The sequence below is a fragment of the Pantherophis guttatus genome, chromosome 4 (assembly GCF_059756535.1).
Source record: "Pantherophis guttatus breed Tessera chromosome 4, ASM5975653v1, whole genome shotgun sequence".
In the NCBI taxonomy this organism is placed as follows: Eukaryota; Metazoa; Chordata; class Lepidosauria; order Squamata; family Colubridae; genus Pantherophis; species Pantherophis guttatus.
The window spans coordinates 16,067,959-16,136,417 of record NC_142066.1 but is presented as its reverse complement, the minus strand read 5'-3'; the positions used below and the strand labels follow the sequence as shown (position 1 = coordinate 16,136,417).

Genomic DNA, 68,459 nt, shown 5'->3' with positions numbered 1-68,459 from the left:
TTTTGTTCTTAGTATTGGTATTGGATATATGCTTTCCTGGGTTGTGTATGATTGGATTTTTTTTCCTTTGTATTTATTCTTATTGATAAAACAGAATAAATATACAGTATAGAAAAACAATAAAGAAAATTTTACTTGACATATCAATCAATTCAATCAAATAGAGCCTTGATAGTACAGTGGTCTAAGCACACTATTATTAACACAGCTGCCTGCAATTACTGCTGGTTCGAATCTCTCCAAGGCTCATGGTTGACTCAACCTTCCATCCTTTCTAAGGTAGGTGAAATGAGGACCCAGTTTGTGGGGGCAATAAGCTGACTTTGTATAAATATACAAAAGTATGAAGGCTATTGCTTAACACATTGTAAGCCGCCCTGAGTCTCCGGAGAAGGGCAGCATATAAATCAAATTAAAAAAAAAAAAATCTCATCAAAGCATGCATTTCTCTACATCATCTTTGTTATTGTGGCAACATGAAGGGAATTGTGTATGTTCTTTTTCTTTTTGTTCTCTCTGAGATGGACTTTGACACCAAAGACACTCACATAGTCTATATTCAGTTTTGTTCTCACGGTATAATAGAAATGATGTTGTCTGTATGTCCTTTACTGGTCAAGGTTCAGTTTTACTAGAAATCATCTCTCGGGAGACACTAGAATTTTCGCTGCAAAAGAAATTAGTTTTGCAAAAAATAAAAAGAACAAAATAGAACTGGCTCTGTAACTCTTGAGTCATTCATTATCTTCTCTATAATTATGAACTTCTTCAGCAAACTGGGGAATTCCCAGGGCCATTATTACTACTGACAGAGACTTTAAGCATTTCCTCTGGCCTTCAGAAATAGACGGAGTATAGAGATAGAATAATATCCTAGGCTTGGCACTGAGGCTTTAATCTGTAGTTACCTGGCTATCAATTCATCAATTTGCTCTGCAGATCAAAGGGGTGCTAACAATAATGTGGGATACGGTGAAGTCTTTTTTTTCACAAATGATATTCTATGTAGCTGTAATTCTTGCTTTCCTCATATTATTCTTCCTCCCGAAGAGTGTTGGCCAAGTCCCAATAGCAAAATGCAGGAGCACTGAGCCTGCATCAATTTCTCATAAATATTATCAAGATGGGGACTTCATTGTTGGTGGCATAATTTCTCAGACCTTAGTTATGTCTGAAAGGATGTCATTCAGGTATCATCCCAGCAAGGATGATTTGTTAGAACACATGTGAGGAACTAGCTATTTTAAAACTTCCTCCTACATCTTCTTATTCTTTCTTTTTATTTTCTACACAAGACATTCTACAGTGTATGATTTTGGTCACATGTGAACAATCAAATATTTTTTAAATTATGTACTATAGCATCTGTTTATTTTTCTTCAAAAAAGTATCCCTTTCTGTTCAGTTTAGACTGATGGTGTTAGTACGTCTTACAGCATAAATCATTTTAATGTTAGTTCTTTATAGAATAGAATAGAATTCTTTATTGGCCAAGTGTGATTGGATACACAAGGAATTTGTTTTAGGTATATAAGCCCTCACTGTACATACGGAGAATAAAATATATTCATCAAGAATAAAAAGATACAATACTTAGTGATAGTCAAGATTAGTAATAAGCTATCAAATCGTACTAGGAAACAAATAAAAACAATATAATTGAAAGATACAAGCAACATGGTTATAGTAATAAATGGGAAGAGATAGTTGCTAATAAGGAAGAGAAGAATAATAGTAATAATACAGTCTTAGTAAATTATTTGACAGTGTTGTGGGAATTAGTTGCTAAGCAGAGTGATGGCATTCGGGAAAAACTGTTTTTGTGTCTAGTTGTTTTGGTGTGCAGTGCTCAATAGCATCGTTTTGAGGGTAGAAGTTGAAACAATTGATATCCAGGATGTGAGGGGTCTGTACCACAGGGCTAGTTGTTAACTTCTCTTCTTTATGCAGATTCATCATTGTCTTGAATGAGACCAATCACAGCTGTATCATCTGCAAATTTCAGAATTTTAAGAGAGGGATCTTTTGAAATGCAGTCATTGGTGGATAGAAAGAAGAGAAGTGGAGAGAGCACACAGCCCTGGGCAGCTCCTTTGCTAATTGTACATCATTCTTCTGCTACTTGAACATAGGAAAGAATAAAACTTTATTTCAGAACTAATTATACAGAGAATACTTAACTATTTTTTAAAATTTCATTGTAGATTATTGTCACAGAGCTACCAACACATCATGGCTGTGGTTTTTGCTGTAAAGGAGATTAATAAAAATCCCCAGATCTTAACCAATATCACACTAGGCTTCAACATTTACAATAACTATTTTCTTCCAAGATATACTTGTATTGCTGCTCTGGAACTCCTCTCTACACCAAACAGATTCATCCCTAATTATAAATGTCACAATCAGAAGAATCTGATTGCTGTCATAGGAGGACCAAGTTCTGTTGAATTTATTGATATGGCTACCATTATGACAGCTTACAAGTTTGTGCAGGTAAATCCTTTGCTTAATATATATTGGGGATTGGGGTGGGTTAACGATATTTTAGTGTTCTAATATTTCATTGTGGGCCATAAATTTCATTGTGTTTTCTTTTGGAGAAAGTTAAAAAACAAATGTATCTTCAATAATCTCAGCTGAACTTTGGAAAGAGCACCCAAATATAATAAGTATAGCTGTCAAAGAAGTCATGGTATTGTTTGGTTTACCTCTGGACACAGAGGTGACACTGCAGTTCCAGTCTGGAGGTGCAGAGTCTACAGAATGGGGGGCAGCACAGGAAGTCATTGTTGTTATAACTGTGGGTGTTATTCTTTGTCCCATTCATGGTTTTCGATCAGTTTTTAGTGTCCTCTTTTTTCAAAGCCAGTGGAGGCTTTTCAGCACAGGTCTCACCAACAGATTCTGTCAGAAACCACAACATCTACTTTCCATAGCTGGACATCACATTGGTATAGCGTTCTTTTGCGACATCTTTGTAGCACTTATATGGACAATCTTGAAGTATTCCCAAACTTACATATACTTTAGAGCAACTGACAAGGCATATGGTGGACATCCATTCTGATGATGTGTCCCACCCACCTCATTTGGGCTCTGATTGTCAATATCCAGCATCAGTATCCAAATAAAAGCCCAGGATCATTTCATTTCTGAAATGTTTACTGTATATTAAATGCATAGCTTAGTAATGTCATGGTAAAACTAATGCTGAGATCCTTAGGTTCCTGTTCATAGTATTAAATAAAGATTTTCCCAGTCAGACACCCCACCCCCAGACTTCCATGTAGACCAAGTAAACCATTTGTTTTGGGAACCATCTGCCTCAACTGCACACCTGTTAAGATGTCCTTGAAAACTTTCCAGAGTCTCACAAGCTTCAGTGGAACTGTAGAAGTTTCATTTCTCTAGTTAACTCATTTATAATCAACACTTCCCTTTCCCCACATTTATCTAATGGCAAGTAGAAATGACAAGGTACATAGCTGCCAAAGTTTCACTCCTGACATTGATAATCAGGGATTGAATGCTACTGGACTCTACATGATCAACTTATTAAAAAATTAAATTAACTGATTAAATTGAAATATTAATTAAATTAATATTATGCAGCATATTAATCAGTGGTATTTAATAAAGTTATATTAAAATACACCAAAGACCCACCATTTACTGTGTGATTGGTATTTTTCATCACCTTGTTTGTTTTAGGTTGCATATAGTTCTGTCCCAGAGACCAGTAGCATTACGCAAAGTCATTTCTTTTACTGGATGCTCCCAAAGGCCAGTCATCAATATCATGGACTTCTCCAGCTCTTTTTGCATTTTGGCTGGACCTGGATTGGGATGTTTTACCTCAATATCGGCAACTTGCTGAGGAATGTTATTCCCATGTTTTCCAGAAGTGGGATCTGTTTTGAATTCATAGAAAAAATATCAGGTGAATTTATCAGTGATGATGAGAAGACAATGCGTACATCATACAACAATTTAAGAATTGTTTCAAAGAGTACAGCTCAAATAGTGATGTTTCTGGGTGGATTTCAGAGTATGCTAAATTTAAGGGCTTTGCTCAGAATTTCAGAATATAATGATTTGCCATGTAACCCCAAGGTTTGGTTTATGACAGCGGAGGTAGACTACTCATGCCTTCCTTTCCAAAGATATTGGGATCTTAATTTCATTCATGGCTCTATAACGCTTGCCGTACATTCAAAACAAGTGTCGGCTTTCCAGAAATTTGTTCAGATGAGGAGCCCGGTTTTAGATAAGGAAGATGGATTTCTAATCCAGTTTTGGCAACAGATCTTTAACTGTTTGCCCCAAGTTTCCATCACAGACGAAGAGGATGACAATATCTGCACTGGGGAGGAAAAACTAGAGACGCTCCCTGTATCTGTGTTTGAAACCAGCATGACTGCCCACAGCTACAGTATCTACAATGCTGTCTACACAATTGCACATGCTTTGCATGCCATGTATTCTTTCCAAGGCCGACAAAGAAGAATAATGAGAGAGAATTTCCTGAGTCAACAGTCATGGAAGGTAAGGAGAATAATTTGGACATTCCACTAGGTCCATGGTAGCAAACCTATGGCACATGTGCCAGAGATGGGCACGTGTGAACAGGAAGCTTCTCTTCCAGGTTCCATTGTGCCCATGTGCACCAGGTACATGATCCTGCATGCATGCACACGGCAGCCAGCTATCTTCTGGGTTCCAGTCTGCACTTGTGCGCCAGCCAGCTGGTCTTCACGCAAATACCAGCTGGCTGGTGTGTATGAACATGACAGAACCCGGAAGTGCAGCTGTGTATGAACATGACAGAACCCGGAAGTGCAGCTGGCTGCTGCACAGATGCGCACCAGCCAGCTGCTCTAGTCTGGGTTCCGGTGCTGTAACGCGCTCAAGTTTCCGCTCAATCTGAATTGTGTTTTTTAGAAATGAGGTGATTCTAGATATTGGAGGTTACTCCCATAAATGACTTGGTCATTCTTCTAAGGAAGAAATCCAATATCTTTCCCATAAGACATTTATAATATCCTAGCAGCAATTAGCATATACAAAGCAAATTAGGTATACTTTGAAGGAATATATGGTTTGATAAAAATTTACAAAACTATTACAATTTACAATGGGAATTTAACTTTCAACATTTGTTTCTGCCTGTATGAATTATTTCTCAAAATACTCTCTCTCTCTCTCTCCCTCCCTCTCTCTCTCTCTCTCTCTCTCTCTCTCTCTCTCTCTCTCTCTCTTTGTGTGTGTGTGTGTGTGTGTGTGTGTGTGTGTTGGTGGCTCATTATATTTCCAATGTTTTTTTTTAGAAAATAATGCCTGTATGAATTACTTCTCAAAACTCTCTCTGTGTGTGTGTGTCTCTGTGTGTGTTTTTGCTCCTTATATCTCCAATGTTTTTTTTTTAGAAAATGATTTGTCTATTTTAACCATCAAGACTGTTCTACCAGTTATAGAACATCTTATATCAATTTTCTCCATATATAACATTTAACTCCAGCGACTTGTCCAGGTAGTCACTAGGAGTCAAAGGTGCATATGTACATACAAACATGCATGCAAACATGAAGAGAAAGAAAGAAAGAAAAAGAAAGGGAAAATGTGGAGAGAGGGAGGGAGAGAGAGATGGAGGGAGGGGGACAGAGAGGGAGAGAGACAACATTCAGAATAAAAGTTCTTCTCTTGAAATTCCAATTGTTGCATCTCTGCTACCATAATCAAAATCAATATATGTTTTATCATAAGGCATTTGACCTCTCAGATTCTGATTAATGTTAGTGTAACAACTTCTAAATTAGAAGGAGCAAATAAACAAACAAACAAAATTGTGTGTCACAAGGTTTTAAAATTCAAAAATCAAAGTCTTTCAATATTTCCTTGTTTCTCCTCTTCTTTTTGTGCTATTTTTCCTATTTTAAAACATTGAAACCAAGTAAGTACAGTGAATTATTATGAAGTAGGAAGCCCAAGACCTCTAATATTTGTCTTATTAAAACTAAAATCTTCCAATTTATTATCTTTCCATGAGATGTCTTTTTTTTATTCTTATAGAATAGAATAGAAGAGAAGAGAATAGAACTGAATGGAACAGAACAGAACAGAACAGAACAGAACAGAATTCTTTATTGGACAAGTATAAACTTTAAACTTTAAAGTTAAAAAACTTTAAAAAGTTAAAAACTTTAAACTTTAAACCTAAACTTTTCCTCTTTTTAAATGGGATTTTAAATTTGGTTTTAAATTATTGGGGTTTTAAAATGGTTCAGCCAAATTTATTTAATTTGTTTTATCTCTATTTTAAATTTTGTATCTATATGTTTTATTTTATGGCTGTTCACCACCCTGAGTCCTTCGGGAGTAGGGCGGTATACAAATTTAATAAAATGATAAATGATAATGATAAAGTATGATTGGACACACAAGGAATTTGTCTTTGGTGCATAACTCTCAGTGTACATAAAAAGACAAGGTACATTCACCAAGAATCATAAGGTACAACACTTAATGATAGTCATAGGGTACAAAAAAGCAATCAAATCGTACTAGGAAACAATCAATATAAATCGTAAGGATGCAATCAACAAAGTTACAGTCATATAGTCAAAAGTGGGAAGAGATGGGTGATAGGAACTATGAGAAGATTAATAGTAATGCAGACTTAGTGAATAGTGAATTCCATTAGATGTTTTTTTCTCTCTCATTTTTATTAGTTTATAGTATAAAACCCAAAAGTAAAAAAGCAAATAGTAGGACACGTAGGGGAAGGTAAGGGGAAGAGATATCCATGGGATGTCTTGTTATCATGATAAAAGTCTTCTTAAAAAAAGACATTCAATAACAAGGCAAGAAGTAGAATGGGTAAACATAAACTTATTTTTTGTGTGTTTGACCCAGTTATTCAGTAGATTAGTTATTATTGTGTTGTCCCTTATATGTTTTCTATTTTTTGATAAATGGTTAGATTTCCTTAATGATGCATTATGTCATCTTTACAAAATTGATTTTTTTTCAATAGATGACATTATTCTTTGCATAAGAAAACAAATATTGTTTCACAGATATATTGTATGTTTCTGGAAGTGTAAATATTTCCCAAGTCTTATTATTGAACTACTGAATATTTTATTTATTGAGTTATTAATAGCATGTTTTGAAAGAGAACTTTAGCGACTGACTGTCCTACAAATATATCTGTTTTCACTTCTTTCATGATTGTTTAGCTCCACCGCTTTCTACAAAGGATATCTTTTAATAACAGTGCTGGAGAAAAAATTTCTTTTGACCAGAATGGTGAACTGCTGGCAGGATTTGACATCATAAACTGGATCACTTTCTCAAACCAGACCTTTCTCAGAAAGACAGTTGGAAAGATAGACCCATCAGCAACCACTGACAAATGTTTGATTATTGATGAACATAATGTGGTTTGGCCCAGCTGGTTTAATCAGGTAGAGTCCATGTTATTCTAACTCCTATTGCACTTCTTTCTCCACTTTTTCCCCACTGTTCCAAAAGTGTTATACAGCTCAAGCTTTAATGTGAATGGCACAGATATTCAGACATGAGAATTGGTTTTTTGCTTGTGGAGCTTGTGCTCAGTGTAATTATGTGGAAAACGATGAGTCCTTCAGAAAGAAAGAAATGGTTGATCATCTGCTTTTTTCTTAATTTCTAGGGATGGAAAGACTTAAGAATTAGGTTGCAAATTCATATTCTAGCACCATTATAATCAGGGGTGAAATCCAGCAGGTTCTGACAGGTTCTGGAGAATCAGTAGTGTAAATTTTGAGCAGTTTAGAGAACCGGTAGTGGAAATTTGGAGTAGATCAAAGAACTGGCAAATACCATGTCTGGCTGCCCCCAGAGTGGGGTGGGAATGGAGATTTTGCACTCTACTTCCCCTGCCCCGCCCTACAAGCCATGCCCAACAAGCTGCACCACACCCACAGAACCGGTAGTACAAAAAATTGGATTTCACCACTGATTATAATCCATTCATCTAATGAATGTTAATACGTTTCCTGGACAAGGAATAAAACTGTTAACAACAATTTGTAGCCCCATTGCAAATAACAGAGAATTTGGTCCACAAAATTTAATTCATTGTAGGGTACCAATCTCTGGACAATCCCATTAGCAAACTCTGTTGGATTAAAAAAAATTGCATACTGACCAATAAGTGCAACAATACAGTCAATTAATTTCCTAAGACTCAATATGTTCCTACGTGACCACGCTGAAGATATAAAGGAAATGAACTGGTCTGGTGTAGTGGTTAAGACATCAGGTTGGAAACATGCAACCATGAGTTCCACTTCCATTTTAGACAAAAAGCTAGTTGGGTGAGCTTTGACCAGTTAACTTTTCTCAATCTTAGAAAGGAATCAAAGGCAAACCAATTCTTGAAATCTTGCCAAGAAAACTGCAGGGACTTGTCCAAATAGTCTTTGTGAACCAGACACAAATGAATAGAAGAAGAAAAAAAGAAATCGTATAATCCTATTTTATACTACAGTATTCTAAAAAGATGGTAGATTCTCCTTGTTCAACCTGCCAATTGAAGATATTTCCAGATCTCCAGTATTTGAAAAGTCCTATTTTGTTATTGTCTTTTCCCCTCATTCTGAAGTCTGTGCTTCTGAAACCTTTAAAAAATTTTGCTTTGTAATTATCTTATTGTAGAGCAACCATTATTTTAATATCAGTTCCAACATTTTGTCCAATCCACCTGTCCCTTCCCTTTCTCTCTATCTCTGTCTCTCTGTATGTCTCTTTCCCCCTTTCTCCCCTTCTGTCTCTGTTTCTGTCTCTCTCTCTGTTTCTCTCTCTCTCTCTCACACACACACATACACAATCCCTCACTATCTGTCTCTCTCTGTCTGTCTGTATCTCCCTCCCTCACTCCCGTTCTATCCCCCCATCTTTCTGTCTTTCTCTCTGTCTCTCTCTCACACACACATATTAATATATTAATATCTTCCCTGAAGTACTACCTGCATGATTTTAGGTTTCACTAAGACTCAGAAAAATCTATTACAATTTGTGGTGTGAGTGATAAAACATTGTCTCTCTTTCTGTATGAATTTTCTAAACTTTTGCAAACTTAGAATATTCTATTTCTTTAACAGAAAGACATTGAAAGATGGATCTCCAAAAATTTAAGAATATTAAAGTGAATAAAGGTTTTTGTGCATATTTTTTTCATCTCAATTTAATAATCCAAGATTGTATAAGCATATCACTGGGAAAAATTGTGCAAATACCAGTCCTTACCTCCAAACTAGATCATGAGTACCATCTCTAAATATGTTAGTGATTATCATAAAAAACCACTATATATATTTTAGTGATTGTACTAATTTTGAAATCATTCTCCATTATGGAGGCATTTCCATAAAGGCATTTTGGATATATGTTTTTCTTATTTTCCAATCACAGTTAACTCCCTCTTGAAGACTGCAGAGACTACATCCCACAGACTCTCTGAAATGGTTTCTGTTAATTTTGACTTTTTGCAAATTGCTTATTTGTTGCTCTTTAGGCAATGATGCTGCTAGGGTAGAATTGGACAGAGAAATTAAGACCATACACAACAGTGTTGGATAAAATCACCACAAAATATTACTAGATTTTAAATCAATCTAAAATCATGTACTGGGTGGTACCTAATTGTTCTTGGTGGAAATTTCCTGCTTTAGACTAAATGGGAAGTTAAATAAATGGATACATAAAGAAATAAAAAAAATGTAATAGAAAACTACACCAGTATTATAGTTAACAAACAACAAGATGGGGCCATATACTCATCAGACATTGAGCTTTGTTCTAGTGGGGCCTCGACTGACTAAAACATGAAATATGATATCCTGAATCTGCTTTCAGCTAGACCAGGGATGGGTTCTACTTATCTTTACTACCGATTTGCAGCGGGGTCGCTACAATTGCACACATGAGTGCTCTTCTGCACATGAGCAGAAGCATTTTTATGATGTCAGGGTCAATGGGCGGAGCCTCCCACCAGTTTTACTACTGGTTCTATAGAACCAGTGTGAACCAGAGGCAACCCACCACTGAGCTAGACTCATTAGAGTATTCTGGGAAATCTTCTCTGTTTGATGATAAATGACTGTTGAATTTTCAGTTTTATGTTCACACATCAGGTTTTCTTCTCAGAGAATGGAGAACTACCATCCATTCCCCAGATATCTATAAGCTTTACAAATGCAGCATTTGAAAAACATTTTCTACATAACAAACTATCTTTTTCATTGTTGTAAAGGAACCGCCTCGTTCACTCTGTAATGAAAAATGCCATCCAGGTTATAGAAAGACCAAAATTGAAGGATGATCATTTTGCTGCTATAATTGCACTCTATGTCCAAAGGGGAAGATTTCAGTCCAGACAGGTAAAAAGAGGAAGGGATGGAAAGGAAGAAAGAGGAAAGAGGAAAGAGGAAAGAAAGAAAGAAAGGAAGGAAGGAAGGAAGGAAGGAAGGAAGGAAGGAAGGAAGGAAGGAAGGAAGGGAGGGGAAGGGAAGGAGGGAGGGAGGGAGGGAGGGAGGGAGGGAGGGAGGAAGGAAGGAAGGAAGGAAGGAAGGAAGGAAGGAAGGAAGGAAGGAAGGAAGGAAGGAAGGGCAACATTTTCTAGAGGAAAACTGGAGCCTGGCTGACATTAAGTTTTTCTTCTATTTTCTCAGTCCGAAACTGAATATAAACATAGGACTAAGGAAAAGTCAACTTACAACTAGCCCTAAAAGCAATTCTAATAGTTAGAAAAAGAGCTAAACAGTTAAGTTGATTATGCATAAGTAGGGATTCTCCTTGATTACAAGTGTAGAAACTGAAGTAAGACCTTACAAAGATGCATTTACTTCCATTTCTACTCTGAGTAGATTTGAGAAAGAGGAAGGAGGTATAAATCACATATTTCAGTATAATTAGGAAAATGCTAATATTGTCCAGAGAAATATTAAGATCAATACCAGGAAGGAAGGGAGGGAAGGAGGGAGGGAGGGAGGTATAGAGCTGTGATTTATTTAGCAGAAATATACTGGTATGCAATACAAAATAAAAGGCTTTCCTAGCAATATTTGACAACAATGTGAACTTTAATATGAAACCTAGGCCAACAACAACTAGTTTCATTGAAGTTCAATCATAACAGTTACTCATATGGTTTATATTAATAATGGTACCATCATTTACAAAAAGAATTCTAAGCTTTCTGGTATATTTTGACTTAAATATAAACATTTGATTTTCCAGATATGGATGATTGCTTCCAGTGCCCAGAAGATCAGTATCCAAACAACAAGCAGGATTTATGCATGCCAAAGCATGTAACTTACCTATCCTTCAAAGAACTGTTGGGGATCAGTTTAGCCACATCAGCTCTTGTGCTTTCTATTATCACAACACTGGTGCTAGGAATCTTCTTGAAGTACCACAACACTCCCATTGTCAAAGCCAACAACCGCAGCCTCTCCTACACCCTCCTCATTTCCCTCCTCCTCTCCTTCCTTTGTTCTCTGCTTTTTATCGGTCGATCTATGAAGGTGACTTGTCTCCTTCGACAGACTGCTTTTGGAATCATCTTCTCAGTGGCTGTTTCTTGCCTGTTGGCCAAGACCATCATTGTGATTCTTGCTTTCATGGCCACCAAACCAGGATCAAGGATGAGGACATGGGTTGGGAATAGACTGGCCCTTTTCATTGTTCTTTCCTGTTCTTTTGTTCAAAGTACCTTTTGTACTGTATGGCTTGGAACGTCTCCTCCCTTCCCAGATGTAGATATGTGGTCCATAAGTAGTGAAATAATTATAGAATGTAATGAAGGATCTGTTGCAATGTTTTGTTCTGTTTTAGGTTTTATGGGTTTCCTGGCTATAGTCAGTTTTATTGCAGCTTTCTTAGCTAGGAAGTTACCAGACACATTCCAGGAAACCAAGTCAATTACTTTCAGCATGCTGGTGTTTTGCAGTGTTTGGTTGTCCTTTGTGCCTGCCTACATAAGCACCAAAGGAAAATACACAACAGCTGTGGAGATCTTTGCCATCTTGGCCTCTAGTGCTGGGCTCCTGACTTTTATCTTTTTCCCCAAATGTTACATCATTATAATTAGACCAGATCTTAATAAAAGGGAGCAATTAACAAAAAGAGTGAATTAAACTATATTTTCAACTCTTTTTTTGCTCCACTGGTGGAAATACAATGGTATGCAGCTTTTAAATGCTACTTGACATCATAATGCTAGATAAATGGGAGCACGTATGGACTAATGAATTAAAATTTACTTTGAAATATAGTTTGAAGGATTTTTTTTTATAAAATGATGTATCTTTGGTATTTGACTCAAGATAGATTAATGAAAATTTATAATGTTGGAAATGACAATGGACTAGATAGTTTCATGAGAGACTGGAGGTCATTTGTGGACCTTCTACAAGTTATATATAGTAACAGATGGTTAACAGAGAGATTTGAAGATGAGTATAATGTTTGAGCTAACCTTCTCTCTCTCTCTCTCTCTCTCTCTCTCTCTCTCTCTCTGTATATATATATATATATATATATATATATATATATATATATATATATATATATATATATATATCCACACACACATACATACACACACATATGTGTGTGTATATACATATACACACATACATACATATATACACACACACTAGCTGGATACCCATGCTCCGCTACAAAACCATGTGATCAGGCTTGATAAATCGACACTTACAGCTTGAAAGTTAATGAGTAGTTACAATCGGCCTCTTCTCTTCCCTTCTCTCCCTCAGCCTTGCCCCACAGAAGCCTATCCCATCCTACCAGGGGTGGGTTCTAAAAATTTTTACTACCGGTTCTGTGGGCGTGGCTTATTTTGTTGGCGTGGCTTGTTTTGTTTGTTTTGTTTTTATTAGATTTATATACCTCCCTACTCCCAAAGGACTCAGGGCGGTGAACAGCCACAGAATAAAATGCATAAATACAAAAATTTAAAATAGAATAAAAACGAATTAAATAATTTGGCTGAGACAAATTTAAAATACCCAATAATTTAAAAACAAATTAAAATTTACATTTAAAAGGGGAAAAGATTTAGGCCAGGCCAGCTTGATGAAATAAGAAAGTCTTGAGCATATGACGGAAGGTGCGCAGATCCGGGATCCTCCGTATCTCTGGGGGGAGCTCGTTCCAGATCGTAGGTGCCCCCACAGAGAAGGCTCTCCCCCTAGGGGCCGCCAGTCGACATTGTTTGGCCGATGGCACCTGGAGGAGCCCCTCTCTATGGGAGCGTACTGGCCAGTGGGAAGCTATTGGTGGTAGCAGGTGGTCCTGTAGATAACCAGGTCCTAAGCCATGGAGCGCTCTAAAGGTGATAACCAAAACCTTGAAGCGCACACAGAAGACCACCAGGAGCCAGTGCAGCTCGCGCAGGAGAGGTGTTACATGGGAACGCCACGTTGCTCCCATAACCACCTGCGCGGCCGCACTCTGCACCAGTTGGAGCCTCTGAGTGCTCCTCAAGGGGAGCCCCATGTAGAGAGCATTACAATAGTCCAGACGGGAGGTGACGAGGGCATGAGTGACTGTGCATAGGGAGTCCCAATCTAGAAAGGGACACAACTGGCGGATCAGGCGAACCTGATGAAAAATCCTCCCGGTCACGGCCATCAAGTGCTCTTCTAAAGACAGCCGTGAATCCAGGAGGATGCCCAAGTTGCGAGCCCTTTCCATGGGGGCCAATGATTCGCCCCCAATAGTCAGCGATGGCACCAGCTGACTATATTGGGACGTCGGAAACCACAGCCACTTGGTCTTGGATGGGTTGAGCCTGAGCCTGTTTCTCCCCATCCTGAGCCTGTTTCTCCCCATCCAGATCCGTACCTCCTCCAGGCACCGGGACATCACTTCAAGGGCATCGTTGGGGTGGTCCGGGGTGGAGATGTACAGCTGGGTGTCATCAGGATACTGGTGGTACTTCACCCCAAAACCACAGATGATCTCGCCCAGTGGCTTTACATAAATGTTGAACAAAAGGGGCAAGAGGACCGATCCTTGTGGCACCCCACATATGAGGGGCCTCGGGGTCGACCTCTGCCCCCCTGTCAACACAGACTGCAACCGGTCGGAGAGAAAGGCAGAGAACCACCGTAGTATGGTGCCTCCCACCCCCAACTCTTCCAACCGGTGCAGCATGATACCATGGTCGATGGTATCAACAGCCGCTGAGAGATCTAACAGGACCAGGACAGAGGAGCAACCCCTGTCCCGAGCCCTCCAGAGATCATCAACCAACGCGACCAATGCAGTTTCCGTGCTGTACCCAGGCCTGAAGCCCGACTGGAACGGATCCAGATATGTCGTTTCATCCAGGTGCTGGGGGAGCTGTTGCGCAACCACACTCTCAACAACCTTTGCCATAAAACGAAGGTTGGAGACTGGACGATAATTAGCCAATACTGCCGGGTCCAGAGAAGGCTTCTTGAGGAGAGGCCTCACCACCACCTCCTTCAGGGTGGCGGGGAAGACACCCTCGCCCAATGAAGCATTTATAATTCCCTGGAGCCAGCCTCGCGTCACCTCCTGGGAAGCCAGCACTAACCAGGAGGGACACGGGTCCAACAAACATGTGGTCACGTTCAGTCTATCTAGAATCCTGTCCATGTCATCAGGGGTCACAGGATCAAACTCATCCCAGATAACATTCTCAAGACTTGCCTGCGTCACCCTCTCTGGATCTACCCAGTCGGAGTCCAGATCTTCCCGAATCTGAGTGATTTTGTCATACAGTTACTGAACAAAATCCTCGGCTCTTCCCTCCAAGGGGTCCTCCCATGCTTCCTGGTGGAGCAGGGAGCGGGGTCTCCCTAAACAGGGCAGCCGGGCGATTATCTGATGACACAATAAGAGCTGCAAAATGATTACATGAGTAATAGCCACTAGGTAATTCTTAATATGAGATCTTACCAGTGTCCGGTCAGATTCAGAAAGACTGGCCCTCCAACTACTCTCTAGGCATCTTTTCCGGCGCATCATCTCCCTCAGCTCCTCGGTGAACCAAGCAGCCAGGTGAGATCGGCACCGGGTCAGAGGCCGCAAAGGCACAACTCGATCCAGAGCTCCAGTGGCCGCCCTGTCCCAGGCGGCCACTAGGTCTTCAGTCGAGGCGTGAGCCAGAACCTCGGGGATTGGCCCAAGCTCCATCTGGAACCTGTCAGGTTCCATCAGGCTTGATGGTCACGTGACAATTATTTAGGATTTAGCAGAGGTACTGGTCTACCAGGCTTTTAACTGCTTGCAGAGCTGTACCGATCTACCCATTTATTTTTGCAGGCACTGATCTATTCATGTATTTTTGCAGGTACTGGTCTACTCATTTGTTTTCTTTTAACACTGATCAGCTGTAGGGTGGCCCTTTGAAGCCCCGCAGCAAGAGTTTAAAAAGTTTTGTTCCCTCTAGCCATCAGCTCGGACTCAGGAGGCAGCAATAGATTGGGGGTGGGGCCAAATAAAAGGTAAGAATAAAGCAGGGGGTGAGGGGGCATGGGGGTAGGGGCGGGGGGGAGCAGAATCGGTTCGGTGATGTCATATTGTTAGTGCTACCGGCTTGGGAGAACTGGGCCGAACCGGGAGGAACCCACCACTGCATCCTACCCCACCCCTCTGTCCCTCAGGCTTGCCTCACAGAGTCCTCTTTTCTCCTATCCCCTTCTCTCCCTTTCAGGGGGGAAGTAGAATCTCTAAACTCCCAGCCCGCAGGCCAGATGAGTAATGCACTGGCCATGCCCACGTCCACATGGCAGAGTTCTTTTCAGGTGGGGAGAGAGAGTAGAACATCTAACTCCTTAGCCTCAGAGCGTGTTAATAATAATATAAGCAATACTAATGATCAGATGGTCATTTCAAAAAATCCTTTCTTAGCAAGCACCTAAAAGCGAAGAAGAACATATGTGCCAAATTTCACATTTGTAGGCTTTACGGTTCTGGAGATTTTGTGATGATGCGGGAGTGGTATTTCGGTATATATCTCTGTGTGTGTGTGTAGAGAGAGAGAGAGTGGGGCTTGTGTGTGTGTGTGTGAAAGAGACAGAGAGACAGAGAGAAAAGAGAGAGATAGAGACAGAAAGACAGAGAGACAGAGAGACAGAGACAGAGACAGGGAGGGAGGGATGGAGAGGGTCAATTTACTTATCAGATAGAGATCTCTTCATCTGGAATATTTGTTTATATAATATAGTTTTCTTGTTAAATAAGAATGAGAAAGTTTATAACTATTTGTGAAGCAGTTATGTAAGAGGAGGAGAATTTATGAAGAGCTATTTATTTTCTTTTCAGCATCCAGCCAGGTTTTTTATGTTCAATGTTAGACTTCCAGTATTTGATAGTTGAGGGTTTTTTCTTCTTCTTTCTTATTGTTTTTGTTGATGTTAGTGTTGGATGTATGCTTTCCTGGGTTTTTGTTTTTTGCTTTCTATTTTATTCTTTTTTTTATTGAAAAGTTTTATAAGAAATACAAACATTTTCTCCCCCCCCAACCTTCCCCCCTCCCCCCATCCCCCTCCCTAGACTTCCCAGAACAAGCACAGGGTATAGACATTCACAAACGTAAAACTAAAATATGCTAACAAATTATTGCATTCATATTTTCCCTAGATCTTTAACTCCTTATAACTCAAAAAACTATAAACATAAACTATTTAAAAATATTTCATTCATAAGCTATATGAATCTTCTTACTCGGCTACTTCTTTTGTATATAGTCGATCCATCTTCTCCATTCCGATACGTATCTTTCATTTGAATGGTCTTTAAGATATGATGAAATTTTCGCCATTTCTGCCAAATGCACAACTTTTAATGTCCATTCCTCAATAGTGGGTGGATCTTCCTTCTTCCAGTACTGTGCCACCAGTAACCTGGCAGCTGTTATTAAATTCAAAACCAATTTCATCTCTATTACAGTACAATCCGTAACTATTCCCAGCAAAAAGAACTGTGGTGTAAATTTAATTTTTTTCCTTAAAATATTTTGAATAATCCACGATATTTTTTATCCAAAAAGCCTTAATTTTTTTACATGTCCACCATATATGAAAATATGTAGCATCTTCACACTCACATCGCCAGCACTTAGGTTGTAAATTTGGATACATACAGGCTAGTTTTTTCGGGTCTAAATGCCATCTATAAAACATTTTATAAAAGTTCTCTCTTAAATTTTGAGCTTGTGTAAATCTTACATTTCTAATCCATATCTTTTCCCATGTTTCCATCGTTATTGGTTCACCTATATTCTGTGCCCATTTTATCATACAATCCTTAACTAGCTCTGTTTCTAAATCTATTTCCACTAATACATTATACAACCCTTTTATATGCATTTGACCTTTATCTCTTATTTGCTTTATCAAATTCTCATCCTGTTGCAAAATACCAGTTTTTTTGATCTTCTCTCCATCTGGCCTGCAGTTGTCCATACTGAAACCAAGTCCTAATAATTCCTTCTTCTCTTAATTGCTCCATAGATTTTAATTGTAATCTGACTCCTTCCTTATAAAGGAGTTCCTTATTTGTAATCTTATCTTGCTTTTGCTCCAAATTTATGTTCTCTATCGCGTGTCTGGGTACTGTCCATATTGGTAACTTATCATTTAATTTATATTTATACTTTTTCCAGACACGCAATAGAGCATTTCTTAATATATGACTTTTAAAAGTCTTATCTACTTTCTTTTCATACAATAAATAAGCATGCCAGCCATAGACCAGACCATATCCTTCAATATTCAATATCTTTTCCTCCATTAAATTTATCCAGTCTGTAATTGCTGAGAGGGCCACAGCTTCATAATACTATCTTAAATTAGGCATTTTAAGACCACCTCTTTCTCAAGTGTCTTGCATTATCTTATGATTAACTCGCAGTTTCTTGCCTGCCCACTTGTTTATGCCCTTCTGCCATTCCTTCAAATTTTCATCTTTCTTAAGTATAGGTATCATTTGAAAAAGAAATAAAAATATTCATTTTTACAGTGGCTATCCTTCCCAGCAAAGACAGTTGTAATTTTTTCCAATTTTCCAGCTCTTTCTGTATTTTTTGCCATAACGGTTCATAGTTATACTGATACAATTTCATATTTGCAGTCAAAATATAAACCCCTAAATATTTAACCTTCTTAACTATTTCAAATCCTGTTAACCTTTCTATCTCTTCTTTCTGGCTTCTAACCATAGTTTTAGCTATTATCTTTGTTTTAGCTGTATTTATTTTTAAAACCAGATACATATCCATATGAGCAGATTATATCCATCAAGGCTGTAATTGATTGTACCGGTTGGGCTAAAGTAACAACCAGGTCATCGGCAAATGCTCGTAGCTTGTACTCATGCTGTCTAATTTTAATTCCCTTTATTGTATCCGTCCCACATATTTTACTTAATAAAATTTCCAGCGTCAAAATAAACAATAACGGAGACAAGGGACAGCCTTACCTTGTTCCTTTTTCTATATTAAAAATATCTGTTAAACCACCATTAATTATTATTTGCGCTGCTTGTTTTTGATATATTACCTTAATAGATTGTACGAAATGTTCTCCAAGTTGCATCCTTTCTATTAATTTTAATAAAAATTGCCAATTCAATCTATCAAAGGCTTTTTCAACATCCAAAAACACTAGCACTGCGGGGACCTGGTTGTTCCTTCCCAAATACTCTAATAAGTTAACAATTTGTCTTACATTGCTTTTCATTTTTCTACCATTTATAAAACCAGTTTGATCATGATGAATCATTTGTTGCATAACTGTCATTAATCTATTTGCTAACATTTTAGCAAAAATCTTATAGTCTGTATTTAAAAGTGAAATCGGCCTGTAGTTTTTAGGATCTGTATTGTCTTGCCCATCTTTTGGAATCAACGAAATAAATGCTGTCTTCCAAGTTGGAGGTACCCCTCCTCCCTGTTGTATATTATTAAATAATTCCTTCAATGGTTCCACCATTTCTTCCTGTAAGCTTTTATAATAAATGGCTGTCAAACCATCCATTCCAGAAGCTTTACCCACTTTCAACTGCTTAATTGCAAACAAAATTTCCTTGGAGGTTATCAACTGATTTAAGCTATCCCTCTGCTCTTTTGAAATTGTATAAATGTTCTCTTTCTGCAGATCTATATCTATATCTTTAATTTTATCACCAGTATACAGCCTTGAATAAAACTCTAAAAAAGATTTTTTAATCAATTCTTGCTCATAAACCTCTTTACCCTTATATTTTATTTTCTCTATTGTCCTTGATTTCTGCTTTTTCCTTAACAAATATGCTAACCACCTGCCTGGTTTATTAGCATTACAAAAAGTATTATGTTTTGCATATTGTAAATTAGTTGCCACTTGATCTGCTATTAACATATTAAATTGACCCTTCAATAAATTAATTGCCTCTTTAATTTTCTTATCTGTTGGGTTGGCTATTAAGCCCGTTCCTGTTTACTAATCTCATCTTCTAATTCTTTTCTTTTTTTCCCCTGTTTCTTTCTATATTTATTGTTCAAATATATCAAAATTCCTCGCATATATGCTTTACTTGCATCCCATACCATTTCCATAGATGTACCCTTTTGCATGTTCATAGCAAAAAATTCTTTCATAAATTTTTTACACTCTTTTACAACTTCCGGTTGGCTCCGTGAGCTTTGCTGAGATGCCTCTGTGGGTGTCCGATCCCCGGCACCATAAAAGCTGCCAGAACAGCCGAAAAACAGCTGTCTGGCAGCTTGGAAACCTCTCCCCGGGCAAAGGGGAGAGAGGAGAGCCGACAGGCGGAGGTAGAGCCCCCCAAGTGCCCTAGGAGAAATCCTGGGGTGCGAAGGGTGAGAGCTCCCTAGAAGCCTGTCAATTTGCTCCGGACCTGGGACGACTCCGCTAATTAGCAGAGCTAGAAGCCGCGACCAATTTCTGCTGAATACAAATGAGGGATTTATATCTTGAATTGCTGCAGGCAGAACAAGCCAGGAGAAGTCAGACTGCACGTATTTACACTTAACTCCAGTGTTTATAGCCTCCTTTGGAAGTAACAATTAAGCAATTAAGTAATTTGCAACAAAATGGCGATTGAGGCTTGAAAAGGCATGGATAGTGAAAGTTACAGGGAAGTTTCATTTCACTGGCAGCCTCTTGCCTGATAAGAACTTTTGTACTAAGAGAAGGAGGACTTTAATACGTTAATTTATGATTGGGGAAATCCTTTGACTTTGAGGAACTTTTCTTTTTGGCTTCTGACTAAAATATAAAGACTAATTTAAACTGAAATGGCCTCAAAATCTGTAAAGACTGTTCCTATTAAAGGAAAAGGAACTCCCCAGCTCACACTTCTAGATTGCAAGCCTCTGCCCCCCCCCAACAGACCCACAGACTCTAACATTTGAGATGATACAAGCAGCCCTACAAGCCACACAAGATAAAATTGCTACTGTGATTAATGTAAAAATTAATGAAACCAATGAAAAAATTAATGAAACCAATGAAAAAATACAGGCTGTTTCAGATGAAATCTCAATTCGGAATCAGGAAATTAGGGAAGATATATTACTGGTATTCAAATGTTTGGCAGGTGATATTGAAATGATGGATGATAAAGTTCAAGAAATTAAGCAATCCACAGAAATTTTGGACAATAAATTAGGAGAAACTCAGAACAGAATTGAAAGGGCTGAAGCTGATGTAACGATGATACAATACAGAGATATGAAATTTGCTTTAAAATTTTGAGGGGTGAAGGAGAATAAACAAGAGAATTTGAAAGAAATGATGTCAGAGGCATTAGCACAGCTGCTGGGGGAGACAAAAAATGAGCTGGGCTGGCAGATTGACAAGGCATATCGTGTTAACTCTTGGGTGGCCAGGCAGAAACATTTACCAAGAGACATTGTAATATATTTTACCACAAGGAGACTACGTAATGAAATTTTACAGGCTACTTTTAAAAACAAGCTTCAGGTTGAAGGCCAGGAGGTGATGACAATGAAAGAAATCCCTCCCCCCAAGATCTTGAGAGCCAGAAGGGAGTATGCTTTTCTGGTGGATGAATTGAAAAAACGCCAATTACAGTATAGATGGGAGGTGCCAGCCGGCCTAGTGGTGATTTATTCGGGAGAGAGATATTGGCTTAACATAATGTGGAAAGCAAGAGATTTTTATACCAACGTATTAAAGGCTGGGACGCCCAAATCACCAGAAGGAAAAAGAAAGAAGGAAGTAATGGAAGGAGAGAGAGAAGAGTGCAGTGCAGGCTGGTGACCCCCAGGGGGAGGGCCTTCTCTGTGGGGCACCTACCCTCTGGAATCAGTTGCCCCCAGAGATAAGGAGAATCCAAGACCTCATTGCCTTCCGCCGTGCCCTTAAAACCCATTTTTTCCAGCAAGCCGGGCTGGCTTAAGAAGAAATTTTTTAAATGTTTTAATTGGTAGTGATTTTTATTGTTGGGCCAAATTTATATATATTTTAATTGTTTTTTAATATTTGTATTGCATGTTTTTAATTCTGGCTGTACACCGCCCTGAGTCCTCAGGGAGAAGAGCGGTATAGAAATTGGAAATAAAATAAAAATAAATAAAATAAGAGCTACTGACAGTAGTTCAGGGGGGAGTTTTGACTGGTCAAGAAGAACCATTACAAATCCAGATGGCTGTTCAAGATTTGGACTTAATTGACATATTAGAAGAACCAAAGACAACCAGAGCAGCAACAGCTAAGCGCAAGGAAGAATTAAGACAGCAACAACAACAACAACAACAACAACAACTGCAGATAGCAACCAAGAAACTACAAAAACAGAAGCTGTGGGGGGAGCAAGACCTAAAGGTCAACTGAGGCAAGACCATCAGAAATTGCTCCAGATGCTTCAGAGGCCCAGAGATGGGAACTCGATTTTTGACCTGGAATGTCAATGGTTTGAATTCTCCACAGAAGAGAAGGAAAATATTTCACTATCTTAAACAATTTAAGAATGAAGTAATTTGTTTACAAGAGACTCATATCAGGATACAAGATCAAAAATATCTGATAAATTCAAGATTAGGTACACATTATATAGCAACAGCACCAGAGAAGAAAAACGGTATAGTTATATATTTGAAAAGAGACTTAATTGCTAAATTAGTTGAAGCGGATGATCAAGGAAGATTTTTACGATTGAACTTTTAATAAAAGGAGAAAAAATACTTGTAATTGGAGTTTATGCCCTGAACCAACAACAAGAAAAATTTTATAATTTACTACATTCAAAGTTGACACAATGGGGATATAAAACTTGCATCCTATTGGGGGACTGGAATGGTGTTTTGGACGTAAAGAAAGACAAGAAGGAACCCAAACAAAATGTTTTAACAAGAGCAAAATTGCCCAAACCATTTTGGGAGATGATGGACGACTGGGAGTTGAGGGATATTTGGTGTGAAAGAAACCCAGAAGAAAAAGATTTTACTTTTTTTTCGGATAGACACCAATCTTTTTCAAGGATCGATTTTATATTAATTACCAATGATCTCTTATCTAGGGTGAAGAATACGAAGATTTGCTCAAGAACATTGACAGACCATAGTCCAGTTTGGCTGGAATTAGAGTATGGAAAAGGGCCTAGGAGGTCCTGGAGGTTAAATGATAACTTGCTTTCTATTTTATTCTTATTGATAAAACACAATAAATATACAGTATATAAAAACAATATAAAAAATCCTACTTGACATATTAATCTCATCAAAGTATGCATTTCTCTACATCATCTTTGTTATTGTGGCAACATGAAGGGAATTGTGTACGTTCTTTTTCTTTTTGTACTCTCTGAGATCGATTTTGAAGCCAAAGACACTCACACAATCTATATTCAGTTTTGTTTTCATGGTATAATTTAAATGATGTTGTCTGTGTGTCCTTCACTGGTCAAGGTTCAGTATGACTAGAAATCATCTCTCAGGGAACACTAGAGTTTTTGCTACAAAAGAAATTAGTTTTGCAAAAAAAAAAAAGAAGAACAAAACACAACTGGCTCTCTAACTCTTGAGTCATTCATTATCTCCTCTATAATTATGAACTTCTTCAGCAAACTGGGGAATTCCCAGGGCTATTATTATTACTGACAGAGACTTTAAGCATCTCCTCTGGCCTTCAGAAATAGACAGACTATAGAGATAGAATAATATCCTAGGCTTGGCACTGAGGCTTTAATCTGCAGTTATCTGGCTTTCAATCCATCCCTTTGCTTTTCAGGTAAAGGGTGTGCTAACAATAATGTGGGATCCGGGGAAGTCTTTCTTTTCACAAATGATTTCCTATGTAGCTGTAATTCTTGGTTTCCTCATATTATTCTTCCTCCCTAAGAGTGTTGGCAAAGTTCCAGTAGCAAAATGCAGGAGCACTGAGCCTGCATCAATTCCTCATAAATATTATCAAGCTGGGGACTTCATTGTTGGCGGCATTATTTCTCAGACCTTCGTTATATCTGAAAAGATGTCCTTCAGGTATCATCCCAGCAAGGATGATTTGTTAGAACACATGTGAGGAACTAGATATTTTAAAACTTCCTATTCTTTTTTTTTTAATTTTCTGCGCATGACATTCTATAGTGGATGATTTTGGTCATGTTTGAAGAATCAAGTGTTTTTTTAAATTATGTACTATAGCTTATTTTTTATAGTTTATTTTTCTTCAGAAAAGTCCTATTTCTGTTCAATGTAGACTGATGGTGTTAGTATATCTTACAGTATAAATCACTTTAACGTTAGTTCAATAGCAGACAAGAAATATTTATAATAAAATACATCATTCTTCTCATGCTTGAACATAGGAAACAAGAACACTTTATTTCCGAACTAGGTATGCAAAGCATACTTAACTATTTTTGAAATTTCATTCTAGATTATTGTCACAGAGCTACCAACACATCATGGCTGTGGTTTTTGCTGTAAAGGAGATTAATAAAAATCCCCAGATCTTAACCAATATCACACTAGGCTTCAACATTTACAATAACTATTTTCTTCCAAGATATACTTGTATTGCTGCGATGGAACTCCTCTCTACACCAAACAGATTCATCCCTAATTATAAGTGTCACATTCAGAATAACCTGATTGCTGTCATAGGAGGACCAAGTTCTATTGAATTTCTTGACATGGCTACCATTATGACAGCTTACAAGTTTGTGCAGGTAAATCATTTGTTTAACATATATTGGGGATTGGGGTGGGTTAATGATATTTTAGTGTTCTAATATTTCATTGTGGGCCATAAATTTCATTGTGTTTTCTTTTGGAGAAAAACATTTTTTTAAAAAAAATGTAGCTTCAATAATCTCAGCTGAACCTTGGAAAGAGCACACAAATATAATAAGTATATCTGTCAAAGACGTCATGGTATTGTTTGGTTTACCTCTGGACACAGAGGTGACACTGCAGTTCCAGTCTGGAGGTACAGTGTCTACAGAATGGGGGGCAGAACAGGAAGACATTTTTATAATAACTGTGGGTGTTATTCTGTGTCCCACTCATGGTTTTCAATCAGTTGGGAACCATCTGGCTCAAATGCACACCTGCTAAGATGTCCTTGAAAAGTTTCCAGACTCTCTCAAGCTTCAGTGGAGCTGTATAAGTTTCATTTCTCTAGTTAACTCATTTTTTTTAATAAAAAGTTTTTTATTAATAATACAAAATTAAAAAAACATTGGACATAGATATGACATCACTGGTTCCATACATCTTCCATCACTTTACAATAATATTAGTACTCATATAAACATATAGTTCTTAAGCTTTGTTCACTATTTAAGCATAATATGATATGATATTAATAATTTTCCCCTTATTTCTGAATATTTATTTATCTCTTAAACATACATTTGTCTATAATAACATCTATATTTTTGTTCTAACACTATACATTTTTCTTGGCTACCCTCTTGTTATCTTTCCAATCATAACATTGTTCCCAGATTTTGTAGTACTTAGTTTCGCTTTTATCCTTGAGTTCCAAAGTGAGTCTGTCCATTTCTGCGTAGTTAAAGATTTTCAGTAATATTTCCTCTTCAGTTGGAATATCTTTGTCTTTCCATTTTTGACTAAATCAAAAATAGTTAACTCATTTTTAACAAACACCTCCCCATATTTCTCTAACGGCAAGTAGAAAAGACAAAGCATGTAGCTGCCAAAGTTTGATTCTTGCAACTGATAATAAGAAATTCAATGCTGCTGGACTCTACATGATCAACTTATTAAAAATTAAATTAACTGATTAAATTGTAACATTAATTAATGTTAATTTAATTAAATTAGAGCCTTGGTAGTACAGGGGTTTAAGGCACCCTGTTATTAAGCTGGTTATTAAGACCAGCTGCCTGCAATTACTGCAGGGTTCGAATCTCGCCAAGGCTCAAGGTTGACTCAGCCTTCCATCCTTTCTAAGGTAGGTAAATTGAGGACCCAGTTGTGGGGGCAATAAGCTGACTTTGTATAAAATATACAAAAGGATGAAGGCTATTGCTGAGCACATTGTAAGCCGCCCTGAGTCTTCGGAGAAGGGCGGCATATAAATCAAATTAAAAAAAAAATTCATTTCAGTTAATATTATGTAGCATATGAATAAGTGGTATTTAATACAGTTATATTAAAATACACCAAAGACCCACAATTTGCTGTGTGACTGGTATTTTTCATCACCTTGTTTGTTTTAGGTTGCATATAGTTCTGTCCCAGAGACCAGTAGCATCACTCAAAGTCATTTCTTTTACTGGATGCTCCCAAAGGCCGATCATCAATATCATGGACTTCTCCAGCTCTTTTTGCATTTTGGCTGGACCTGGATTGGAGTGTTGTACCTTAATATCGGCAACATAGCTGAGAATTTGCTGAGGAATGTTATTCCCATGTTTTCCAGAAGTGGGATCTGTTTTGAATTCATAGAAAAAATACCAGGTGGATTTCTCAGTGAGGATGAGAAGACACTGCGTACATCATACAATATTTTAAGTATTGTTTTTAAGAGTACAGCTAAAATAGTGGTGTTTCTTGGGGGATTTCAGAGTATGCTAAATTTAAGGGCTTTATTCAGAATTTCAGAATATAATGATATGCCATATAGCCCCAAGGTTTGGTTTATGACAGCGGAGGTAGACTTCTCGTCCCTTCCTTTCCAAAGATATTGGGATCTTAATTTCATTCATGGCTCTATAACGCTTGCCGTACATTCAAAACAAGTGTCGGCTTTCCAGAAATTTGTTCAGATGAGGAGCCCGGTTTTAGATAAGGAAGATGGATTTCTAATTCAGTTTTGGCAACAGATGTTTAACTGTTTGCCCCAAGCTTCCATCACAGATGAAGAGGATGACAATATCTGCACTGGGGAGGAGAAACTAGAGACTCTCCCTGTATCTGTGTTTGAAACCAGCATGACTGCCCACAGCTACAGTATCTACAATGCTGTTTATGCAATTGCACATGCTTTGCATGCCATGTATTCTTTCCAAGGCCGACAAAGAAGAATGACGAGAGAGAATTTCCTGAGTCAACAGTCATGGAGGGTAAGGAGAATAATTAGGACCTTCCACTAAGTATATTGAAGCAGTAACATAGGATATGTATCAGCCTGTTCATTATTCTTTTTTGAAAAAGTTTTTTTATTATTTTTTTAAAACATAAACCTAAAATACATCTTTTAAGAACGGAGCGCTGATCCGGTCATGAATAGGTACAATTGCTTACCCATCTTTGTCAAGCTCTTTCCCAAGTCTCCATCATTACATTTTTTAAAATAAAAACCAGAACAAATTTTTTTCCCACAATTGTATTATCTAATCTAATGCCATCTATTGAAAAAAAAAATCAATTTTATAAAGATGACATAATGCATCATTAAGGAAATCTAACCATTTATCAAAAAATAGAAAACCTATAAGAGACAACACAATAATAACTAATCTACTGAATATCTGGGTCAAACACATAAAAAAATAAGCTTATGTTTACCCTTTCTATTTCTTGCCTTGTTACTGAATACTGAATTAGTTGTTGCACTAATATTAATCAGAATCTGAAAAGGTCAAATGCTATATGATAAAATGCATATTGAATTTGATTATGGTAGCAATAATTTACTTAAATAATTATGGTGCAGTTGTTTAAAGACAGCAGGAGTGGTATGGCTGCCTTTTCTTTCTGTAATTAAACATAGACATTCTTCTGATCTAAGAAGACCAGGCAGCCTTTCAAAGCAAATTAGGTATACTTTGAAGGAATATATGGTTTTATAAAAATTTACAAAACTATTACAATTTACAATGGGAATTTAACTTTCAACATTTGTTTCTGCCTGTATGAATTACTTCTCAAAACTCTCTCTGTGTGTGTGTGTGTGTATGTTTTGCTCCTTATATTTCCAATGTTTTTTTTTAGAAAATGATTTGTCTATTTTAACCATCAAGACTGTTCTACCAGTTACCTTTATTTATTTATGTATTTATGTATTTATGTATGTATTTATGTATGTATTTATGTATGTATTTATGTATGTATGTATGTATGTATGTATGTATGTATGTATTTATTTATTTATTTATTTATTTATTTATTTATTTATTTATTTATTTATAAATACGGATAATACAAATATTAAAAGTCCCTTAAAATTATTAAATATTTTGGCCGAAACACATATTAAAACACCCAATTTATAAAATGATAATCGAGGTGATGTCCCGGTGCCTGGAGGCCGTACGGATCTGGATGGGGAGGAACATACTCAGGCTCAACCCATCCAAGACCGAGTGGCTGTGGTTTCCGACGTCCCGATATAGTCAGTTGGCGCCACCTCTGACTATTGGGGGTGAGTCGTTGGGCCCCACAGATGGGGTTCGCAACTTGGGCGTCCTCCTGGATTCACGGCTGTCTTTAGAAGAGCATATGGCGGCCATGGCCAGGAGGACTTTTTATCAGGTTCGCCTGATTCACCAGTTGCGTCCCTTTCTGGATCGGGACTCGTTACGCACGGTCACTCACGCCCTTGTCACCTCACGCCTGGATTATTGCAATGCTCTCTACATGGGGCTCCCCTTGAGGAGCACCCGGAGGCTCCAATTGGTCCAGAATGCGGCCGTGCGGGTGGTGACGGGAGCGATGTGGCGCTCCCATGTGACCCCCCTCCTGCGTGAGCTGCACTGGCTCCCAGTGGTCTTCCAGGTGCGCTTCAACGTTTTGGTTACCACCTTTAGAGAGCTCCATGGCTCAGGACCAGGGTACTTACGAGACCGCCTTCTGCCACCAGTAGCCTCTCACCGACCAGTTCGCTCCCATAGAGAGGGGCTCCAAACAATGTCGACTGGTGGCCCCCAGGGGGAGAGCCTTCTCTGTGGGGGCACCTGCCATCTGGAACGAGCTGTAAGTCTTGGATACGGAGGATCTAAGACTTACGCATCTTCCGCCGCGCCCTAAAAATGTTTTTATTCCAACAGGCTGGTTTGGCCTAACTCTCCCTTTTAAATTGGCTTTTAAATTGGGTTTTAAATGTTTTTTAGATAAATTGGATGTTTTTAATTTGTTTTTTGAGCCTAAATTATTTAATCTGTTTTTAATAGTTTTTTAACTTTTGTATGTCTCTGTATTTTATTTTGGCTGTTCACCGCCCTGAGTCCTTCGGGAGTAGGGCGGTATACAAATATGATAAATCAATCAATCAATCAATCAATCAATCAATCAATCAATCAAACAAACAAATTAAAAATTTAAAAGAGGAGAGTTAGGCCAGGCTAGCCTGCTGAAATAAAAAAGTTTTGAGAGCACGACGAAACGTGCGCAGGTCCGGGATCCTCCGTATCTCCGGGTGGAGCTCATTCCAGATGGTAGGTGCCCCCACAGAGAAGGCTCTCCCCCTGGGGGCCGCCAGTCAACACTGTTTGGCCGACGGCACCCTGAGAAGCCCCTATCTATGGGAGTGTACTGGTCGGTGAGAGGCTATTGGTAGAGGCTATTTTTATTACATCACCACAAATCTTAATTTCCAAATAACACAATATTTAATTACTAATATTAATTAATATTTAATTACTATTATGCCCTAAATTCTATCTATATACCCATATCCTAGGACCCATTACATTAAATCTTTAAATCCTATTCTCTTTTAACTTACACCACTTATAACACATTACGTTCTTCATTTTACACAGAGTCATTTTATTATTACAATCTTATCATCTTCAATTTACTGTTCATATCAACATAGTCACCTTTATTTTTAGTACTAATCCCAACATAATCATTTTGTTATTACTATCAATTCCAGCTTCAATCATTTTTATTTTCTCTATTTGTCTCTTAATCATCTTCTTTTTCCAGCATATTCATTTATTATTTGACTATTTCTCAACATAATCATCTATTGTTTTGGCTGATTCCCAGCATATTCATATTATTGGGCTGTTTCCCAGCATATTCATCTTTGTTTTACTATCACACCAGAAAAAACCTCTCCATCTATTATTTTGGCTGATTCCCAGCATATTCATCTATTATTTGGCTGTCTCCAGCATATTCAGCCTGTTCATTTTTGAGCTGCTCGGGTATGTAGTGACCTCTAGTAATTTTCACTATCTATGCCCAACAAAATTATGCATTAAACTATGTATTAAAATGATTGCCCAATACGCTTTCCTATTAGATCTGAATTCTACAATCTGAATTATTTTTTTTTTAGAAATGAGGTAATTCTAGATACTGGAGGTTACTCCCATAAATGACTTGGTCATTCTTCTAAGGAAGAAATCCAATATGCTTTCCCATAAGACATGTATAATATCCTAGCAGCAATTAGCATATACAAAGCAAATTAGGTATACTTTAAAGGGATATATGGTTTAATAAAAATTTACAAAACTATTACAATTTAAAAATGGAAATTTAACTTTTAATGTTTCTTTCTGCCTGTATGAATTACCTCTTAAAATTCTGTGTGTTTGTGTCTGTGTCTTTGTGTCTTTGTCTGTGTCTATGTGTCGCTCATCACACTTTCAACTTTTTTTCTAGTATATAATTTGTCTATTTTAACTATCAAGACTGTTCTATCACTTATAGAACACATCATATGAATTTTCTCTGTGTATAATATTCAACTCCAGAGACTTGTCCAGGTACATACTAGGAGTCAATACTGACTCCAAGGTACATGCACACACACACATGCATTCACATATGAGGAGAAAGAGAGACAGACAGACAGACAGACAGACAAGAGAGAGAGACAGAGAAAGAGAGAGAGTGAGAGTGAGGAGACACACACAGAGAGAAAACATTCACAATAAAAGATTTCCCCTTGAAATTCATTGGCATCACAAACAGTTTGAAAAACAATTTTAGAATTACTACAGAGACTGGAGGTAAGTACGACCACAATATGGAAAATGTCCAATAAGTACTCCCCACAGCTGGCTTTTTTTAGTCAATATGTAGAACTGTTACAGTTGAAAATACCTAACCTGATATCTGTAAATATGTAAATATGTTTGCTTGTGTATATGTCATTGTGTGATGTCATTGTGTCACTTATCATTGGTCACTACTTACCACTACTTAGCCCCGCCTCCTCTGTATATAAGCTCTCGCTCCCCTCAGATTGATGGCTGTCTAAATGTGTTCCTGAGGAAGAAAATAAATATTATTATTACAAGAAAGTCTACAGTCTCTTATATTGGGCCTAACCAGGATAACCAAACTAGTAACAAATTGGTAGCAAGAGGATGGTTTGGTAGGCCCAACCGAACATAAAGATGCAAGACTCACATAACAACAAAAGAAGACCTGCCACCAGATACATAACGAAAAGAATAGCAGCTCAACTAACTCCTGACAAATATACACCACTTGAAAATATTAAGAAACAAACGCAATTACAAGAAAATGAACTGCTAACACAAAACGAACAACCACTAGCTGGAGCAGAACAAACTTTCTCAACACCAAACAAAGAAGATGAGGTAAAAAGAAAAATACTAGAATTAATAGAAACAACTACAGCTGAATCAAATCTGCTTGTGAAAATCCGCAGCATGATAAACGACCATGGAACAGCAGCAGATAACGAAAATAACAAACAAGAAAACTGCAAGGTAAGAAATTCAACCCCTGACTTCAAAAATGACACCAAAGATGGCGACAGCTTCCCACCTTTTTCATGGCAGCCATCTTACCCACCTAATACCTCTAAAATGCCTGACCAATTACTAAAAGAATTCCAAACCTCAAACTACGAAATAAAAAACAAAACCTACCAAGAAGATGACTACCCGAGTTCAAAAACAAATAAAAAACAATTATTTAAATAAAACAAAGCTCATCCTACTGAAGTAGAAATAGACAATGCTATACAGGTGCTAACTGCAGCACTCGGGACTAAACTAACAATACCAAACAAACAACCAGAAAATGAAATAGAAAATTCTAAACTACCATCTACCAAAGGCCAAAAAGAAATAGACTGTCTAAAGAAAGGCCTAGCCACCCGAAGAAAGACAAGCTGGCAATCATACTTACCTACCGAAGAGCAGCTCCCTGAACAACCTGGCTCCATTGGCAATGGCGGCCCGCCTCAAGCTCCACTTACTGACGACCCCAGAGAAGACTCCCCGACGAGCAGAGCAGCACCCCAGGCATTCTTCAGTCACCAGAGGCCCTCCGGAAACAAAGCAGAGCAACAGAAGGCCGTCTGGGACTTCACCCCAGGAGCTGCAGACACAGGAACCTCCCTCGCCGACTGCTGGAGAAAAATGAGGACTGAGCATGCCCAGAACGAGCCTGCGAAGAAAGAAGAAGGAAACATAAATACATGTCAGAGCAACATAGAGATAAGTAAATACAGACATACATCTACCATACCCAGGCCTTATTGTGAGTATGCTAAGGTCTTAAACCATGGACAGCTACTAAACATGAATAACACTTCACAACACTCAGGGACAATACCTTCAGACTTTATAAAGTTAAGATTAGATGGAAGCAACTTAATGGAATGGAACCAGTGTTTACAGATTACATATTTGAAAGAGAATGTTTTATTTTTTATTGATAACCCACCAGATAAGCCTTGGACCTATGAAATAGACTGCCTCCATCACAAAGCATATTATATATTAATTGCCTCTATTTCCCCAAGTATACTTCCCAGTATAGAGCATAATTTAACTGTATTTGAAACATACCAAAAATTATTCAATTTGTTCTATAGTAAAAGTGTAGCCACCACCACAAAAATTTCTAGGGAATTCTATTCTGCCAAACTAAAACATGATACCTCCATGAGTGAACATATCTTGAATCTAAACGCAGTAAGAGCAGACCTTATCCAAAGGGGGGAAACCATTTCTGACAACACCATGAAAAGCATTATAATTAATTCATTAGATCACAGCTGGGATAACTACATTACCTTAATAGATAACCTAAGTATAGAGCAAATTACCTTAGAAAATCTTACCAATAAGCTTATTACTGAAGATAGACTTAGAAGAGAGCGATATACACAACTAAGGGAAGGTAGAAATCAAAGAAGAACTGATTTTAGAGTCAGAGATAGGTACCCACATGAATGTCTCATATGTGGATCTGAAAGACATCAGAGTAGAGATTGCCCCAAGAATGCAGGATACAGTGACTCATATCAACACAAGGATAGGAGAATACATTTCTTAGACAGAACTTCCCCAGATTACAGGTATAAGCGAAGAGAATCACCACACCCTAGAGAAAGACAAATGAACAGAAATAACCCTAAAGAAAATAAGAAAGGATCACTATATGGAATAAGAAACAATAACACTTTGATGTCTGATTCACTCAACACTTGGCTCATAGATTCTGGAGCCACATGTCATACAACTCATAATAGAGAAATATTAAGCAACTTCACTGAAAAGAAATATTACATTAAAGTAGCAAACCAAAATAAAGTCCTAGTGAGGGGAATGGGAGACGCGCATATAAAGGGTATAGGAAAAATAGAGGGGGTACTATTTGTGCCCGAAATTCCAAATAACATATTGGCAACCCTAAAATTAAGTATAGAGAGTGGAATAGAAACCACTTTCAGAGGTGGAAAGGTATTTATGACTAAAAACAACAGAAACATAGGTAAACTATTTACAAATGATGGACTAACATACCTACTGCCACAAGATAACGGACTAGTCTATGCAAACTATCAATTAAGAAACGAAAAGCCAAATTCAGATAGCCATGATGAAAGTAATAATGATAACGCATCGACCACTGATACTAATATGTCTGAAAATTTAAACAATGGAAAACCTATTCACGATAATTGTAGTCACTTACTCCACAGAAAGCTAGGACACGCGAGCTTTCCCGTCATACGAAAAATGTTAGAATGTTCCGAAGATTTAAAAATAAAGAACTGTAAAAATTACTTAGAATGCTCTGTGTGCAATTCATCCAAAATTAAAAACAAACCAAAACCCAAAAAAGCCACTCGCACCACACAATCAATTTTTCAACTAATTCATATGGATGTAGTAGGCCCATTAAAACCTTCAATTAAATATAAAAAAAGATACTTTCTAACCATAGTCGATGACTACAGTAGATTCGGTTTTGTATACACCCTTAATCACAAAAGTGAGGTTTTCAAAAAATTTAAGGAGTTCTTTAAAATGGTAGAAACACAACACAATACTAAAATTAAACAAATAATGACTGACAGGGGGTCGGAATTCCTATCCAACGAATTTTCAAATTGGCTAAGATCACAAGGAATATTGCACTTTAAATCTTGTCCATTTTCCCCATTTCAAAATGGAGTTTCTGAAAGAAAAAATGGTTTGCTACAAACCATGGTTAAATGTGTGTTAGATGATGCTGGCTTAAACCAATCATTCTGGGCTGAAGCCCTCATTTATTCCAATTACACTATAAATCGCTTATGGTCCAGTACAATCAACAAGACCCCATACGAACTCATGTATGGAAGGAAACCAAAAATTGGGCATTTACACGTATTTGGTGTATCTGCTGATGTATATGTCCCCTCACAATTAAGACGCAAAGGAGAGAAAGTATCCAAGAGACTGATATTTATGGGGTACAAATCAGGAACCAAGGGATATCGCTTCATTGATAAAAATAACCACTTCATTGTATCCAGATCTGCTGTGTTTCATGAACACATGAACTGGTCAAAATTACATCTCAATGAAATTTACCCAGAATCAAAAAATATTACGCACACGCACGCAGAACATCATACATCAGATACGAACCCCAAATCCACATCCACAAACAGAGTCAAATGCCCCAAAATAGTTAATGATGAATGGAAAAAAGGACACCCCACTTTGAAGGTAGATCAATTAACCGAAAAAGAAGCTAAATATATGCATAGCGATGAACATCCCCAGAATAGGCCCATTAGATCCAATAGAGGCGTAATCCCTAAAAGATTAGATGATTACGTACTGTCTATTCAAGCCAAACACCTGACTCCCAACACATATGATGACATACTTAAGTTACCCCTAGAAGAAAAAAGTAAGTGGGAGGAAGCAATGAAAAAAGAGATGGACAATTTGAGAGAACTAAATGTATATACACCAACAGACCTACCCACTGAGAAATCCCCCATTGGCACTAGGTGGATCTATAAAATCAAAGAGCTAGAGGATGGTAAATTCCTATACAAAGCCAGATTAGTGGCTCAAGGCTTTGCCCAAAGATTTCCGGATGACTATGAAGACACATATCCCCAACCGTTAGATCAGAAAGTGTGAAAACAGCACTAGTGTTAGCTTCCATTTTAAATCTGGAAGTATATCAATTTGACGTGCAGACAGCCTATCTGCATGCTGATCTAGATAAAGAAATTTATGTGAAAGCACCCCCAGGAAAAGATACAAAAAAGGAAGAAATTTGGCTATTGAATAAGAGCCTTTATGGACTAAAACAGTCTGGTAAGCGGTGGTATGAGTGTTTATCAAAGATACTTAAAGATATAGGCTTTGTAGCTACTTCATCTGATTTTTGCTTTTTTACGAAAAGAAATATTGATTCTATTGAATATGTTTTGATTTATGTTGATGATATATTATATTTTGGAAGTGACAAGATTAAATGTGATAATTTCGCTGAACAACTAGGCAAAAATTTCAACTTAAAAATATTAGGAAAGGTAAATAAGTATTTAGGAGTCCAAATTGACAAAACAGACAAGGGGTTCAAATTATCTCAGAAAGACAAGATTATGGAACTCATACAAAAATGTAACATGATTAACTCAAAAATTTGTGATACTCCTATGTCAACTGATTTTTATAGGAATGTGTACAATGAGTACGAACCATTCAAGGATAACACTTTATATCGATCAATTATTGGGTCCTTATTATACATATCTAATTGGACCAGGCCTGATATCACCCTTGCCGTAAATTTGTTGTCAAGACATGTAAGCAATCCTAACTTATACCATTGGGAGGGAATTAAGAGGATTTTAAAGTATCTGAAATCTAGCATTGATGTGTGCCTATTCTTAGAACCATTCATTTCTGAAAAACCAACTTTGACCTGCTACGCCGATGCTGATTGGGCTACTGATTCAAAAACCAGAAAAAGCACTTCTGGATATGTTTTTCTTATAAATGGTTGTGCGGTGCACTGGTACACTGGCAAACAGAACTTAATTGCCACTTCTACAGCGGAAGCCGAATATGTTTGCTTATCCAAAGCGGTCAATAATCTAACTTGGTTCGATGATTTATTATCTAATGTGTGGGATGAACCTATTTATCCAATTATCATCAATGAGGATAATAAGGCAGCAATAGATATATCAGCTTCCGAAGCAATAGGTCAACGATCTCGACATATCGATATCAAATATAAACATGTGAGACAACTGTCAAGTATAGGATTCATTAAAGCTGTTCATTGCGATACTAGTGAACAAATTGCTGATATCCTCACTAAGCCATTACCAACCAAACAACATGTGTATTTGACTTCCAAACTCAATGTACATGTATAATCTTAATAACCCACCATTAGTTAGGTATTTTAGAGGGGGATTTGTTACAGTTGAAAATACCTAACCTGATATCTGTAAATATGTAAATATGTTTGCTTGTGTATATGTCATTGTGTGATGTCATTGTGTCACTTATCATTGGTCACTACTTACCATTAGCCCCGCCTCCTCTGTATATAAGCTCTCGCTCCCCTCAGATTGATGGCTGTCTAAATGTGTTCCTGAGGAAGAAAATAAATATTATTATTACAAGAAAGTCTACAGTCTCTTATATTGGGCCTAACCAGGATAACCAAACTAGTAACAAGAACATTTGAAAGGCTGCCTGGTCTTCTTAGATCAGAAGAATGTCTATTCTTATTATTCTTTACATTAGAAACATTACATTATTCTTTACATAAGAAAAAAATATTGTTTCACAGATGTATTGTTCGTTTCTGTAAGTGTAAATATTTCCCAAGTCTTATTATTGAATTAGTGAATATTTTATTTGCTGAGTTATTATTAGCATGTTTTGAAAGAGAACTTTAACTACAAATATACCTGTTTTCACTTCTTTCATTACTGTTTAGCTCCACCGCTTTCTGCAAAGTATAACTTTTAATAACAGTGCTGGAGAAAAAAATTCTTTTGACCAGAATGGTGAACTGCTGGCAGGATTTGACATCATAAACTGGATCACTTTCTCAAACCAGACCTTTCTCAGAAAGACAGTTGGAAAGATAGACCCATCAGCAACCACTGACAAATGTTTGATTATTGATGAACATAATGTGGTTTGGCCCAGCTGGTTTAATCAGGTAGAGTCCATGTTATTTTAACTCCTGTTGCATTTCTTTCCCCACTTTTTCCCCACTGTCCCAAAAGTGTTATACAGCTCAAGCCTTAATGTGAATGGCACAGATATTCAGACATATGAATTGGTTTTTTGCTTGTGGAGCTTGTGCTCAGTGTAATTATGAGGAAAACGATGAGTCCTTCAGGAAGACAGAAATGATTGATCATCTGCTTTTTTCTTAATTTCTAGGGATGGAAAGACTTAAGAATTAGGTTGCAAATTCATATGCTAGCACCATTATAATCAGGGGTGAAATCCAGCAGGTTCTGACAGGTTCTGGAGAACCATTATCATAAGTTTTGAGCAGTTCGGAGAACCGGTAGTGGAAATTTTGAGTAGATCTGGCAAATACCACCTCTGGCTGGCCCCAGAGTGAGGTGGAAATGGAGATTTTGCAGTATCCTTCCCTTGCCATGCCCACCAAGCCATGCCCACCACACTGCACCACACCCACAGAACCGGTAGTAGAAAAAATTGGATTTCATCATTGATTATAATCCATTCATTCAATGAATGTTAATACATTTCCTGGAGAAGGAATAAAACTGTTCACAGCAATTTGTGGCTCCATTGCAAATAACAGAATTTGACCCACAAAATTTAATTCATTGTAGGGTACCAATCTCTGGACAATCCCATTAGCAAACTCTGTTGGATTAAAAAAAAATGCATACTTACCAATAAATGCAACATTACAGTAAATTAGTTTCCTAAGACTCAATATGGTCCTACGTGACCACACTGAAGATATAAAGAAAATGAACCGGTCTGGTGTAGTGGTTAAGACATCAGGTTGGAAACATGGCAACTATGAGTTCCACTTCCATCTTAGACAAAAAGCCAGTTGGGTGAGCTTTGACCAGTTACCTTTTCTCACCCTTAGAAAGGAATCAAAGGCAAAACAATTCTTGAAATTTTGCCAAGAAAACTGCAGGGACTTGTCCACACAGTCTTTGTGAACCAGACACAATTGAATAGAAGAAGAAAAATCATATAATCCTATAATCCTTCCCCAGGATCACCCCACAGCTTTCCACTGCTCTCCTGTTCTCGGTCTTCTGTGCATCTGCGCATCAGGCACTGAACCCAGCTGTTCCTCTTCTTGCTCATCAGCCACCTCCAAACTTGGGGGCTGTTGACTCTCCATCTGAGGGTTGATGGATGGCCCAGACTCGGCCTCTCTCTCTCTCTTTGCCAGCTCCATTCCCTCTTCCCCCTCAGAGCTCCTAGGTTGCCCTGATGCTGACTCCCACACCTCCTCCTCTGATTCGGCTGCTGGAGTGGCCCATGGCCAATAGGCCACAACATATTCTAAAAAGATGGTAAATTCTTCTTGAATCAATGGTTCAACCTGCCAATTGAAGATATTTCCAGATCTCCTGTATTTGGAAAGTCCTATTCTCTCTGTTGAACCATCTTTTTTTTTTTTCCTGGAAAGGAACGTCCTGTTTCACTTTGTAATGAGAAGTGCAAGCCAGGTTACCGCAAGACCAAGATCGAAGGGCGATCGTTTTGTTGCTATAACTGCACTCGATGCCCAGAGGGAAAGATCACAAATCAGATAGGTAAGAGATCCCATAAAAGACATTGGCTGTATCTGGATATTTGGATATCAAAGTGGGTTCAACTGACTTAAGATTCTTCTTAAAATTTCTTTTAATTTTAGCCAATTTTTCCAAAAAGCAAAAAAAATCCACCTCCAAAATGTTGTGTTAAGGTATTTTCTCTCCTTGTGTCCGGTATTCATTGCCAAGCTCTCTGTGTAGAGTTAAGAAGAAGTTTGATTGCTTGTCGGGTAATTTTTACCATGTATATTTTTGTATATGTCTTGTATATAAACCACTGTTAAATGTTTAAGGCTCTGTGTGCTGTGTTTTGCTCCTGGGTTTTCTCCTAATAGTAGTCAAATTGCAAACGCTCTGACATGTTTTATGTAGTTTCTCTTACACATAAGCTGTTTCCTCTCTACTGATGTGTGATGTGAAAAAAAGGAAATAAAAATGGAGAGTTTATTACTTATTAACAAAATCTACACTAACAAATCATACCATGAGACTAATTCGTGACACACTTATTTATTTTTTTAATCTGAAAGACTAAGCAGGGAGGGCTCAAAAAATATCCTTATTGAACTTTCTATATTTCATTTTATCAGATCGAGACGACTGTTTCCAGTGCCCAGAAGATCAATATCCAAACAACAAGCAGGATTTATGCATGCCAAAGGATATAAGTTACTTAAGTTATGAAGAACCTTTGGGGATCAGCTTAGTGACGTTGGCTCTTGTGCTTTCTTTTATCACAATATTGGTGCTAGGAATCTTCAGGAAGTATCACAACACTCCAATCATCAAAGCCAACAACCGCAGCCTCTCCTATACCCTCCTCCTCTCACTCCTCCTCTCCTTTCTTTTCTCTCTACTTTTCATTGGTCAACCCATGAAGATGACTTGTCTCCTTCGACAGACTTCTTTTGGGATCATCTTCACTGTGGCTGTTTCTTGTATGTTGGCCAAAACTGTCACCGTGGTGTTTGCATTCATGGCCACCAAACCAGGATCAAGGATGAGGACATGGGTTGGGAAAAGCCTAGCTCTTTCCATTGTTCTCTCCTGCTCCTTTATTCAATTTCTTCTTTGTACTGTGTGGTTAGCAACCTCACCCCCTTTCCCAGACATGGATAAGCACTCTTTCATTTCTGAAATTGTTGTGGAATGCAATGAAGGGTCAGATATAATGTTTTATAGTGTTTTATCTTTTATGGGTTTCCTGGCTATAGTCAGTTTTATTGCAGCTTTCCTTGCTAGGAAGTTACCAGACACTTTCCAGGAAACCAAATCTATCACATTCAGCATGCTGGTTTTTTGTAGTGTCTGGTTGTCCTTTGTCCCAGCTTACGTGAGCACCAAAGGCAAATACATGGTAGCTGTGGAGATCTTCTCCCTCCTGGCCTCCAGCACTGGGCTTCTGGCTTGTGTCTTTTTCCCCAAATGCTACATTATCGTCATGAGGCCTCATCTGAATAAAAGGGAGCATCTCATAAAGAGAACTGTTTAAGCAATCTTGCCTTTTGTTTTTGTCCAACATGGGAATAGCACAATGAGATAAATCCCTTGAGGCATCAATTTTGAGAGGTACATTAAAGGTCAGATAGTCAATTTTCTTTCTTTTTTTTTATTGAAAAGTTTTATAAGAAATACAAACATTTTCACCCCTCCTTCCCCTCCCTTCACCCCCTCCCTAGACTTCCAAGAACAAGCACAGGGTATAGCATTCACAAATCAAAAACTAAAATATGCTAACAAATTATTACATTTCATATTCTGCCTAGGTCCTTAAATCCTTATAACTGGAAAAAAAAAACAGATATAAACTACTTAAAATTATTTCATTCATAAGCTATATGAATCTTCTTATTCGGATATTTCTTCTGTATATAATCAATCCATCTTCTCCATTTCGATATATATCTCTCATTTGAATGATCTTTAAGATATGATGAAATTTTTGCCATTTCTGCCAAATGCACAACTTTTAATGTCCATTCCTCAATGGTGGGTGGATCTTCCTTCTTCCAGTATTGTGCCACCAGTAACCTGGCAGCCGTTATTAAGTTCAAAACCAGCTTAGTCTCTATTACAGTACAATCTGTAACTATTCCCAACAGAAAGAACTGTGGTGTGAATTTAATTTTTTTCTTCAAAATGTTTTGAATAATCCACGATATTTTTATCCAAAAAGCCTTAATTTTTTTACATGTCCACCATATATGAAAATATGTAGCATCTTCACACTCACATCACCAACACTTGGGTTGTAAGTTTGGATACATACAAGCTAGGTTTTTTGGATCTAAATGCCATCTATAAAACATCTTGTAGAAATTCTCCCTTAGATTTTGTGCTTGTGTAAATCTTACATTTCTAACCCATATCTTTTCCCATGTTTCCATCGTTATTGGTTCACCTACATTTTGTGCCCATTTTATCATACAGTCCTTAACTAAATCTGTTTCTGAATCTATTTCCACTAATGCATTATACAACCTTTTTATATGCATTTGACCTTTATCTCTTATTTGCTTTATCAAATTCTCATCCTGCTGCAAAATACCAGTTTTTTGATCTTCTCTCCATCTGGCCTGCAGCTGTCCATACTGAAACCAAGTCTTAATAATTCCTTCTTCTCTTAATTGCTCCATAGATTTTAATTGTAATGTGACTCCTTCCTTATAGAGGAGTTCTTTATATGTAATCTTATCTTGCTTTTGCTCTAAATTTATGTTCTCTATTGCGTGTCTGGGTGCTGTCCATATTGGTAACTTATCATTTAATTTATATTTATACTTTTTCCAGACACGCAATAGAGCATTTCTTAATATATGACTTTTAAAAGTCTTATCTACTTTCTTTTCATACACTAAGTAAGCATGCCAGCCGTATACCAAACCATATCCTTCAATATTCAATATCTCTTCCTCCGTTAGGTTTATCCAGTCTGTGATTGCTGAGAGGGCCGCGGCTTCATAATACAATCTTAAATTAGGCATTTTAAGACCACCTCTTTCTCGAGTGTCTTGCATTATCTTATGATTAACTCGCAGTTTCTTGCCTGCCCACACAAATTTATTTATGCCCTTCTGCCATTCCTTCAAGTTTTCATCTTTTTTAAGTATAGGTATCATTTGAAAAAGAAATAAAAATTTTGGTAAAATATTCATTTTTACAGTGGCTATCCTTCCCAGCAAAGACAGTTGTAGTTTTTTCCAGTTGTCCATCTCTTTCTGTATTTTATGCCATAATGGTTCATAGCTGTACTGATATAATTTCATATTTGCAGTCATAATATAAACCCCCAGATATTTAACCTTCTTAACTACTTCAAATCCTGTTAACCTTTCTATCTCTTCTTTTTGGCTCCTAACCATATTTTTAGCTATTATTTTTGTTTTAGCTGTATTTATTTTAAAACCAGATACTTGTCCATATAAGCAGGTTATATCCATCAAGGCTGTAATCGATTGTACCGGTTGGGTTAAGGTAACAACCAGGTCATCAGCAAATGCTCGTAACTTGTACTCATGCTGTCTAATTTTAATTCCCTTTATTGTATTCATTTCACGTATCTTGTTTAATAAAATTTCCAGTGTCAATACAAACAATAATGGAGACAAGGGACAACCTTGCCTTGTTCCTTTTTCTATGTTAAAAGCATCTGTTAAACCACCATTAACTATTATTTGTGCTGTTTGTTTTTGATATATTGCCTTAATAGATTGTACAAATTGTTCTCCAAATTGCCTCTGACATCATTTCTTTCAAATTCTCTTGTTTATTCTCCTTCACCCCTCTGAATCTTAAAGCAAATTCCATATCTCTGTATTGTATCCTTGTTACATCATCTTCAGCCCTTTGAATTCTGTTTTGGGCTTCTCCTAATTTACTATCCAAAATTTCCAAAGATTGTTTAATTTCCTCAACTCTATCATCCACCATTTCAATATTGCCTGCCAAACACTTAAATGCCATTAATATATCATCCCTAATCTTCTGATTGCGAGTTGCAATCTCATCTGACACAGCCTGTATTTTTTCATTAGTTTCCTTAATTTTTTCATTAGTTTCCTTAATTTTTTCATCAATCACATCAACAATTTTATTTTGGGTGACTTGGAGGGCTTGTTGTAACATTTCCAACGTTAAAATCTGTGGATCCGCTGGAGGAGCAAGAACTTGTAATCTAGGAATATGAGCTGGGGAGCTGCCAGCACTCCCTGTTCCTTTAGTGGGAACAGTTTTTACAGACTTTGAAGCCACTTCCAGTTTAAAATTAGTCTTTATATTTAATCAGAGCCAAAAAGAAAAGTTCCTCAAAAGATTTCCCAATATTAATTAACGTTTAAAGTCCTCCTTCTGTCAGCACAAAAGCTTTTTTTAGGCAAAGGGCTGCCAGCAAAACGAAACTTTTCCTGTAGCTTTCCGTTTCCCCCGCCCTTTCAAGCTTCAATCGCCATTTTGTTGCAAAGTGCTAAGTAGTTACTTCCGAAGGAGGCTCTAGACTTTGGAGTTAGGTAAAAAATACTTGCAGTCTGATTTCTCCTTGCTCGTTCCGCCTGCTGTTAGTTCAAGATGTTGATTCCCTCATTTCCATTCAGCAAAATTGGTCGCGGCTTCTAAATCCGCTAATTAATGGAGACGTCCCTGGTCTGGAGCGGCTTGACAGGCTTTTAGGGAGCACGCACCCTTCGCGCCCCAGGATCTTTCCTAGGGCGTTCGGGGGGGCTCTACCTCCACCTGCCTGCTCTTCTCTCTCCCCTTTGCCCGGGGAGAGAATTCCAAGCCTCCAGACAGTGTTTGTCAGCTGTTCTGGGGCTTTGACGGAGCCAGGGAACAGACGCTCAAAAAAGAATGTCTTCGAGGCTCGCGGAGCCAACAGGAAGTCCAGATAGTCAATTTTCATGGTGCTTGGAACAGATCCAGAGCATCAGTCAAAGATATAACTAGTATGTTATATATAATAATTATATAACTATCATTTCTTATATGTACACTGAGAGCATATGCATGCACCTTATGTACACTGAGAGCATATGCAGCAAGACAAATTCCTTGTGTGTCCAATCACACTTGGCCAATAAAAAATCTATTCTATTCTATTCATTGAGGTTTGCAATGATTGGTTGTATTTGGATAAGATTCTGAATCAAATAAACCTAGTTCATTAGTTGGTGCAGTAGTAGATGAGGAAATTATGAATAGGGACATAGGCTCTGAGTTACAGCAGGTACAATAAGGAAAATGTGGCTATCATGGCATAATTAGCAGAACTGGAATTGGCTGAAATCATACAGTACGGGTCTGTACTTAGCTGAGCAAAGTTTAAATACCAAGTTTATTCACAACATTTGACTTTAAATACTTTTTTATTTTTATCCTACAGCTTTTCTTGCAACAAGTCTTTCTGTAATATTCAGGTCAGGTATTGTTCTTATATAGACAATCAATCTTTTAATAGTGGATTTTCAGATGAATGGAATTGTTGAATTAAAATTGAAACAAAAGAAATTGTAAGGGAATGAAATCTGGATTCCCATAAGGGAATGAGTGTATTCCAGAAAAGTAAGAGACAAATCAATTCAGATAGTTTGTGTGACAGATAAAGGGTAAAGACAGCTCCTCCTTAACAGTTCCCAGAGCATATGCTTTATGGGGATGGCCGTTTGCCTTACTTTGGCAAGATTCTGTCTATAAGTAAGGAATATTAAAAATATTTTAAAAATTTGTCTCTCAGTGTTGTTTCTGCCAGGATTCCTGCCATCTCTCCTAGGTCTTCATTTTTATTTTCCGCTATGTTCTGGAACCTAAGATAAAAAGATGCCTTCTCCATTTCCAGATACATGATCGATTCTTCCAATTCTCTGATGATTGACATCTGATTTTGTTCCATCATTTCTATCTTCTTGTCTGTTTGTTCCATTTTTACCTCCACTTTTTGGATCCTTTGCTCATTTTTTCACAATATTCTGTTGTATTTTTTTCTATTTTGTCGTCCATTTTCTTAATATTGTCCTTTATTTCTCCCACTTCAGACTTCAAATGCTCATGGTTTCTTCTTGTTTCCTCATGGTTATTCACGATAGATTTTTGTGTCTTATTCATTCCTTCCTGAATCATTGCCAGTATTGATTGAATGTTTTGTATACTGGACGTGGAGATTGCCTTTTCTTTCTCTGTTCCTAACATGGTATCTATTGATCTTTGCTGTGCAGGAGATGCTGTAAGGGATGTCTGATTCGAGCTTATTTTCTTGTTTATTTTAATTATAGTTGTTGTGCCTATGCTTGTCATTTTTACTCTTTGTTTTAAGTTTTCACAAAATTTCATACACTAGCTTACTTTTAGTATCTTTAAATTAGTTGTCTATGTTAATAATTAACTTGTATAATATATAAATCTTTAAATGGCAATCTGTATTTATAATTTTATAAATTTATCTATGTTAATACTCTTATCACCTTAATAAGTATTTAAGGAACAGGATCAAGCTCAACCCTTCCAAGACTGAGTGGCTGTGGTTCCCGGCATCCCGATATAGTCAGTTGACTCCATCACTGACTATCAGGGGCGAGTCTTTGGCCCCCGCGGAGATGGCGCGCAATCTGGGTGTCCTCCTGGATACGCAGCTGTCTTTAGAGGAACATCTGATGGCGGTAGCCAGGGGGACCTTTTGTCAGGTTCACCTGATCCACCAGTTGCGGCCCTTTTTTGATTGGGATTCCCTGTGGACAGTCACTCATGCCCTCATCACCTCGCACCTGGACTACTGCAACGCTGTCTACATGGGGCTCCCCTTGAGGAGCACCCGGAGGCTCCAACTGGTCCAGAATGCGGCCGCGCGGGTAATTATGGGAGCTGCCTGGTGCTCCCACATAACACCACTCCTGCGTGAGCTGCACTGGCTCCCATTGGTCTTCCGGGTGTGCTTCAAGGTGTTGGTCACCACCTTTAAATCGCTCCATGGCATAGGACCTAGTTATCTTCGAGACCGCCTGCTGCTACCGATGACCTCCCACTGACCTGTGTGCTCCCACAGAGAGGGCCTCCTCGGAGTGCCATCAGCCAAACAATGTAGGCTGGTGACCCCCAGAGGGAGGGCCTTCTCTGTGGGGGCACCTACCTTCTGGAATCAGCTGCCCCCTGAGATAAGGAGAATTCAAGACCTTGGTGCCTTCCGCTGTGCCCTTAAAACTTTCTTTTTCCAGCAAGCCGGGCTGGCTTAAAATAACATTTTTAAAAAACATTTTTAACTGGTTTGTCATTTTAAATTGGGGCCAAATTAATATATATCCTTTTAATTGTTTTTAATGTTTGTATTGTATGTTTTTAGCTGGCTCTACACCTCCCTGAGTCCCTAGGGAGAAGGTGTGGTATATAAATTTGAAATAAAATAAAATAAAATAAATAAAACAAACCACTCTATCAAACAATGTATATTTCTATATATCTTTCTATAATACTTAATCAAGGTTTTGTAGGTTTAAATTTTTGAATACACTTATATAAAGAGGAAGGGAAATAAAAGGAGGGAAGTGAGGAAAAAAATTTAGGATTTTAACAATTCATTAATTTGTTCTTAGTATAAGTAACACAATATATATAATAAATCTATGGTTATAAATAGATAATGCTAAATGTTACTAATATTAGTATAGATGGGTAAATAGATAGATAAATAGGTAGAAGGATAGGTAAATAATTAATATAAGTAACAATAAAGCAACTTGTCTCAATCGTTAAACACTAATTAGCAATCAATATTCCACAATCAACTGTTCTTAATAGTTAATAAATAATTCTACTCATCTAAACCAATTGTATTCACAGTCTATTTATTTTAGAACCCACACCTCTTTCAAATCAATATCTGGGTGTATATGTTGTAAGTTTCCATCTCGACAGTTCGCTTGCCTTTCGCGTTGTCACTGTCTGTCAAAGTTGGTTCTTTCTTCCGTTGCTCGTTATATCTTCCAATCTCTAACTTCTCTCGTCACGCTCACAATTCTAGTCCAAGACACCTTTCTCTATTCGGTCTGTTTATTTTATAATCCACATCTCTTTCCAGTCAAAGTGTGGGTATATCTGCTGGAGTTTCTTTGTTTCCACCGCCTTTCTCTTTTCGCACTGTCACTGCCTGTCAAAAGTTCTTCTTCCGCTCCTCTCACCTTTTCATCGCCGTTTATCTGGCTGTCGTTTTGCCGCTTACTTTGGAGTCTCGATCTCTCCGCTCTCTTCTCCCACTCTATAGCTGTACAACACTCAATTTCTTTCCCTTGTTTCTCTTACCGATGCGATCTCTTGTTTCAATTTTCACTTCCTACTCCTCAGTTGTCAGTGCTTCAGGCCAGCCAAAATGGCTGTTTTTTTCCTCAGAGATTTCTCCTGAACCTTCGGGGAGATTGCTTTTCTCTCTGAGTTCCTTGAAGACTCCTCTTTTTTCTATTGATCTCTCTGGGATCAATAGTGCCTAAATTGGCTTCCTGGTTAGGAATATTGGAATTTCAAGAACAGAGCTCCATTCTCTTGTTCCAGACATGCTGATGTCACTGCCAGATATCCGAAGCGACATTGATGAGTGCAAACAAATTATGCCTGCAGGCACAAATTGCCAAAAGAGGTGCACGTCAGATTCACTAAAAAAACCATAAAAGAAGAACTCTACTGAGAGATGAGGTATCAGGCAATCCTGTACAAGGGGAAGGAGATAATAACACTCAAACAGATTCCAAGAAGAGTAAGGGACCAGAGGAAAAACTACAATTTCCTAACAGCACAATTAAACAAATACAAAGTGATGTTCCATTGGCTGATACCGGAAGGCATTTTAATCTCTTGGCAAGAGAAGAAATTTAGGATTGACAGTTTGGAAAAAGCCCAGGAGTTCTTCGACCATCATTTCATGCTAGAGGAAGACCAGGAAAGCAGAGAAGAACCGGAGAATAAAAGCCAAGAGGAACGCTCCACAGAAGAAATGGAAGGAGAACAAGAAGAAAGGAGAAGATTGGAAAGAGAAAGAATGGACAGAGAGGGAGCGAGGGAAAAAACACAAATAGTAACAAGAAATACAAGAAGACTAAGGACAATGAATAGATAAGAATAAAAATGGAACAGGAAATAAAAATGATTTCAATCAATATAAACAGATTAAATGCACCAGTCAAGAGAACCCAGACATTTACAAAATTGCAAAAATTGGAGATGGATATTATAAATTTACAGGAAGTCCATATCAAGAAACAGCATCAAAAAATATTAGATTAGGAAAGTTATACACTTCATTAGCAGAACAAAAAAAGAGAGGAATCAGTTTATATTAAAAAAACACCTGAAAACAAAACAAATATACACAGACGAAGATGGAAGGGTCTTGATGATTGAGATACAAATAGTGTTAAAAACAATATTACTGATTTTGATCTATGCACCAAACAGAAACCAAAATGAGTTTTTTAAAAAAATACATGATAAAGTAAAAGATTTGGAATATGAGAATATTTGTATTATAGGTGATTTCAATACAATTACAGACATGGAAAAAGATTACCAGAGTAATAAGAAAAATAAAACTAAGAAAAAGACACTTCCAGATACCTTCAAAGAGATGACACAGCAACTACATCTGCAAGACGCATAGAGGGAGGTAAGTAAAGAAAAAAAAACAGTATACATTCTATTCTAGCCCACATCAATCGTGGTCTAGAATAGACATGGTCTAGATGACGACAGAATTCAGAAAAGACGTAGAGGAAGTAGAAATATCGACAAATAGGTGGGCAGACCACAATCTGGTAAAAGTAATATGGAAAGGATATTGAAGAAAGAGAAGATGGATGATGAACAAGGAAATATTAAAAGATAAAGATTATTCACAGATGATTGAAAAAGAAATGAATATATTCTTCAAGATAAATACAAAAGAACAAACCTCTCTCCAAAACTTATGGGATATGGCAAAAGCCTATATAAGAGGCTTGACAATTAAATACATGGCGAAGAAAAATAAAGATAAACAACAAATAAGAGAGAATTTGCTAAAGGAACTTAAAAAATATGAATCCGAGTTACAGAAAGAACCTCAAAACAAAACATGTAAAGGAAAAATAAATTTGACAAAACGAAAAATTAATCTGATCACACAAACAGAAATAGCAAGGAAAATCAAATTAGCAAAACAGAACCATTTTGAACATGCAAACAAAACAGGATGTTGGCTGGCGTATAAATTAAAAAAAGAAAAAGAGAACAAAACAATACACCAACTGCAAGATGGCACAGGAGAGATATACTATAGAAATGAAGATAAAAAGAATATAGCAAGAACCTTTTTCCAAAACTTATATGAACAAGAAGAGATCTCGGAAGAAGATATTAAAGAATATTTAAATAAAACAAACACCCAAGGATTGGAAGAAACACATAGAGAGTTACTGTATAGACCAATTACTATGACAGAATTAATAGAGGCAAGGAAAAAACAATAAAACAATAAAACCCCAGGACCAGCCGACATACCGGCAGAATTCTACAAAACATGTCAACACTCAATAGATGAAATCTTACTTGAAACTTTCAATGATTCACTCTTAAAAACCACAGTCCCCAAATCTTGGACTGAAGCTATCATCACACTTATTCCAAAAGAAGAAACAGATCAAACACAAATAAAAAACTACAGGCCAATATCATTATTAAATGTAGATTACAAATTATTTACACTGATTATCACAGAGAGACTAAAAAGAGTAATTAATGAGTACATTCACCCAGATCAGAATGGCTTCCTTCCAAAAAGGCAAATAAAAAACAATTTGAGATTAATAATTGATGTTTTGGAATACTATGAAAAAAATTCAGATAAACAATTGGCATTAATTATTTTGGACGCACAGAAAGCCTTTGATAACCTAAATTGGAAATTCCTCATATTACAATTGGAAAACATGAAATTTGGCGACAAATTTTTAAATATGATTAAGAAGATTTACTCCTCCCAAACCGCAAAAATAATGATAAATGGAGACATGACAGAACACTTTACAATATCAAAAGGAGTGAGACAGGGATGCCCCCTATCCCCCCTATTGTTCATATTATCTCTAGAAACATTACTAAATGAAATTAGAAGAGACAAAGAAATAAAAGAATTGAAAGTCAAAAAAGAGGAGTATAAGCTTCAAGCCTTAGCTGATGACATGGTTTTTATTATAGAACAGCCAATATTAACAGGAACTAAATTATTAGCAAAAATAGAAGAATATGGAAAGGTAGCTGGACTTAAAATTAACAAACAAAAAACAAAGGCATTAACGAAAAAACTTACAAACCAACAAGAGAAGGAATTAGAAGATAAATTGGGAATACAAATGTCAAAAAAGATAAAATATTTAGGAATTTGGCTTACTAACAAAGGATCATCAATTAGAGAAGATAACTATAATAAACTGACAAGACAGATAAAAAAGGATTTAGAAATTTGGAGTAAGTTACAGTTATCATTCCTTGGAAAGATTGCCTCGATTAAAATGAACGTACTACCCAGAATCTTATATCTCTTTCAAGTAATTCTGATAAAACCGGGGAAGGATTTCTTCAAAGATTTTAACAAAATGATTGCAAATTACATCTGGCAGGGGAAGAAAGCAAGGATCAAAATAAAGCACTTACAGGATACAAGAGGGAGAGGAGGATTAGCACTACCGGATTGGGAAACGTACTATAAAGCAGCATCACTGATTTGAATTAAGGACTGGATAGAACTCAAAAATAAAAGAATACTGACATTAGAAGGTTTTGATTTACAAAGAGGATGGCACACATTTCTGTGGGAGCAAAAAAACAAACAACATGGATATTTCCAATGACATATTATCAGAGAAGCACTGTTCCAAACTTGGCAGGAGATAAAAAAAACACATTACGATAAAATTCCAGAATTGCTATCGACTATGGAGGCCCAGATCTACCCCAATGCTATGGATATTGACAAAATGAAAACCTATAAAGATCTGTTAAACAATCAAGGGGAATTAAGATCAAGACAAGAACTGAAAGAACTGGGTACAGACATTGATTGGTGGCCATATTTACAAATAAAATCTAGGTATAAGACAGATTTGGTACAATTTGGATTCCAAAAAGGGCCATATGAATTAGATAAAATTTTACAAGGGACAGATGATAAATTGATAACAAAAACTTATAATTATCTATTAAGATATAAATTAGAAGAAGTGGTTAAAGAAAATATGATAATTTGGGTGAAGAATTTCGGATATAACATTGAATTGGAAAAATTATGGAATGTAAATTATAAACTAACAATGTCTGTATCCTACAAAGAGAATATGTACAAAATGTTCTATAGATGACACCTCCCGCCTGCCCAACTGGCAAGAATGTTTCCGAACACCTCCCCAATATGTTGGACATGCAAACTCCAAAAAGGAACCTACTACCACATGTGGTGGTCCTGTCAGAAAGCAAAACAATTTTGGCAGGCAATTAGAATACAAATAGAGGAAATCATACACCAAAAAATAGAAATGAGGCCAGAAACCTTTTTATTAGGAATTATTACAGGGCAATACGAAAAAGAAATAAAATAATTAAACATATACTAACGGCAGCACGAATAGTTTTTGCCCAGAATTGGAAGAATGAGGATATACCAACAGAAGATAAAATAATTAGTAAAATTATGAAATGTGCAGAAATGGGCAAACTTAAAAGGAAATACAGGAAAAGGAGGAAACCGACTATTATTTAGTATGGCAGAAATGGTATAACTGGTTGGAGAAGAAGAAAGGGAAAAAGGATATGGATATAAATGAGAAGATAAAAATTATAGTTAAGAAATTAAGTACCAATTAAGGAAAATAGTAAATTAAATGTAGATTAAGAAAATGCGAAGAGATGATGTACCATAATCTGTATTTATATTTATACCTTTTTTTCTATCTTTTTCTAGTATATCTCTTGTATCTATATTTCTGGTACATCATCTCTTCGCATTTTCTTCTTATAAAGAAGATGTAAAGATTTGTTTTATGCTTATTTGTTTTGTATGTTTTGTTGTTGTTTGTATGTTTGTTTGTACTTTTTAATAATAAAAAATTAAAAAAATATTTTAAAAATTTGCTTGGAAAAAATTACATGCTTTCTTAGTTTTTGGAGTCTGACAGGAAAGTTTCATAGCCTTGAAGGTGCAGCCTGTTGAATATCTTAGTAGAACATACTCATGGGAACGTTGAGTCTGTTCTCAAGATGCCAGTCTTCTTCCTGGCATTTGGCACCCAAAAAGTGTCCCTTCATTTTGATCTATTTCTCCTCACAAAGAATATTAGTCTCTTGACAAAAAGTAGGTATCAGAAGGTTGGGAACTAATCCAAGGACCATTACTTATTAAAATGTAATCTTTAATCATGTACCACTTTTGCATATGCTTGTTTGCATCATTTCCCCTCCTTTTCTGAAATGTATAAATATCAATTCATCTTTTGTTTGCAAGAGTGTGTCTCACTATCCTTTTGGTGTGGCCCCCTCAAGAACATATGTATTTATAATAAACGCTGCAGTGAGTTTCCATTATTATGTGTTCTGATTTGGCAGAAGCAACTCCGTCTTTGTGTAGTTTATTAGCGGGCACTACTTCAGTAACTTCAACAGACCAACTTTTAGGTGGAATTGACATCCTGTGCCTGTTATTTATTTATTTATTTATTTATTTATTTATTTATTTATTTATTTATTTATTTATTTACTTACTTATTTATTTACTTATTTATTTATTGGTTCGATTTATAAGCCGCCCTTCTCCGGAGACTCAGGGCAGCTTACAAGGCGTTAAGCAATAGCCTTCATACTTTTGTATTTACCTGCTTATTAGGGCTTTCACCCCCCCCTCAAGCGGTGTTCTTTTTTTATACAAAGTCAGCTTATTGCCCCCCACAATCCAGTTTCTGTAACTTCTTCTTATTTAGGTTTGTTGTCTGCACTTGACAGAAAACTACATTTCACACCTCAGAAATAAACTTTCTGCTGAGAAATGTTAGAATGTTGGCCTGATCAATATTCAAACAAATACTTTGCATTGCCATTGAAATCAAGATTTACAAATATCATTAGGTTAAAATTTTAAGTTTCTAGCAACCAACAATAGCAAGAGTTGAAACCTTGAATACATATGTACCCTTTTTCCCTGAAAATAAGAGCTCCCTGGATAATAAACCAATCGGGCTTTTGAGCATATGTGTTAAAATAAGCCCTCTCTGAAAATAAGCCCTCTCCGAAAATATTTAAATGCATGTGCAGCTGATCCCAGCCATTTCCTCTGGTTAGGGTTAGGGAGACAGAGCTGAAAATCAGGTAAGATGGCAAGATGAGCCCCGTCTTGCTCCATGTGCCCCAAAATAATGAGACCCCCTCAAAAATAAGGCCAAGTGCTTATTTTGGGGTTCAAAAAATATAAGACAGGGTCTTATTTTTGGGGAAACACAATAGTTACAGTTTTTTAAGGAGGGTCCATGCCATGATAAACATGCTGGTGTCACATTTCTCTTTTATATCCTACAGCTTTTATTTCAGTTGTAATAGGGGAGGCTGAGCAAGAATGAAGAGATTCTGTAAACATAATGATCATACCGTATTTTTCAGTGTATAAGACGCACCTTTTTACCCCCAAAAAGGGGGTGAAATTCTGGGTGCGTCTTATACGCTGAATGTAGCCCTGCGCACCCACCTGCCCCCACCCTTCGGCCATTTTCAGCCAGTTCCAGGCAGCAGGGATCTGGGTCAGAGCACAGTCTGAGGAACAACCCTCCCTCTTTGGGATGGTGGGGGGGAGGGGAATCTGCCCTGCAGCTTCGGGGAACAAGGCGGATGCCACAATTTGTGGCTGGTCACCCCTCTGGCCGCACTGACTTCACTCCCCAGCAATGTGAGGAGCCGCCGCCGCTGCTGCCTAAGCCCTCTCTGTGCCCAGGAGCCAAGCCGAGCTGAATGGGAGCCCCTAAAGGGAAATGTTCCTCCTTTCCAGCCATCGCTGCCTGGATTCCCCAATGCAAATCTCAAGAGTCGTGCTTCAGGTGGCGGCCAGTTCCCCTGCAATGTGCAGCGGGGAACTGGGAAGTTCTTTGGATTCGGGGAGGGTGATTGTACCACTGCCACCTGAAAGTGTTTTTCTGCACATTGCAGAGCCGCGTGTCCCCGTCCTCCTTCTCAGCAGACTCTTCTCTTTCCTCCTGGCCAGATCCGCAGCCTGAAACACGGTAGACTTTTTTTTTGTCTCTGCACACCCTGTGTTTGGAATTGGGAAGGGGATCGCGGGTCTGAGTCTAAGTGTAAATGTGTAAGTGTAAATGTGTAAGACAGAGCATTTGTTGGTTGAGATTTGCAGTTGCCAATTAATTGACCATTCAGACACATAGTCAAGGTCTCTTTTTAGTGTCTGTTACAGACCAATAGAAGCAGTACTAAATACATGAAATTTGTAAAGCTATGCAGAGATCAATGAGTATCTCAATATCTGTAATACAGGTTGAATTAGTTATAGCATGTTAAAAAGAGTCTCCATATATTCTGGAAGTTTGTAATAAATTTATCCAATTCAGAGTGCTCAGGAAAGGAGTCATCTTAGACTTCTAAGCTTACTTTTAGTATCTCATGAACATGCACAAGTTTCATCAACTCTCTCTGTGTGTGTGTGTGTGTGTGTTTGTTTGTTTGTTTGTTTGTTGCTCATTATACTTCCCACAAAGAGTAGCAAGGAAAGAAAGAAAGAAAGAAAGAAAGAAAGAAAGAAAGAAAGAAAGAAAGAAAGAAAGAGAAAGAAAGAAAGAAAGAAAGAAAGAAAGAAAGAAAGAAAGAAAGAAAGAAAGAAAGAAAGAAGGAGGAGGGAGGGAAATGTTTGATACAGGGACACTGGACGCTGGCTGAGATTTTCTTATATTTTCTCAATTCAACAAGAAATTGGATTATAAAAATAGGAGTAGGGAAAAATCAATTTACAACTAGTCCTAAAAGCAATTCTAGTACTTAGAAAAAGAGTTCAACAGTGAAGTTGATTATGCATAGCTGGAATTTTCCTTTTATTACATGTGCAGTAGCAGACGTCAGACAGTAACCTTACAAAGATGCTTTTACTTCTATTTCTAGTCTGAGTAGATCTTGAATTGGTCTAAATTGCCCCTTCTCTCTCTGTGATTGTAAAGATTTAACAGATGAGGAGAAGCAAGAAACTGATACAAACCTTGAAAGATGGAGTTCTTGGTACGGGGATTACTGACTATCTAAGTGATATTTAAATCTAAGTGCTATTGCTATTTCTGTGATCATGCAGTTAAGTATTGTACATTCACTGTTGAACTGATAAAAGGTACCTGGAAAAAGTTTCCTCCTCCTCTTACTGTTAATCTTATTCTGACCTAAACATTTTTACGCACAAATGTATTCAATGGTGGGATTCAGCCAGTTTGTGCCAGTTGAGGCGAACTGGTAGTTAAATTGCTGCTGGCCCTGCCCCTTCCAGGAGTTCCTACATGCCCCATTTTGACTCCCAGGTAAGTGCAGGGAGGCCTACTAGGCCCAAAACGGGGTGTTGGAGTGTGTGGCACGCCCCCCCCAGTGTCCCATTTTCACTCCCAGGAGGCTTCAGGGAGGCCTACTAGGCCCAAAACGGGGCGTTGGAGTGTGTGGCACGCCCCCCCCAGTGTCCCATTTTCACTCCCAGGAGGCTTCAGGGAGGCCTACTAGGCCCAAAACGGGGTGGGGGAATGTGTGGCATGCCCCCCCCCCGGTGTCCCATTTTCACTCCCAGGAGGCTTCAGGGAGGCCTACTAGGCCCAAAATGGGGTGCCAAGGACCCTGCAGACCATTTTTGTTCCCAGGGGGTGCAGGAGGCCAAGTGCTGTCTGTCACACCCCATGTCCATGGCCACCATGGCCACGCCCACCCAACTGATCATTAGGGAAGAGAACCGGTTGTTAAATTATTTGAATCCCATCACTGAATGTATTGGACTAAAAAAAAACAACAACCCACCAAACCTTCCATTAAGAAATGCAAATTTTATTTATTTATTTATTCATTTATTTAACTTACATGCCAAGCATATCACCTCAAAGTGATCTAGATAGCTTATAATCAATAGAAACAATATTAAACGTTAAAACAATACACAATAACATTGCTTTGAAATTGAGAAAAATGGAAGGAAGGGAGTCATATGCACAAAGGAAGAAGGTGGGGTCTCAACTTAGTCTATTAATCGTCTCCAGAATGAGATGCCTCTATACAATTTGCAGGTTCTACATTTTCTACAATTCAGACAGATTCAACTGGAATATCCCAATGATTCTTGGAAGTTTCATTTCCATGGAAGAACTAACTGAACAATAAGTGTCAATTCCAAAAGATATATGCACGCACAAACATAGAGATCACATATTTCAGTATAATTAGGAAAATGCTAATATTGTCCAGAGAAATTATTAAGATCAATACCAGGAAGGAAGGGAGGGAAGGAGGGAGGGAGGGAGGGAGGTATAGAGCTGTAATCTATTTAGCAGAAATATACTGGTATGCAATACAAAATGAAAGGCTTTCCTAGCAATATTTGACATCAATGTGAACTTTAGTAGGAAACCTAGGCCAAAAACAACTAGTTTCATTGAAGTTCAATCATAATGGTTTACATTAATAATGGTACTGTCAACTACAAAAAGAATTCCAAGCTTTCTGTAATATTTTGACTTAAATATAAGCATTTGGTTTTCCAGATATGGATGATTGCTTCCAGTGCCCAGAAGATCAGTATCCAAATAATGACCAGGATTTATGTTTGTCAAAGCATGTAACTTACCTATCCTTCAAAGAATTATTGGGGGCCAGCTTAGCTACATCAGCTCTTGTGCTTTCTTTTATCACGACGCTGGTGCTAGGAATCTTCTTGAAGTACAACAACACTCCCATCATCAAAGCCAACAACCGCAGCCTTTTCTACACCCTTCTCATTTCCCTCCTCCTCTCCTTCCTTTGTTCTCGGCTTTTCATTGGTCGACCCGTGAAGATAACATGTTTCCTTCGACAGACTGCTTTTGGAATCATCTTCTCAGTGGCTGTTTCTTGCATGTTGGCCAAAACCATCATTTTGTACTGTATGGCTTGGAACTTCTCCACCCTTCCCAGATGTAGATATGTGGTCCATAAGTAGTGAAATAATTATAGAATGTAATGAAGGATCTGTTGCAATGTTTTATTCTGTTTTAGGTTTTATGGGTTTCCTGGCTATAATCAGTTTTATTGCAGCTTTCTTAGCTAGGAAGTGACCAGACACATTCCAGGAAACCAAGTCAATTACTTTCAGTATGCTGGTGTTTTGCAGTGTCTGGTCGTCCTTTGTGCCTGCCTACATAAGTACCAAAGGAAAATACACAACAGCTGTGGAGATCTTTGCCATCTTGGCTTCTAGTGCTAGACTCCTGGCTTTTATCTTTTTCTCAAAATGTTACGTCATTATAATTAGACCAGATCTTAATAAAAGGGAGCAATTAACAAAAAGAGTGAATTAAAGTATGTTGTCAAAAAAAAAAAAATCTTCACTGGTGGAAATACAATGACATCCAGCATTTAAATTCTACCTGATATCATAATGCTAAATAAATGGGAGAATGTATGGACTAATTGGTAAAAATTTACTTTGAATTATAGTTTGAAAGAACATTTTTATAAAATGATGTATCCTTGATATTTGACTCAAGATAGATTAGCAAAAATGTATATAGAGGGACTTCTAACTAGTGTTGGAAATGTAAGAGACACTGGATTATATAGTTTTATGAGAGACTGGAAGTCATTTATGGACTTCTACAAGTTAAATAGTTAAATACAAGTTAAATAACAGATGGTTAACAGAAAGATTTGAAGATTAGTGTAATGTTTTAGCTAACCTGTTCACCATATATACATACATATATGAGAAAGAGATGGAGGGAGGGAGGGGGAGAGAGAAATGTTGGCCCAATATGATTATCAGATAGAGATCCCTTCATCTGGAATGTTAGTTTATATAATATAGTTTTCTTGTTAAATAAGGAAGATAATTTTTACAACTATTTGTAGACCCATTATGTTAGGGGAGGAGAATTCATAAGGTGCTTTTATTTAATTTCAGCATCCAGCTGGGTGGGATTTTTTATGCTCAATGTTAGACATTTGGGTTATTATTATTATTTTCTTTTTTGTTTTTGTTCTTGGTATTGGATATATGCTTTCCTGGGTTGTGTATGGTTGGATTTTTTTCCCCTTTGTATTTATTCTTATTCATAAAACAGAATAAATATACAGAATAGAAAAACAATAAAGAAAATTTTACTTGACATATCAATCTCATCAAAACATGCATTTCTCTACATCATCTTTGTTATTGTTATTGTGGCAACATGAAGGGAATTGTGTATGACTAAGAATAATCTCTCGGGAACACTAGAGTTTTTGCTGTAAAAGAAATTAGTTTTGCAAAAAAAAGAGAACAAAACAGAACTGGCTCTGTAACTCTTGAGTCATTCATTATCTTCTCTATAATTATGAACTTTTTCAGCAAACTGGTAATTCCCAGGGCCATTATTACTACTGACAGAGACTTTAAGCATCTCCTCTGGCCTTCAGAAATAGGCAGACTATAGAGATAGTATAATAACCAAAGCTTGGCACTGAGGCTTTAAACTGCATTTACCTGGCTTTCAATCCATCCCTTTGTTTTGCAGATCAAGGGGGCGGTAACAATAATGTGGGATCCGTGGAAGTCTTTTTTTTCACAAATGATTTTCTATGTAGCTGTAATTCTTGGTTTCCTCATATTATTCTTTCTCCCTAAGAGTGTTGGCCAAGTAGCAAAATGCATGAGCACTGAGCCTGCATCAATTTCTCATAAATATGATCAAGCTGGGGACTTCATTGTTGGTGGTGTAATTTCTCAGACCTTCGTTATGTCTGAAAGGATGTCATTCAGGTATCATCCCAGAAAGGATGATTTGGTAGAACACATGTGAGTAACTAAATATTTTAAAACTTGCTATTCTTATTCTTTCTTTTTATTTTCTGCGCAAGACATTCTACAGTGTATGATTTTGGTCATGTGTGAACAATCAAGTATTTTTTAAATTATGTACTATAGCATCTGTTTATTTTTCTTCAAAAATGTACCCCTCTCTGTTCAGTTTAGACTGATGGTGTTAGTACATCTTACAGTATAAATCATATTAATGTTAGTTCTTTATAGAATAGAATAGAATTCTTTATTGGCCAAGTGTGATTGGACACACAAGGAATGTGTTTTAGGTGTATATGCCCTCAGTGTACATATGGAGAATAAAATATATTCATCAAGAATAAAAAGATACAATACTTAGTGATAGTCAAGGTTAGTAATAAGCTATCAAATCCTACTAGGAAACAAATAAAAACAATATAATTGAAAGATACAAGCAACATGGTTATAGTAATAAGTGGGAAGAGATAGATACTAGTAAGGAAGAGAAGAATAATAGTAATAATATAGTCTTAGGAAATTATTTGACAGTGTGGTGGGAATTAATTGCTAAGCAGAATGATGGCATTCAGGAAAAAACTGTCCTTGGGTCTAGTTGTTCTAGTGTGCAGTGCCCTATAGGGTTATTTTGAGGGTAGAAGTTGAAACAATTTATGTCCAGGATGTGAGGGGTCTGTATCACAAGGCTAGTTGTTCAACCTCCCTTCTTTATGCAGATTCATCAATGTCTTGAATGAGACCAATCACTGCTGTATCATTTGCAAACTTCAGTATTTTGAGAGAGGGATCTTTTGAGATTCAGTCATTGGTGGAGAAGTGGAGAGAGCACACAGCCCTGGGAGACTCTGTTATGAATTTTACATCATTCTTCTCCTGCTTGAACATAGAAAAGAATAAAACTTTATTTCAGAACTAATTATACAGAGAATACTTAACTATTTTTTAAAATTTCATTGTAGATTATTGTCACAGAGCTACCAACACATCATGGCTGTGGTTTTTGCTGTAAAGGAGATTAATAAAAATCCCCAGATCTTAACCAATATCACACTAGGCTTCAACATTTACAATAACTATTTTCTTCCAAGATATACTTGTATTGCTGCTATGGAACTCCTCTCTACACCAAACAGATTCATCCCTAATTATAAGTGTCACAATCAGAAGAATCTGATTGCTGTCATAGGAGGACCAAGTTCTATTGAATTTCTTGATATGGCTACCATTATGACAGCTTACAAGTTTGTGCAGGTAAGTCCTTTGCTTAACATATATTGGAGATTGGGGTGGGTTAACGATATTTTAGTGTTCTAATATTTCATTGTGGTAAATTGATAAATTTACACAATGATAAATTTCATTGTGGTTTCTTTTGGAGAAAGTTTAAAAAACAAATGTAGCTTCGATAATCTCAGCTGAACTTTGGAAAGAGCATCCAAATATAACAAGTATAGCTGTCAAAGAAGTCATGGTATTGTGTACATCACATTGGTATAGCATTCTTTTGTGACATCTTTGTAGCACTTACGTGGACAATCTTGAAGTCTTCCCAAACTTCTGTACACTCTAGAGCAACTGGCAAGGCATGTGTTGGTCATCCATTCTGATGATGTGTCCCACCCACCGAATCTGGGCTCTGATTGTGAAATCCAGCTTCAGTATCCAACTAAAATTCCTGGACCATTTCATTTCTGAAAAGCTTACTTTATATTAAATACATGGCTAAGCAATGTCGAGGTAAAACTAACTCTGAGATCCTCAGGTCCCAGTTAATAGTATTAAACAATGATTTTCCCTGCCAAACCCCCAGACTTCCACGTAGACCAAGTAAACCATTTCCCTTTGTTATGGGAACCATCTGCCTCAACTGCACACCTGTTAAGATGTCCTTGAAAAGTTTCTAGAATCTCACAAGCTTCAGTGGAACTGTAGAAGTGTCATTCCTCTAGTTAACTCATTTATAATCAACACTTCCCCTTCCCCACCTTTCTCTAATGGCAAATAGAAATGACAAGATACATAGCTGCCAAAGTTTCACTCTTGACACTGATAATCAAGGGTTCAATGCTGCTGGACTCTACATGATCAACTTATTAAAAAATTAAATTAACTGATTAAATTGAAACATTAATTAAATTCATTTCAGTTAATATTATATAGCATATTAATAAGTGGTATTTAATACAGTTATATTAAAATACACCAAAGACCATCATTTACTGTGTGACTGGTATTTTTCATCACCTTGTTTGTTTTAGTTTGCATATAGTTCTGTCCCAGAGACCAGTAGCATTACGCAAAGTCATTTCTTTTACTGGATGCTCCCAAAGGCCAATCATCAATATCATGGACTTCTCCAGCTCTTTTTGCATTTTGGCTGGACCTGGATTGGGATGTTGTACCTTAATATTGGCAACATAGCTGAGAACTTGCTGAGGAATGTTATTCCCATGTTTTCCAGAAGTGGGATTTGTTTTGCATTCATAGAAAAAATCTCAAGTGAATTTCTCAATGAGGATGAGAAGACACTGCGTACATCATACAATATTTTAAGTGTTGTTTCGAAGAGTACAGCTAAAATAGCGATGTTTCTGGGGGGATTTCAGAGTATGCTAAATTTAAGGGCTTTGCTCAGATTTTCAGAATATAACGATATGCCATGTAACCCCAAGGTTTGGTTTATGACAGCGGAGGTAGACTTCTCATCCCTTCCTTTCCAAAGATATTGGGATCTTAATTTCATTCATGGCTCTATAACGCTTGCAGTACACTCAAAACAAGTGTCGGCTTTCCAGAAATTTGTTCAGATGAGGAGCCCGATTTTAGATGAGGAAGATGGATTACTAATTCAGTTTTGGCAACAGATGTTTAACTGTTTGCCCCAAGTTTCCATCATAGACGAAGAGGATGACAATATCTGCACTGGGGAGGAGAAACTAGAGATTCTCCCTGTATCTGTGTTCGAAACCAGCATGACTGCCCACAGCTACAGTATCTACAATGCTGTCTATGCAATTGCACATGCTTTGCATGCCATGTATTCTTCTTTCCAAGGCCGACAAAGAAGAATAATGAGAGAGAATTTCCTGAGTCAACAGTCATGGAAGGTAAGGAGAATAATTTGGACATTCCACTAGGTCCATAGTAGCAAACCTATGGCACATGTGCCAGAGGTGGCATGCAGAGCCCTCTCTGTGGGCACGCGTGAACAGGAAGCTGTTCTTCCAGGTTCCATTGCACCCATGTGCACCAGATAGATGTTGCTGCATACATGCGCACGGCAGCCAGCTATCTTCTGGGTTCCGGTCCGCGCTTGTGTGCCAGCCAGCTGGTCTTCATGCAAAGACCAGCTGGCCGGTGCACATGAACGTGACAGAACCTGGAACTGCAGCTGGCTGCTGCAAAGATGGGCTCTAGCCAGCTGCTCTAGTCTGGGTTCCGGTGCTGTAAATTGCTGTAATAAAGCAAGTTAGGTATACTTTGAAGGAATATATGGTTTGATAAAAATTTACAAAACTATTACAATTTACAATGGGAATTTAACTTTCAACATTTGTTTCTGCCTGTATGAATTACTTGTCTAAACTCTCTCTCTCTCTGTGTGTCTGTTTGTGTGTTTGTTTCTCATTATATTCCCAATGGTTTTTTTAGAAAATAATTTGTCTATTTTAACCATCAAGACTGTTCTACCAGTTATGGAACATCTTATATCAATTTTCCCTCTATATAACATTTAACTCCAGGGACTTCTCCAGGTAGTCACTAGGAATCAAAGGTGCATATGTACATACAAACATGCATGCAAACATGAAGAGAAAGAAAGAAAGAGAAAGAGAGAATGTGGAGAGAGGGAGAGAGAGAGGGAGGGAGGAAGGAAGAGTGACAACATTCAGAATAAAAGTTCTTCTCTTGAAATTCCAATTGTTGCATCTCTTCTACGTAATCAAATTCAATATACATTTTATTATATGGCATTTGACCTTCTCAGATTCTGATTAATATTAGTGTAACAATGTTTAAATTAGAAGGATCAAATAAACAAAATTGTGTGTCACAAGGTTTTAAAATTCAGAATTCAAAGTCTTTCAATATTTCCTTGTTTCTCCTGTTCTTTTTGTGCTATTTTCCCTATTTTAAAACATTGAAACCAAGTAAGTACACTAGATTATTATTAAGTAGGAAGCCCAAGACCTCTCATGTTTCTCTTATTAACAATAAAATCTTCCAATTTATTATCTTTCCATGAGATGTCTTTTTTTCTCTCATTTTTATTAGTTTATAGTATAAAACCCAAAAGTACAAAAGCAAATAGTAGGACACAGAGTGAAAGGTAAGGGGAAGAGATATCCTTGGGATGTCTTGTTATTATGATAAAAGTCTTCTTAAAAATAGACATTCAATAACAAGGCAAGAAGTAGAAAAGATAAACATAAGCTTTTTTTTTCTGTGTTTGACCCAGATATTCAGTAGATTATTTATTATTGTATTGTCTCTTATAAGTTTTCTATTTTTGATAGTTAGACTTCCTTAATGATGCATTATGTCATCTTTATAAAATTGATTTTTTTCAATAGATGGAATTATTCTTTGCATAAGAAAAAAAATATTGTTTCGTTTCTGTAAGTGTAAATATTTACCAAGTCATATTATTAAATTAGTGAATAATTTATTTGCTGAGTTATTATAAACATGCTTTGAAAGAGAACTTTAACTACTGATTGTCCTACAAATATATATATATATATATATATATATATATATATATATATATATATATATGTATGTATGTATGTATGTATGTATGTATGTATGTATGTAAGTTTTCACGGGTATATATGTGTGTACAGTTAATATTTCCGGTTTCTTCCTGTGTAATTGTGAACATATCCCTAAAAGGGTAGAAGCAACGTTTGGCAGAATAATTGGCAGAATAATATTTGGCAGAATAATCAGAGAGGCTATTGAAATAGAGAAAAGACCATATTGCATGAATAAACATGATGACACTTCCTGTCTGCCTACTATTTGGAAACCTGCTCTCATAGATAGACGAATCTTAACACAAAATATAAAATATAGATCAAGGGTTCATCAAAAGGCCTGTATTGCCACAAGTTCCAGCCAAATCACATTCCAGCCAGCCACAAAGATGAAGCCCTGCCACCTGGTGGAGAAAAACCAACCATACACCCGAAGCCAAGCCAATAAACACCGACTGGGACTCCCAACCAATCAGAATGAAAAGGTGGAGCCATCCCAGACTACCAGCACCAGATTTGAAATAGTAATGGCAGTTACTGCAAAAGACCCCTCACATAAGCCTGATGATGGCAGATGAGATTCTGTCGAAACGTTGCTTCTACCCTTTTAGGGATATGTTCACAATTACACGGGAAGAAACCCGAAATATTAACTGTACACACACACACACACACACACACACACACACACACACACACACATGTTTTCACTTTTATCACTACTGTTTAGCTCCACCGATTTCTACAAAGTATATATTTTAATAACAGTGCTGGAGAAAAAATTTCTTTTGACCAGAATGGTGAACTGCTGGCAGGATTTGACATCATAAATTGGATCACTTTCTCAAACCAGACCTTTCTCAGAAAGACAGTTGGAAAGATAGACCCATCAGCAACCACTGACAAATGTTTGACTATTGATGAACATGATGTGGTTTGGCCCAGCTGGTTTAATCAGGTAGAGTTCATGTTATTTTAACTCCTGTTGCACTTCTTTCCCCACTTTTTCCCCACTGTCCCAAAAGTGTTACACAGCTCAAACTTTAATCTGAATGGCACAGATATTCAGACATGTAAATTGTGAAGCTTGTGCTCGGTGAAATTATGTGGAAAACAATGAGTCCTTCAGAAAGACAGGAATGGTTGATCATCTGCTTCTTTCTTAGTTTCTAGTAATGGAAAGACTTGAGAATTATGGCGCAAATTCATACTCTAGCACCATTATAATCCATTCATCCAATGAATGTTAATGCATTTCCTAGATAAGGAATAAAACTATTAACAGCAATTTGTGGCCCCATTGCAAATAACTGAGAATTTGACCCTCAAAATTTAATTCATTGTAGGGTACCAATCTCTGGACAATTCCATTAGCAAACTCTGTTGGATTAAAAAAAATTGTATACAGACCAATAAATGCAACAATACAGTAAATTAATTTCCTAAGACTCAATATGTTCCTACGTGACCACGCTGAAGATATAAAGGAAATGAACTAGTCTAGTGTAGTGGTTAAGATATCAGGTTGGAAACATGGCAACCATGAGTTCCAGTTCCATCTTAGACAAAAAGCCAGTTGGTTGAGCTTTGACCGGTTACCTGTTCTCAACCTTAGAAAGGAATCAAAGGCAAACCAATTCTTGAAATCTTGCCTAGAAAACTGCAGGGACTTGTCCAAATAGTCTTTGTGAACTGGACACAATTGAATAGAAGAAGAAAAAAAAAGAAATCCTATAATCCTATTTTATACTGCAGTATTCTAAAAAGATGGTAGATTCTCCTTGAATCAATGGTTCAACCTGCCAATGGAAGATATTTTGAGATCTACAGTATTTGAAAAAGCCTATTTTCTCTGTTGAACCTTTTTTTTTCTTTTTTCTTTTCTGGAAAGGAATGTCCTGTTTCACTTTGTAATGAGAAGTGCAAGCCAGGTTACCGCAAGACCAAGCTCGAAGGGCAATCGTTTTGTTGCTATAACTGCACTCGATGTCCAGAGGGAAAGATCACAAATCAGATAGGTAAGAGATTCCAGATTTATGTAGTTTCTTTTACACATAAGCTGTTTCCTCTCTACTGATGGGTGAAGTGAAAAAAAGGAAATAAAAATGGACAGTTTATTACTTATTAACAAAATCTACACTAACAAATCATACCATGAGACTAATTCGCGACACACTTATTTATCTTTTTAATCTGAAAGACTAAGCAGGGTGGGTTCAAAAATATATCCTTTTTTAACTTTCTATATTTCATTTATCAGATCGAGATGAATGTTTCCAGTGCCCAGAAGATCAATATCCAAACAACAAGCAGGACTTATGCGTGCCAAAGGATATAAGTTACTTAAGTTATGAAGAACCTTTGGGGATCAGTTTAGTGACCTTGGCTCTTGTGCTTTCTTTTGTCACAATATTGGTGCTGGGAATCTTCAGGAAGTATCACAACACTCCAATCATCAAAGCCAACAACCGCAGCCTCTCCTATACCCTCCTCCTCTCCCTCCTCCTCTCCTTTCTTTGCTCTCTACTTTTCATTGGTCAACCCATGAAGATGACTTGTCTCCTTCGACAGACTTCTTTTGGGATCATCTTCACTGTGGCTGTTTCTTGTATGTTGGCCAAAACTGTCACCGTGGTGTTTGCGTTCATGGCCACCAAACCAGGATCAAGGATGAGGACATGGGTTGGGAAAAGCCTAGCCCTTTCCATTGTTCTCTCCTGCTCCTTTATTCAATTTCTTCTTTGTACTGTGTGGTTAGCAACCTCACCCCCTTTCCCAGATATGGATAAGCACTCCTTCATTTCTGAAATTGTTGTGGAATGCAATGAAGGGTCAGATATCATGTTTTATAGTGTTCTATCTTTTATGGGTTTCCTGGCTATAGTCAGTTTTATTGCAGCTTTCCTTGCTAGGAAGTTACCAGACACTTTCCAGGAAACCAAATCTATCACATTCAGCATGCTGGTTTTTTGTAGTGTCTGGTTGTCCTTTGTCCCAGCTTATGTGAGCACCAAAGGCAAATACATGGTAGCCGTGGAGATCTTCTCCCTCCTGGCCTCCAGCACTGGGCTTCTGGCTTGTGTCTTTTTCCCCAAATGCTACATTATCGTCATGAGGCCTCATCTGAATAAAAGGGAGCATCTCATAAAGAGAACTGTTTAAGCAATCTTGCCTTTTGTTTTTGTCCAACATGGGAATAGCACAATGAGATAAATCCCTTAAGGCATCAATTTTGAGAGGTACATTAAAGGTCAAATAGTCATTAGCAGAACAAAGAAAGAGAGGAATCACAGTTTATATTAAAAAACACCTGAAAACAAAACAAATATACACAGACGAAGGCTGGAAGGGTCTTGATGATTGAGATACAAATAGTGTTAAAAACAATATTACTGATTTCGATCTATGCACCAAACAGAAACCAAAATGAGTTTTTTTTTAAAAATACATGATAGAGTAAAAGATTTGGAATATGAGAATATTTGTATTATAGGTGATTTCAATGCAATTACAGACATGGAAAAAGATTACCAGAGTAATAAGAAAAATAAAACTAAGAAAAAGACACTTCCAGTTACCTTCAAAGAGATGACACAGCAACTACATCTGCAAGACGCATGGAGGGAGGTAAATAAAGAAAAAAGAACAGTATAGATTCTATTCTAGCCCACATCAATCGTGGTCTAGAATAGACATGGTCTAGATGATAGGATGAAAGGATATCAAAGAAAGAGAAGATGGATGATGAACAAGGAAATATTAAAAGATAAAGATTATTCACAGATGATTGAAAAAGAAATGAATATATTCTTCAAGATAAATACAAAAGAAGACTGAAGCTATCATCACACTTATTCCAAAAGAAGAAACAGATCAAACACAAATCAAAAACTACAGGCCAATATCATTATTAAAACGTAGATTACAAATTATTTACACTGATTATCACAGAGAGACTAAAATGAGTAATTAATGAGTACATTCACCCAGATCAGAATGGCTTCCTTCCAAAAAGGCAAATAAAAAACAATATGAGATTAATAATTGATGTTTTGGAATACTATGAAAAAAATTCAGATAAACAATTGGCATTATTTTTTTTTGGACGCACAGAAGGCCTTTGATAACCTAAATTGGAAATTCCTCATATTACGATTGGAAAACATGAAATTTGGCGACAAATTTTTAAATATGATTAAGAAGATTTACTCCTCCCAAACCACAAAAATAATGATTAATGGAGGCATGACAGAACACTTTACAATATCAAAAGGAGTGAGACAGGATGCCCCCTACCCCCCCTATTGTTCATATTATCTCTAGAAACATTACTAAATGAAATTAGAAGAGACAAAGAAATAAAAGAATTGAAAGTCAAAAAAGAGGAGTATAAGCTCCAAGCCTTCTCTGACGACATGGTTTTTATTATAGAACAGCCAATATTAATAGGAACCAAATTATTAGCAACAATAGAAGAATATGGAAAGGTAGTTGGACTTAAAATTAACAAACAAAAAATAAAGGCATTAACGAAAAAACTTACAAACCAACAAGAGAAGGAATTAGAAGATAAATTGGGAATACAAATGTCAAAAAAGATAAAATATTTAAGAATTTGGCTTACTAACAAAGGATCATCAATTAGAGAAGATAACTATAATAAACTGACAAGACAGATAAAAAAGGATTTAGAAATTTGGAGTAAGTTACAGTTATCATTCCTTGGAAAGATTGCCTCGATTAAAATGAATGTACTACCCAGAATCTTATATCTGTTTCAAGTAATTCTGATAAAACCGGGGAAGCATTTCTTCAAAGATTTTAACAAAATGATTGCAAATTACATCTGGCAGGGGAAGAAAGCAAGGATCAAAATAAAGCACTTACAAGATACAAGAGGGAGAGGAGGATTAGCACTACCGGATTGGGAAATGTACTATAAAGCAGCATCACTGATTTGGATTAAGGACTGGATAGAACTCAAAAATAAAAGAATACTGACATTAGAAGGTTTTGATTTACAAAGAGGATGGCACATATTTCTTTGGGAGGGAAAAGACAAACAACATGGATATTTCCAACGACATATTATCAGAGAAGCACTGTTCCAAACTTGGCAGGAGATTAAAAAAAACACATTACGATAAAATTCCAGAA

The 68,459-nt window shown here is 37.2% G+C and overlaps 3 protein-coding genes across 3 annotated transcripts; all 3 read left to right on the top strand.

The window, feature by feature from the left end:
* The first annotated feature begins 11,288 nt into the window (after window positions 1-11,288).
* LOC132710015 (vomeronasal type-2 receptor 26-like) lies at window positions 11,289-12,400 on the top strand. Its single transcript, XM_060685326.2, has one exon. It carries the CDS (start codon window positions 11,289-11,291, stop codon window positions 12,186-12,188), a length of 900 nt encoding a protein of 299 aa, XP_060541309.2. The 3' UTR covers window positions 12,189-12,400.
* Window positions 12,401-24,445: 12,045 nt separating this feature from the next.
* Window positions 24,446-39,999, top strand: LOC132710014 (vomeronasal type-2 receptor 26-like). The gene is made up of 4 exons (XM_087893372.1): window positions 24,446-24,503; window positions 26,390-26,607; window positions 38,381-38,507; window positions 39,098-39,999. The coding sequence occupies exons 1-4, from the start codon at window positions 24,446-24,448 to the stop codon at window positions 39,997-39,999; spliced, it is 1,305 nt and encodes a 434-aa protein (XP_087749498.1).
* A 10,444-nt stretch (window positions 40,000-50,443) lies between these two features.
* LOC148113772 (vomeronasal type-2 receptor 26-like) lies at window positions 50,444-66,464 on the top strand. The gene is made up of 7 exons (XM_087893371.1): window positions 50,444-50,614; window positions 58,370-58,539; window positions 59,502-59,793; window positions 60,801-61,649; window positions 64,033-64,260; window positions 65,194-65,320; window positions 65,563-66,464. Exons 1-7 carry the CDS (start codon window positions 50,444-50,446, stop codon window positions 66,462-66,464), a joined length of 2,739 nt encoding a protein of 912 aa, XP_087749497.1.
* Window positions 66,465-68,459: the final 1,995 nt, after the last annotated feature.

Bases quoted from the DNA above. Each gene is read 5' to 3' on its own strand.
- LOC132710015 (XM_060685326.2), top strand. From the start codon at position 11,289: ATGGATGATTGCTTCCAGTGCCCAGAAGATCAGTATCCAAACAACAAG.
- LOC132710014 (XM_087893372.1), top strand. From the start codon at position 24,446: ATGGTATTGTTTGGTTTACCTCTGGACACAGAGGTGACACTGCAGTTC. The intron at 24,504-26,389 runs GTACAGTGTCTA...GTTTGCCCCAAG, and splicing joins ACTGCAGTTCCAGTCTGGAG to CTTCCATCACAGATGAAGAG. The intron at 26,608-38,380 runs GTAAGGAGAATA...TTTCCTGGAAAG, and splicing joins TGAGTCAACAGTCATGGAGG to GAACGTCCTGTTTCACTTTG.
- LOC148113772 (XM_087893371.1), top strand. From the start codon at position 50,444: ATGGAGGCCCAGATCTACCCCAATGCTATGGATATTGACAAAATGAAA. The intron at 58,540-59,501 runs GTGAGTAACTAA...ATTTCATTGTAG, and splicing joins GATGATTTGGTAGAACACAT to ATTATTGTCACAGAGCTACC. The intron at 65,321-65,562 runs GTAAGAGATTCC...TTCATTTATCAG, and splicing joins AAAGATCACAAATCAGATAG to ATCGAGATGAATGTTTCCAG.